The sequence below is a fragment of the Phodopus roborovskii genome, unplaced genomic scaffold (genome assembly GCF_943737965.1).
Source record: "Phodopus roborovskii unplaced genomic scaffold, PHOROB, whole genome shotgun sequence".
In the NCBI taxonomy this organism is placed as follows: Eukaryota; Metazoa; Chordata; class Mammalia; order Rodentia; family Cricetidae; genus Phodopus; species Phodopus roborovskii.
The window spans coordinates 29,291,284-29,363,372 of record NW_026126470.1 but is presented as its reverse complement, the minus strand read 5'-3'; positions in this window follow the sequence as shown (position 1 = coordinate 29,363,372).

Below are 72,089 nucleotides of genomic sequence, written 5' to 3'. Positions count from 1 at the left end.
CATCAGACATGTCGCACACTCATGTGCACATCACATGTCATCCACACACACATGCATACACACACGCGCACACACGAACATCACACACATCAGACATGTAGCACACATGTGTACATTACATAAATGTCATGCTCACATGCACACACACATATCACAATCAGACATGTAGCACACACATGTGTACATCACATATATGTCATGCACACAAACATGCACATGCACACATCACACACACACACACACACAAGCAGGCATGCACATCTTGGTTGGTCAGTGTATATCTACTCTCTTTTAGGCTAGATGAGGTAAGGAGTTAGGAGTTAAGAATTCTGAACGCGTGTGTTCATGTGTAGTATGTACCCCACACGCTGTGGGCTGTTCCATTGGCCTTGTCCCAGTTGTTTTATGGCCTCCATTATTGAGGTATACATGTCATTTAAAAGTAAGATATGATAAGTATAAGCAAAAGTCAATAATTAGTTTAATCTATCATTACTTGATATTAAGACGATATTTCTAATTTTAAAACTAGCAGCTATTGATTCTTCTCAGTATTATAGCAGCTGATGTTAAGATGTAAAGAATGTGATCGATAAGACATCTACCTTCCACGGGTTATGGCAGGGTGGCTGGTCCTAAGAGCGGAGTCCCCACCTTCCCGATCCCACCCGATCCTGATTCATCTGTTGTCAAACCTTACTGTGGGCTTTAACCAGGTTAGAAGTAATCAATACTAGAGCCTCTTCCTTCCTCCCATCGAGTCCTCTAATAGGGAAATGCTTCTGTATAGTTACTCACTCATTCTACATCTGATGAAGTAACCATCACACAATTACATCCAAATTACAGATAGCACGGTCCATGCAGTATTTTATTCTATGTTTGCTCTGGAGCCCCAACCCCAGAAGTACACAGACAAGTAATTTTTTTTTTTTTTTTTTTTTTTTTTTTTTTTTGGCTTTTCAAGACAGGGTTTCTCTGAATTGCTTTGGAGCCTGTCCTGGAACTAGCTCTGTAGATCAGGCTGGCCTCGAACTCACAGAGATCTACTGGACTCTGCCTCCTGGGTACTGGGATTAAAGGTGTGAGCCACCAACGCCCAGGTAAAGAGAGGACCTAGATATTCCTGGGGGGCTCCTAGGGGAGAATGGGAGGGGTTGGGGTGAATATGATCAAGATACATTGATTGCATGTTTGGAATTGTCAATGTATAAGAGATAGCATATATATATATATATATATATATATATATATATATATAAAGAAGCGTGTTTTGCTTGGCTTAGAGAGACAACTAAGAAGGCAAGGTGCTTGTTTTGTACAAATAATTTGATTCCAGAAATCATATAAGAAAGTGGAAGAAATGTCAGAAGGCAGAGACAGGAGGATTCCCACAACGCACTGGGCATTGAGCCTAGTCTCCTTGGCAAGCTTTAGGCCAATTAGAGATCTTGTCTCAAAAAAACCAGATAGACAGTACCGGAGAACAACATTGAAACTTGATCTTTAGCCTACACACACACACACACCACACACACACATACACACACACTCACACACACATACATACATACACACACATACACACACATACACACATACACACACATAGACACACACACCACACACATAGACACACACACTCACACACATACACACACATAGACACACACACCACACACACACACATACACACATGCACGCACGCACACACACATACACACACAGAGACACACACACATACACACACACTCACACACACACATACACACACACTCACAACCACACAGACACACACACTCACACACATATACACACTCACTCACATACACACACATACACTCACACACATTCACACACACATACAGACACACACACACACACACACACGGCGCATAAACTTTTATCTCAAGTACAAATTGTAATGTAAATGTAAAATGTAACCTCACTTTGCTTGTACTGGTGTTGGGTTGACTTGGCCCCCAAAGTCTTCCAGATGACTCCGAGAGATGAACGAGCGATTGAATTGTTGTAGTCATTTATAGTCAATCGCCAAATGCCTTCTCACTTCCAAACATCTGTCTTTATTTTTAAATGATGTGTCTCTGTGTATCCATGTGTGGGTATGACCACATTAGTGCATTGCTCCCGGGGGGTAAGGAGGTGTCAGGTCTCCCTGGAGCTGGACTTACAGGGATTTGTGAGCCACTCAGTATGGGTGCTGGGACCCCAAGTAAGCAGGGCATACTGTTGCCCACGGAGCCACCTCTCCAGCCCTGTCATGGGCTGTTATTGCCATCACTGTTGCTCTTACACAGACGCACAACTGTAAAGACTAATACTTGGCCAATGCTCATGACTTACGTTTTTGAGTCTTACAGGTCCCGTTAGAACAGCAACTGCTGCCACTCAGAGCTTAGAAATCCATTCACTTACGTAGATAGAGGCTCCAGGAGCACCTTGCGAAGAAGTCCCAGCTCCGGGCAAGGAGAGTTGATGGGCCGGCCGGGAGTTATTATCATGAGTAGGGAGCATGGGTAACAAGAACCCCAGGAAGATGTCATAAAACATCGAGAACTTCAAACTCCAAAAGAAAATGATAGATAAGGAGTATTTCCAGTGGCAGCTGCAAGTTTGACACTCTGGAGAGGGGGTCACCAGCGCTGTCCCGTCTCCATTCTCCGCTGGGTACGAAGAGCTTTGCTTTTCAGGATGTGTTGCCCAGGCTACATCCCAACTACCTAGGCGTCCCTTCCATACCTAGCCCACCTGAGTTGGGCGTTGAATGAGAAGCGTCGATGATCCACAGGCTCTGTGCATGTGGGGTGTGGGACCACAGGAAACCCCTGTGCTGATCAGTCAGTGTCTGAAAATCTTCCCTCATCACAGTGAGCTTTGGTTCCCGAAAGCCCACGTTAGTCACATGATTCATCAGTACAGTTATTGCTGGTCCCAGTAATTGGGAGTCAGGGATGCTCCTTGGCTGTTTATTGTACATAACTTGAAATAACAAGCTGACCACAGAGGCCACCACCGCTTTACCACTATGGGAAGCCACTATTGGAATGTCCTAGTTAAGGCAAACCCTTGGTACCGATAACTGCTGTTGGGGTCTGGTGACGGCCTTTTGTGTCAAAGGCTCTGCTCTCTTGTGTTAACCCTCAAAGGAAGGAGGACGTGCCAATTACCAGTCACCCCTTAGGGGCAGGCAAAGTTTTGGTTTAGTCTGCTATGCTAAATAAATCCATTCCAACGAAGGACCTGGCTCATCTACCCCAAAGCAACTTCACATTTTCCCTTTCACAAGAAGTGATGGGGATGTGTCAGAGTCTGTGTTAGGCAGCTGAGGTACACCCTGGTGCTAGCTCAGTGGCATGGCCACAAAGTGTTTGGAGATCTGCCACAGTCCACAAACTGCTAATGGGGGTAAAGCCATCCGCTGCCAACCCTCTGTCTGGGGCTGAACTTTTACAACCGCACTGGTGATCCGGTGCAAACGTGGCCACCGTCCCCTCCTCTGTTGGGACATTGCCCTTGAGCATAGCACAGGTAACACGAGATGATGGAGTTGCTGAGCTCACGTGCGCTCTGTGAGACGAGCTACCATCCCCCACACTGGTCAGCGGATGGATGGCTCCATGGTGTTCTTAGAAGAGGTCCATGCTTGCTCTCCCCGGTGGCTTTTTGCTTTCTTGTTGACATTTTGAGCAGACCGCTGGGTGTTCCCGACATGCTCAGTGCAATTGTATGAAAGCATCTTAAGCCTTGTTTGTGGGAAAGGCGAGGGCCTTGGCTTCAGAGCCCAAACCTCTTCGGATGATTGGGTGGAGCAAAGAACAGAAATGCTGGCCTCGTCCAGGGATTGTGGGCAAGTCCTCGGAGGTCTGGCCAGCCTGGCCCATTCCTGTTAGGGCCTGGACAGCTCCTGGGGTTTCCAGGACTCATTCCCCTGCTGAGCAGGCCTGTGCCATGTGGACAGAGTTTCCCAGAAAGTCGTGGAAGGAGAAGCCGGGGATGGGGACGTTTATTTCACGGCACAGTTTCAGCAGAGTTGGCATCACACTCCTATCTCACCTCCACCACACAAACCCTAAATGGTTTGTTCTGGCCCCTCCCCCAGTCTCAGTCTGTGGCCACAGAGAGAAGTCCTGCGGGGATATCGAACATGAAAGCCCTTGTGATACTTCAGAGATGGACAACCCAGGAACTCTTAAGTCTAGGTGTCAGGAGGTTGGGTGCAATTCCTGTCTATCTTACCGCAACTCGTGCCCATCGTGTTTGGCTCTGTCTCAGCAGCGTCTTCCGGGAATGAGATGGACACTCTGAGACACGGGGGGGATGCAGTGACACTTGTGACAGGAGCTGTGTAGAGTCACACTGTCACCTTGTAAGTTGGTTCTACCCCAGCACACTGTCCCATGGTCTCTGTGTCTCTTCACAGCAGTGGAATCCCTATCTAAGACAGAGCGAGCGGTTGGTGCAGAAGTGGGAAAATTAATATTCCTGGTGATAACACTGCTGAAAAATGGGGATTCTGTGAGGAAATATGACAAGGAGAAGATGCAGGTTTGAGGGACTCCATGCACACTGGTTTAGAAGCTGGAGGACTTAAGTTTCCTCTGCCAGAGTGTGAGTTGGGGGTTGTAAGCTAGGTGCATTATCTGTACTTTCAGTAGTGGCGTGTTTATGGAGATCTTATTAAGCTTACGTGGATCCAGGTTTGTATTATAATAAGGTTTCTCTTAATAGACATCTGTGGTTTTTGCCAAAAGGTTGATTTTATTCTTCATTGTTTCAAGGATCATCTTGGTGTAACACCACTCCAGAAGAATGATGTCCTTCTCAACATCTTTTAAATCTGGGGATTTAGCTTCTTAAACTGAATGCCAGAATTCAATCACTCTTGTGCTACATGTAAAGAACCTGTGCTAAGTGATGTAAGAGACACGGGAATTATGCCCGTGTGTGGAACTTAGTGATAGGTACCACTAGAGGACACTGCTTAGGGAAAGCAATGGATTTCCGCTCCGGACATGCTGAGCCCATGGCATGCTTTACACTGAAACCTAGGTTCTGAAGGTGCCACATTGGAAGATGCCTAATCCACACACGAGAGCCGCTTCTGCAGTGGTATCTATCACCAAGGATGGAACTGCCCTGTGCTGCCGCATTCTCTGTTGAAGTGCACGTTGCCGACACCCGTCTGGGACCAAATCCAGCCTCATTCTATTGCTGTACCAGCTGCTCACGCTGGACACTTGCAGATGTCACATGGCCACAGAGGAAGTATCCTGCAGGCTTTGTGATCTAGGACACCTTTCTTATATCAGGAGCTCTGTATTGGGGAAGTTGGGGGGGGACCCATGCTTTCAGATGTGATCAGAGAAACAGTTCAGGGATAATGGTGTCTAATGGCAGTGGCTGGCATGAAACTGAGACCCTGATTTCAAGTAACTTTGGGGGAGCTTTGGATGAGTTAATGCTCCCGGCTGGCACTGCACTGGGGACCTCTGCTGGGGTCAAATGTGGGTTCCCATCTCTGTCTGCCCTTCTTGCTACTTGCAGAAGTTCTGGGAAGATCTTAGCATTTTGGATCCTCTTGTTGTGTGGCTTTATTTATTTATTTATTTATTTATTTATTTATTTAGTAAGAGAACTCAATTTAGTTGCAGGCATTTTTTTTTTAACCCTGAAATTTCTCTTTTAACTTAAAAAAGACTTAATTGCAGCTAAATATTGAAGCAAGCAAAGCCAGGAACTTGTCACGTGAGTGTGAGGTGGCCGATTTCAAGTGCGACTCCCACTTGTAGATTGGAATGCTCTTGATTCAAGGAGTTCCTTTTTCGAGTCACGAGGCTATGATGACAGGGCGTGCCTTACCTAGGGTTACTGTTTCTGTGACAAAAGCCATGACCAGAAGCAAGCTGTGGGGGAAAGGGTTTATTTCAGCTTACACTTCTGCATCACGGTCCTTCACTGGAGGACGTCAGCTTTGCGTTCTGAAATGAAGGGGAAAACAAGCCCAGATACTGTGTCATAGTGACAAAAATCCAACAACCAAAATGAGCAGCTTGGCAGGTGCTGGGCCTTCATCAGTAGGTTTAGTGGCCCTGCAAAGAGGGGTACCTAAGGATAGAGAAAAGAAGACAAGGATCCTCATGACGTATGTACTCTTACCCTCCACCATGGTGTACCAAAATGCTTGATGCGTAGCATCATCTCATTTCCTTGGTAAAAGAGTTTGGCAAACATCTGGGTAATGCTCTTACTGTTTAGGGATCTGCTAATTCCTGTTCCCTGAGAACAACGGTCATGGCAGATTGAGTCTCGGGTCCTGCAAACTTAGCTTGTCACCCAGAATCATTGATCTGTGTGACCACAAGCTCCCTATAAGAGGTTTCATGGCTGAGATAGCCTTTCACAGTTCTTCAGGAGCCTCTAAGTGACCCTCTGAGTCAACTGAATTTAGTAATCTGATAGGTCTGTATTTTATGTGGGTGAAATGTTGGTGGCAGAGCTGATCTCTCAGGACTGTGGGCTATGATGAGTTGGTGCTAGCACATTCTCATGGGATAAATTCCAAGTTGGGACACTCCATTGTCACCACAAATAATGCCTTGGACTGCTATTGTCTTCATGTGGTTTTTAGAGTCTCCTTCTCTATGATCTCATAAAAGCAGAGATAAGGAAGACGGATTGGATGTTCTAAGCTTTTGCTGGAAGTTAGGAATGGCCACAGGACTTTGTCCCTTGATGCAACTGTACTTTAGAGAATGCATTTGTAAAATTTCAGTTGGGTTATCTACTTGTCAATCAGCAACCGTGCCTATTACTCTCTAGCCTCAAATAATGACAACAGTGCATTGATGGTGGTGATGGGGGTGATGGTGCTGATGGGGGTGATGATGTTGATGGTGCTGATGGTGCTGATGATGTTGATGATGGTGATGATGATGTTGATGATGGTGCTGATGATGATGGTGTAGATGTTAATGATATTGATGATGATGTTGATGGTACAGATGGTGCAGATGGTGCAGATGGTGGGAAGTTGATGATGGTAATGATGGTGACTAACCTGAAATTTTTGGTCATCCTGCCTCCTTAATGCTGAGATTGCAGGTGTGTGCGAGTATACCCGCCAATCAGAGCCTTTTAAAACACAGCATTAGGAACTAGAAAGAAAATAGTACCAAATTTAACATTGCCTACCAAGTCTGGTTGTTTCAAGGTCTCCGGTGAGGATGCAGTTGATGCCTACAGTAGGTTGTACATCCCTTAGGAACCTTAAGAATCAGGGCATTAATGTTCCTGGTTGGGCTTCAGCTAGTTGTTGGGTTGGTTAGCTGATGGCAGACTCAGTTGGTTTCTCTTGGAAAACTCCAGTGTGCCTGTAAAGCTTACTTAGGGCTCAGTAGAAACCTGGACTGTTTAAAAAAATAAACTTCTAGAGGTCTTTTGATCACCATCAAAGCTACTAGGAATGATTGAGACTTGCATCTTTGGGAGGTTTTTCAGAATAAAAGACGCCCCCTCCAATACCAGAACTACTGAGCGTAGAGAGGAGTGTAACTTCCAAGGGTTCTTACACAGCGTCTTAGTCACTTGCTCATAGAAACTCCACAGCATGTTGCCCAAGTCAGGTGAAACAAGCATGTTGGTGGTTACAGCAATGATCACAAGTCTTCCTTAACACATTCACAGGTTCTCTTGTTCTCCACACTCAGTAGTTTGGTTAGTGATCATGGCAAAGAGATGATGCGTGGTGCTCTAGGAGGACGTAAATAGGTCATCAAGTATTGTTTGAATGTGCAATGTCCCCTACAGGCTCAAGACTTGGACCCTTTAGAAGGTGATTCGTGGCTTGTGTTATAGTCTGGCCCCTCTTCCCACTCCCTCTGCTTCCAGAAACTGAGGATACAGTGTGGCCCTGCCAGCCTCTTTAGCCAGTATGCTCTCTGTCTCCTGCCATGCCTTCCCCACCAGGATAGAATCATCTATTTGGGTTGTGGCCGCAACAAACTCTTACATAGCTTCTTGTCAAGAGTCTGGTTGTAGCAAAACAAAACTAATCTCTACACCTCAATGACTGTGATATTTGATTTTCAAATTTACTGTTAATATTGGTTGTCAACTTGACATGGTGGAATCACCTAGGAGTCAGGCCTGCAGTCACACCTGTGAGAGAGTGAGGGGGTCACACCTGTGAGGGAGGGAGTCACACCTGTGAGGGAGGGAGTCACACCTGTGAGGGAGTCACACCTGTGACAGAGTCATTCACACCTGTGAGAGAGGGAGTCACACCTGTGAGGGAGGGAGTCACACCTGTGAGGGAGTCACACCTGTGAGGGAGTCACACCTGTGACAGAGTCATTCACACCTGTGAGAGAGGGAGTCACACCTGTGAGGGAGGGAGTCACACCTGTGAGGGAGGGAGTCACACCTGTGAGGGAGGGAGTCACACCTGTGAGGGTGTCAGTCACACCTGTGAGGGAGTCACACCTGTGAGGGAGTCAGTCACACCTGTGACAGAGTCATTCACACCTGTGAGGGAGGGAGTCACACCTGTGAGGGTGTCAGTCACACCTGTGAGGGAGTCACACCTGTGAGGGAGTCACACCTGTGAGGGAGTCATTCACACCTGTGAGGGAGGGAGTCACACCTGTGAGGGAGGGAGTCACACCTGTAAGGGAAGATCTTTGTTAGGTTAAGTGAGGTAGGAAGACTTACTCTAAAGAAAGATGGGTTTACCACCAGCTGTGGCCCTGGACAGTATAAAAAGGGGCTCTCGTCACCCTCATGTCCTGACTGTGGGCATCATGTGACCTCAAGCTTCCGTAGCCCTGACTTCCCTGCTAAGATGGAGTAACTGCACCCTTGAACTGTGAGCTGAAAGAAACTTTTCCAGGTGGCTTCTACCAGGGATTTTATAACAGAGGCAGAACGAGTGATGAGTCCATCCATGAACACAGGCAAACTTTGTGAACAGAGACAGCAAAGCCAAGTTTGGGTGTGCTCCATGGTTCATTGCATTGCTGCTGGTGATTAGCAGAAATTAGGCAAGGTCGATATATTGAACAATAGGATGTTAGTGGTGGGTCCAATAATCCAGCCTTCATTTCCTTGGAAAGGAAGGATTGATTTCAGAGGCATTTCCTCCTTCTATCCCTGGTGCTCCGTAACATTAGATGTCTGCTGGTGAAGTGTGTAAAGTGCCCTGGGCAGCATGAGTCAACCTTGGACTCAAGGTTGTGTAGCCGTAACCAAGTGGTGTACCTTGATCATGTGCGTGAAGGTGGCGAGCGTGGAACAGATGTAAAGTTTGATGGGTTTGTTCAGAGGGGAAAAAACAATTTAAAAAGGTTGAGAGAGAGAGAGAGAGAGAGAGAGCCTCCTGTGAAGCTCTCTCTCTGTGTGTGTGTGTATGTGTGTGTGTGAGAGAGAGAGAGAGAGAGAGAGAGAGAGAGAGAGAGAGAGAGACTTCCTAGGCAGAAACAGCATTATCCATGCTCCTTAGAGCCCTCCCTGGGGCCTGATGGTGAGTGGAGTCTAGATGGTATCCAACCAGATACTGCCCTAGCCTTTTGACATTTCCTTCCTGTTTACCCTTTCATAGTATTCACAAAGCCAAGTATTTGTGAAACTATACTCTGTTAAGAGGCGGTGTTTGCTGACACTTGCTTAATGTCATAGGGATTTAGAAGGAAAGTGAATTATTCTGCATGAATTCCAAAGGCTGTTGCATGACAAAGATGTAAAAATGCACGAGAACTGACATTAGTTAGGATTAACCCTCTATCATGTGTTTATTGGACTTTACGTTAGTGAGGATTAACTGTCTATCATTTGTTTGACTGTATGTTAGTGAGGATTAACTGTCTATCATGCATGCATGTGTTTGTGAAGAGCAGGAAGCCATTCTTCAGTGAAGGGGCAGATGAGAGATGTGTCTTTCTTTCCCTACACTTTGGTACCACAAACTGTATCTGCAACAGGAAGGAGGTAAGGCAAGCTTGCTCTTCTCAGAGAGCTCTTTGCTAGGCCAGTGCTTCACAATCTGGTTTTTGTTTTCGTTGTAGAATTTTTGTTTGTTTGTTTGTTTTACTTCTTGGGAGCTTTCCCAGACATCTTCTAAATACCAGTATTCCCCTCCATGAAATGATGTTATCACAGATACATGTGTATGGGTTTAGAGACTGTGTGTGTGTATCTATGTCATCATGCATCAGTTTAAAGACTATGTATGTATCTATGTTATTGTGAATGGATTTAGCTGTTATACGTGCATCTATGTTACGTATAGATTTAGAGACTGTAGGCAACTATAGATTTGACATAAAAGAGTTATGTTAGTCATGGCTCTCTAGAGTCAGAGAAGTATGGAATGAATCTCTCTCTATATATAAAGGGAATTTATTGGAACAACTTACAGGCCGCAGTCCAACAATGGCTAGCTGTGAATGGAAAACCCTAGAATCCGGTGGTTGCTCAGTCCCATGACACTGGGTGTCCCAGGTGGTCTTGAAGTCCTGAAGGAGCGGGTACCAACGCCAGTGAAGAAATGGGTGCGCTGGGAAGGCGAGGCGAGCAGGCGAAGGAAGAATGAACCCTTCTTCCTCCACGTCCTCTATAGGCTTCCTGCAGAAGGCGTGGCCAGAGTAAAAGTACTTTGAAGGCGGGGTTTAAATGAGTCCAGCAGACCCAATGTCTATTAGGGAAGCACTCACACAGGTAAGAGGAAGTAACCACCACAGTCATTCTGCTCCAGAAGACGGGGGTCTCTGCCCTTCAGATACTCTAACTGCAACCCAAGAGAGAGCGAGCCCGCCCACCTCTTCATTATAAGGGGTCATGCCTGCACCCGAAACCACGCCCAAAGGGTGTGGCCACCACCACAAATTCACTGGCAAGGCAAGATGCCCCTACAGAGTGTCTTCCACCTGAAGATCTGGGTTAAAGGGCTGTGTCTTCCCTCTTCAAGACCCTGACCGGGAGGTGTGCCTTCCTACCTCAGAGGTCCAGATGGAAGCGGATTCACCCACTTCAAGCCAAGCAGAGTATCTCTCACAGGCATACCTTTCATTTCTGGCTTGTAGTTCCTTCCAGACATCAAGAATGGCCATGGTGGTAGCGGTGGCGGTCGCCTTTAATCCCAGCACTGGGGAGGCAGAAGCGGGCGGATCTCTGATGCTTTCTGCTCCTCCCCTTCAGTGTTTAGACATGAGGGTTGACACACACGTGACTCACATTAAGCACCCACACACAAACAGAAACAGAGTTGACCTTGATCCACGAAGGAGGAAGGGTGAGTATGCTGGGTCAAGTTGGAGATTCACAGTAGGAATCCAGAGCTGTCAGAGACGTGCCGATGGGCCCAACACACACTCTTGTTAGCCAGGTAAAAGCAAAAAGCTGTTTCAGCACCCCCTTATAATTCTACATGAAAGTACTGTCATAGAAACATAACCAGCAGATGTGTTCAGCCAGACCCAGTCCTGCAAATGCATGAGTATCTGTGTACCGTGGACATGGACTCTATGCTCTGACATTGCAGAAAAGGTTCTACACCCAGTGTCCCGGTGCTGGCCTGCTTGCTGTGGTAAATCTCCACCCTCCCGGCACTTCGTATCAGGAGGACTTTGACTCTGCTTTTCAATGGCTAGTCTGTCCTCCACTTGGGGACTGACGAAGGGCCACGGGAACACTGAGCAAGATTTGTGAATCTTGTCTTGCAACTGTTGACAGAACTTAAGGAATTTATTAGTTGGAACCCATCAGGAAGAAGGCCTAATTGGGGGCCTTAGAAAGGAGCAGCCACAGACCTGAGTAATGAATGCACTGGGTGTGGTGTGTTCTTTGGGCAGTAATAGGAGTCGTGATATTCCCTCAACTTTACCTGGAGAGAAAGTGAATTATAACACAGAACATGATCATTAATTCCTAAAAAAAAAAAAAAAAAAAAAAAAAAAAACTTGTTTGTAGAATTTCCTGTTAGGGTTTGATTTCTAGAATTAATGTCCTCTTAGAACTAGATTTGCCTATCTGGTTTAACTCATGGGATATGGAGGACAGGAAATTAGTCATGCCCAAACCATTTGGGAATATCTAAAATAAAGAAGCCCGAATGAACAAAATATTGTGTTCTTGGAGACCAGCCAAGATGAAATATGGAAGCCCCTCTATAAAATATATTTGATACTTTCTATTTTAAAAAGTAAATTAAAAACCCTTTTGGTGGTTAAGTCGGGTGCCCAGATTTAGGCTATCATGGGGCTTCATATATGCAATCAATAGCATGATTCTGGAACATTCTCTATACTCTGGTCAAGTAGAGATCACACTAATATATTCTTACATATAACAAAGGCAGCTTCAGGCAGGCATTTAAAATCACTTACACTAGAATTTAATGGGTTTTAAACGTTGTCTCATCCTGGTTTATATCATTGTAAGCCAGCATGTCATCAATGGTGAGTTCAATGGACATGGGCCAGGGTATGCATGAGTTGGTGGCTGGCACTAGTTTTAGAAAAATCTACCATGATAAGTAGATGGTGTCTTGATGACTATCTGGTCCCATGAGGCTATGCTGTGCCTCAAGTCCTAAAAAGACCCCGAGGCCAGAAGACATGACAGTGAGCTGTCTTCGTTAGGGTTTCCGTTGCTGTGAAGAGACAACATGACTAATTGGGGTGACTCACAGTTTCAGAGGTTCAGTCCCTTACCCTGGTGGTGGGGAGCATGGCGGCACGCAGACAGACACCGTGCTGGAGCGGAGAGCGCTGCATCTCGCAGGTGACAGGAAGTTGACTGGCAGTCACTGCAGGGAGGCTTGAGCGAAAGACACCCCAGAGTCCTTCCTCACAGTGACATACTTCCTCCAAGAAGACCACACCTCCTATCAGAGCCTCTCCCAGCCATTCTGGATGATATATCCCTGAAACTTTATACCAGATGGGAGCGTGGGCCACATCTGCTTTCTCCAAGGATCTGCTTACAGGTTAAATGCAGTGTCTTGTCACGATTAGACCACAAAAGTGAGCATTACATTGTGTCTTACGCTGTAAATTTAGCGATTTGCTGTTTGTTTCCTGGTAGAAGACCTTACCCTTATTTAAGTGCCCTGAACTTAAAATTCCAATTCTTCTACCTGTTCTTCAGCTTGTGTTTCCTAAACATATTATTAAGCTATCTTTGTGTCTCCATCCGTATTTACAGCTCCTATTATTTAAACAGCAACTCTGGTACGTACCTATGCAAATCTTGATAAACACAACAGATTCCTTGTTGATAAATTTTGTAAAGCATCAAAAAAAAAAAAAATGAAATAAAAACTACTAGAGTGTAATTGTTCATACATTTTCCCCTTCCAAACAATACAAAGGTAAATATAGGATTAACCCTGTGATGGCTGCTTCCAAGGAGAGGTGTCTGATCAATTGTCACATAGACCAAGTCACACTGGTTTGAAGGGAAGTGATGACTTCATCGGGCATGCGATTAGAGACAGAGGAAAGTAGTAGAGTATGGGGGCGAGAATAAGGCACTCTATGAGAATGTGGCTCTCTCAACAAACAATAGGATGTGTATGTACGGAAAGCAGGTTGGCTTGCTGCAGGACAAAGATCATGCCAAGGGAGATGGAGGGTCTTTGGGAAGCAGACTGGCTTAGGACAAGGGAGAGTCAGAGGTCTGTGAACTCTCTTTTGAGGTGGGGTAGGATCAGAAAGATGTATAATTAGAAACATGTTCTTTTCATTTGCACTGTGACTTTGGTTAACACAGTCAAGAACTCATGAGTCCAGGTCTCAAAAGTTAGTGAACAGAATGTTCTAGAAGGAGCCAACCAACCCTTACAGATTTCCCTGGCTCAATTCAGCTGTCTTTTCAATGTTAGACATTGGGTGACTTGTCTTATCTCTTTTTTCAAGTTAATTATGAAACATATTTCCCTTTCAGACATGTTTTATGCCATACCATACCATACCATACCATACCATACTAGGTCAAGTATTAGGGTATAATGTAGTTTTTTAACCACTTAGATTTTGACCTTAAAATTATCAGCTTTGCCTGTAGAAGACTTAAAAACAGTCTTACCCTAAGAGGCATGTGACTGACTCTGCCTGTATGTAACCAGATAGAGTTTCATTGGGTGGAAGCTGAAACAAATTAAACACTTAAGCAGACCAAATATGTAGACTAAAATATGAGTCCCGTTTGCAAAAATTATGCACATTAGAATGTCTACATTGCAAACATAATTCATACAATGGAATATTGTACAGACACAAAATGGATGAGGCACTGCTGATGGTGATTTGTTGTTTATGAATTCACAAAACCATGGGACAGAAAACAACATCGAAGGGTGTGTCAGAGATGATTCCATGTGCACGGCTGTGTGTAGAGCTTCTGCAGGATAGTGCTAACAGTCAGGGACAACTACAGTTCCAGGAGGGCCTGTGGGGGCTTCTGGGAATTAGCTGTCTGCTGGCCAAGCAGTGGAGACAGGTGGGCAGAAGCCGATGGGAAGTTTGCTTGTTCTGTGAGTGGGGAGTATTTCCTCGCCCATGCCAGAGGTACGCGAGGTTTACTTCATTTTATTTGCATGAAGTGGGAGAAGTATGTGTGTAGGGCAAACACTAAGGCTTCCGTAGTAGGGTACCCTTCCAGGGAGGTGGGAGGGGTCTCAGAATGTGGAAACAAGGCTAGGCTAAAACCAGGAAGGGCCCATGCAACCCGAACAGGCCCTCTGTGGCACAGCTGCGTTTCAGACTAGAGTTATTTAAAGTAGGAAACTAGACCTTCCATTCTTACCTGTCAGTCATCAGTCACAGCCCCTCCCCTTTGGTCATCATCACAAGAGTCTTTATTCGTCTCAGTTCTTTCAAAACAGAGGCTGTGTTTGTGCACATGCGTGTGGTGTGTGTGGGGGGGGTGTGTGTATGTGTGTGTGTGGGGTGTGGTGTGGTGTGTGTGTGTGGGGGGGTATGGTGTGGTGTGTGTATGGTGTGTGTGTGGTGTGGTGTGTGGTGTGGTGTGTGCTGTGGTGTGTGTGTATGGTGTGTGTGTATGGTGTGTGTGTGTGTGTGGTGTGTGTGTGGTGTGGTGTGGGTGTGTGTATGTGGTGTGTGGTGTGGTGTGTGGTGTGGTGTGCGGTGTGTGGGGGGTGTGTGTGGTATGTGTATGGTGTGTGTGTGCTGTTGTGGTGTGGTGTGTGTGTGTGTATGGTGTGTGTGGTGTGTGTGTGGTGTGTGCTGTGTGTGTGTGGTGTGTGTGTGGTGTGGTATCGTGTGTGTGGTGTGTGTGTGGTGTGTGTGGTGTGTGAAGTGTGTGTATGGTGTGTGTGTGCTGTTGTGGTGTGGTGTGTTGTGTGTGGTGTGTGTGGTGTGTTGTGTGTGGTGTGTGTGGTGTGGTGTGGTGTGTGTGTGGTGTGTGTATGGTGTGTGTGTCTGTGTGTGTGGTGTGGTGTGGTGTGGTGTGTGTGTGTGTCTGTGTGTGTGGTGTGGTGTGGTGTGTGTGTGGTGTGGTGTGTGTGGTGTGGTGTGTGTGGTGTGGTGTGTGTGGTGTGTGTGTGTGTGGTGTGTGTGGTGTGTGTATGGTGTGTGTATGATGTGTGTGTGGTGTGTGTGTGGTGTGGTGTGGTGTGTGTGTGTGTGTGGTGTGTGTCTGTGTGTGTGGTGTGTGTGTGTGGTGTGGTGTGGTGTGTGTGTGGTGTGTGTATGGTGTGTGTATGGTGTGTGTGTGGTGTGTGTGTGATGTGTGTGTGGTGTGGTGTGTGTGGTGTGTGTGTGTGTGGTGTGTGTGGTGTGTGTATGGTGTGTGTATGGTGTGTGTGTGGTGTGTGTGTGGTGTGTGTGTGTGTGTGGTGTGGTGTGTGATGTGTGTGTGGTGTGGTGTGTGTGTGTGTGTATGTGTATTGTGTGTGTGTGTGTACGTGTTCTTGTGTATCTGTCCCTGTGTGTGGAAACCAGATGTCGTTTCTTAGCTGACCCTCTCCATCCACCGTGCCTCCTTTTGAGAGAAGGCTCTGTTTTTCCTGGAGCCCAGTGAAGCTGCCATGCTGGCTGGCCAGCGAGTCCCAGGGGGCCTTCTGTCCTCCCCAGATGAAGGGTTGCAAACTCTGGGTGTGACTTACATCTCCCTGCAAGCTCTTCCCTCACTGAGCTGTTTCTCCTGCCCACAGACATCATTTCAACAACTTCAATTTCCCTAGAATATTGTTTTCAACTAAACATGGACTGTAACATGAAATGGTACTGCTGTGGTAGAAGACAGAATTTACACCATTTCTTTGAGAAAATGCCTGAGAATCGGAGAAACAAACAAATCAGCACAGCAACGGAGCTCGGCACGAGCCAAAACCCAGGTTCTCCCTCTGCCCAAGTCAAACTCGTGATTGACAGCGGTGGATTACCGTGGTGGCCGCTATGTTTGCTAGCAGGAGAGTGACACACAGTACATATTTTATCTACGAATGATTAAAATGTTTTACAGCCATGTGTCATTGTGTACTTCAGTGCTTAAGTGTGTCAATTCCAAGGGTAAGTGGGAGGAGGCTGGGGCAGAGGTCTGCTTCTGCCTGGCCTCTGGTGTGATAGGGTCTCTGTTTCCCCTGTGTGTGTGTGTGTGTGTGTGTGTGTGTGTGTGTGTGTGTGTGATGTCAGTCCCAGCCTCCAAAGGCCCAGTTTGTCTGTGACCCTGGGGCACGCTGGGCTATGACAAATCCCGAGAGACTTTAATGAAGAGGTATAGAATGTCTCAGATGTATCCGAGGGAGCGTTAGTGTTGCGGTCTGTATATGGTTATGGTAAATAACCAGCCCGCTGATTGTTGTGGTCTGGCCTTTGCTGGGAGCCCTGGACCACTGGAGACCCATTTGGCCTGCATCACCCCCACCTGCGAGCTAGGCGGAGGGCATGGAGCCCCATCTTATCTCACAGGAGAGCCAGGAGCTGGCTCACTCTAGAAGGCTGGGAGGTTTGACAGGCTGGGGGTGGGGTGGGAGGACGGGCGAGCTGTGTTAGGGGTTGTCACTCAGTGCAGCCCCTTTCCCCATGACCGACTCTTGGAGATACTCACTGTAAATGAGGCCAGCTGGGAGAGCCGCAAGCCTGCTGGAGTTTGAGCAGCCATGGCTGCCCCCTCGTATCCCCGGGGGGGACCCACAGCCATCAGATCCTGACAGGAAGTGCTCAGCCAGAACTAGAGCGGGGCCTCCAGCCTCCAGGCTCAGCGTCCCTCCTTCATCTCTCTCCTTTTTGACTGGTTGATATCTTTTCTTCATTAGTGTATCAGCATCCGCAGAAACGTGGCACACATTCTGAGTGGAGCCAATGCTGAAGGTCGCGGCCTCAGGGCATCTTCAGCAATGTGTGTGTGTGTGTGTGTGTGTGTGTGATGTATTGGTGTGTATGTTGTGTATGTATGTGTGTATGTGTGTGTGTGATGTATCGGTGTGTATTATGTTGTGTATGTATGTGTGTGTGTATGTGTGTGTGTATGTATGTATGTGTGTGTGTATGTATGTATGTGTGTGTGTGTTATGTATCGTGTGTATTATGTTGTATGTGTGTGTGTGTGTGTATGTGTGTGTGTTATGTATCAGTGTGTATGTTGTATGTGTGGGTGTATGTGTTTGTATGTGTTATATATGGGTTTGTGTGTGATATGTAAGGCTGTATGTGTATGTCTGTGTATGTATGTGGCATTTATGGGTATGCATGTGGTATGTATGGGAATGTGTATACTTTTGTGTTATATATGGGTATGTTATATATATGTATATATATATATAGTGGTATGCATGGGTATGTTTGTGTATGTGTTATGTATGGGTGTGTGGATTATATATGAGTGGTGTGTGTGTGTGTGTGATGTATCGGTGTGTATTATGTTGTGTATGTATGTTGTGTGTGTGTGTGTGTGTGTGATGTATCGGTGTGTATTATGTTGTGTATGTATGTTGTGTGTGTGTGTGTGTGTGTGTGATGTATCGGTGTGTATTATGTTGTGTATGTATGTTGTGTGTGTGTGTGTGTGATGTATCGGTGTGTATTATGTTGTGTATGTATGTTGTGTGTGTGTGTGTGTGATGTATCGGTGTGTATTATGTTGTGTATGTATGTTGTGTGTGTGTGTGTGTGTGTGTGATGTAGGTGTACAGGAGGAGGGCAGGGGTTTCTCACTTACTAGTACATTCTCCTTTTTCTGAGATATACTCTTTCACTAGAACCTGACTTGCCTAAGAGAACCCGCCTGTCTCTACCTCTCCAGTGTTGAGTTCACAAGCACACACCACAGCATCCAGCTTTTTTACATGGATGTTGGGGACCCAACACGGGTCCTCACTTCTGAAGTGTTGAGGGCTTCACTGACGGAGCCGTCTCCCCAGAACTGTTTTAATGCTTTCTGTTCTCATCTCATGGAGTCACTTAGGATAAGGGTTCGTTGTCTAACGGCGGCCACCTCCTCTCCTGCTCGGCTAAGGGCGGCCACCTCCTCACCTGCTATTTATTTCTCTGCTGTGTCTGTTCATGGACAAGAAAAGACAGTGTCTGAGCCAGGACCCTGCACCAAATGCTTTAACCCTTTATCACTTCCCCTCTGCTATCAATGACGTCAGGCAGCTGCAACAGAAGCTCTAGAACAAATGACTGCAAGCAATGAGGATCGATTCTCTGATTGATCGGTTCTGGGGAGCCAGGTTTGGGGAGCCAGTGTGTTTTGTGTCTGGTGTGGACACACTTCTTACTAGATGGTGTCAATATGACTGTGCGTGGCAGAAGTGAACAAGCTCACTAGAAACTTCTCGGAAAGGCATTAATCCCATTACCGACACTCCCAGTTACCTCCCAAAGTGTCATTGTGAGGACAAAGACTTCAAAGTATGAATTTTGGAGAGTTCAGTCAAGGTGCTGGCAAGATGATTCAGTTGTCAAAGCACCTACAGAACATACGTGAAAATGCCAGCCCTGGTGGTGTGTGCTTGTAATCCCAGTCCTGGGGAAGCAGACACTCTGACTAGCCAGTCTAGCCTAATTGGTGAGGTCGGGTTGGAATGTGAATCTGGAGGGGACACAATTCAGTTGATGGTCAGGGATGCCAACAGTCTGGTAAAACATTATGTGTAGGTGTGTCTGTGAAGATGTTTCTGGAGGGATGAGTGTCTGGACCAGAGGAGGGGGTAGAGATAACCCCCACCATCCTGAGCAGTTCAGCAAATCACCAGCAAATCTGAAGAGAAGAAAGGTTGGAGGTAGGGATCTTGCCCTTGGGCTCTGGACATCCATCCCTCCTGTCCTTGGACTATGGGATATCTATCCCTCCTGCTCTTAGACTTTGGGACATGCATCCCTTCCTGCCCCTGGATTCTGGAATTCATTCCTTCCTGCCCTTGGACTCTGGGACATCTAGCCCTTCTGCCCTTATATCTTAAATCCTTTGGGTGTTAATCTTGTGGATGAATCAAGTCATGCAGCAACTTTCCTGGCTTTCCACTTGCTTATGAAAAACTGTGGGACCGGTCAGCCTCTGCAGTTGCTTGCGCCAATCTTGTTAATTTGTCTTGTAAACGTGCACATCTCCTCCCAGTTCCCCTCTGGGGTAACCCTAATGCAACGGGAAAGAAAGGTGGGTCTCCCCTGGGACATTTCTCTATGTTCTTAGACAAGCATTTAGGAATGCATTGCTTTAAGCCAAATGAATTAGTTTAAGTTGAGTGTGTGTGCATACACAGAGACACACAGGTAAATACACACGTGTGGATGCACTCATACACACAGACACAAATGCTCACATACACACACGCACACACACACACACACACACACACACACACACGACATGTGGACAAACATGAACACACACATATACACAAAGTCCTGTGGTGATTGTAATTTATGAAGTGCCATTTTGCTTGGTATCAGACTGTTAAGTACTGCTGAGTTTTAATGAGAAAGACAGAAAGTATCCTAACGTTTGCCACGTGAACCCTTCCTGACAAACCCCATGGACGTTCTTTGCAGCATGTGCTGATGGAGACACATCAAGTCAACCTCAAACAGCCCAGAAAGCCGGCTCCTTAAATCTGATAGCCTATAATTTAGGGCACAATGCCACACACTCGTCAGGAAGGTGTCCTTGTATAAAGCACTGTTCCATGTGTAAGTAAACAGCGAGTTAAACAGGATATCTTAAATCGACCAATTTTATAAATCCGTACAGAGTGCATATGCAGCTGCTAAGTGGGCAGCCCACAAACAGATAATGCGAGTCTTCCTTCTAGTGTTTCTACAAAGCTGCTTACAGAGATTTAAAATATCAGTGAGCCAAAGTTTTGCTTTAAGTGTTTTTTTTTTTCAGTAGAGCTACGTCATAGACAAATTACACACAGAGATTTAATGCACCCACACCTTCTCAAAAGGGATGACCAGGCGCTCTTGTGTTCATCTGGGACTCTAGCAGCGGGGAAGGGGTCCACGTGGAGGGAAGGGGACAGAGATGAGGCTTGTCATGGTCCAACAATGTCAGCAATACAAAATAGTGTAGCTGACACCTCTTCTCGGTAGATTAAAGCCAAACAAACAAACAAACAAACAAAAGAAGACCAATACTCTTTGAATAAGAAGTCCCAGCCAGACTACATAGACTACATGCAGAACCATCTGCTTTGTGGTTCCTGTCCGGTCCTCACACCAAGCTGTGAGCCATCAGCTCTCCCCCCTCCCCCCCCAGCACCTCCATCCCACTCCTGCACCCTTTGCAAGGAGCCCCTCTTGCAGACCGAAGCTAAGCCAGGGTTCTTCCTGGTGGTGTCACTGAGCGCCAAGCACCGAGCTGTCCTGGCACCCATGCGGCCGAGCTGTCTGTTTCCAGAGTGCTAGCAGAGAGGTAAATGCAGGGTCTTGTTTTGAAAACACCCAGCCTGATTGAGTGTGTAGCTGTTTGGATGGAAAGCCGAGACAGCTAAACAACTTGTTTACAAAGAAAGATGCAGCTAGGTTTCCACGTGCCCCATAAATCCTCTCTCTCAGACCACAGAGACAGTTCTTCCTGGCAATCAATTAGCTCCTTGGGCGTGTACTATCCCAGATGCAGTGGTCCAGGAGACAGCCCAACAGCAAGGAGTCCTGAGGATGCCCTTAGAGGGTTAGGCTGGGGTCCCTGGGAATGGCTGTGATGAGCAAGCACGCCCCCTATTGGATGAATGAGGACATACACCATGGATTCTCAAAACTCTTATTTTCCTGGCCTCCCTCCTTCCTTCCCCTTTTAACGACTCAGGGTCTTGTGTTGTCCACTCTGGCCTCAAACTGTGTAGCCAAGGATGACTTTAAGCTTCAGACCCTCTTGCCTGGACCCCTCAAGTGCTGGGGTTACAAATGGTGTGCCTTCAAACACGGTTTATTTTCATCAAAGCGAGGGCCTTCTGCTCAAGACAAATCTGTAGCAACTCGGCTATATCTCCAGATCTCTGGCCCAGACCAGGCACCCTGGACCTCCTAGGCTGGTCCAGCATGCTTACTGGGCTTTCTCTGTGTGTTGCAGGTATTCTGTAGGATCTACCCCACCTAGATGCCAGTGGCACCCAACCTTCCTCCAGGTGTGAGGACAGACAGTCTCCAATCACCCTTTCCTGTTGGGACCCATCTCTTGAGCGATGACAGGGGCCTTCATTTTGAGATGCAGTGTTTCAAGGGTTAATCTTTTCTTTTTTTTTTTTAATTCTAAATGCAGATTGACACTGGCTACCCCCCCCCCCCCCCCCCGGTTCCCTGCTCTCAGCTGAGTGCCTGATATAAGATTACATATCGCTAATACTCCCATCTTCAACCTGAGGCTTTGCAAGGAAACAGCTTTTATCTTCTCAGTTACATGGAGGGGTGGGAGGGGGGGGTTTGAACCTCCATTGCTTTGCCTGCAAATTTTAATCCTTTAATCTCTTTCCCACTGATGCTGGGGAGCTGGGCTGACAATCCACCTGCTTCCCCAGGCTTGACCTCAGGTCCTGTGCCTGCTGGAATCCTGGGAAAACCAGCTTCCTTCCTGCCAGCCACAATGACCAGGTTTGGGCAGAGATAACTTCAGGCCCCCTAGATTGCAGCCAGAAGGAAGCAGGAGATTTGCCATCTGCTCCTCTGTCCCTCTGCAGGTGGGAGCTGGCTTTCTTTTAGAATTTTCACTCTGTCCTCATGAAGGCTGGCCAACTTCTTCTGGGGGGGACATCTTCAGTTTCCTTTATGCTTTAGCCTCACTGAAATAAAAGGACATAAAGTAAAACTCAACAAGAACAGTATTTCTGAAAATCCAACGCCGAAGCGAAGTCGGGTAATTGAGTATCTTACATGCATTCACTTAATAGGGATCTGCCTTTGTTTTTCTTCAGAGACAAAGAGAAGGAGTTCCTGATCCCTGTGTTGTGACATCTAAGATTTGTGTGGGGCCACTTTCCAAGGCGGCTCTTATCTGGGGGACATGGCTGTGGGAATCCACCCGGCTCACGGTTAACAGGAGGCGAGGCTGTAAATTATCTGCCTCCAGTTTTCCCTGACTGTTTCTCTGGGAAACAGTGCCCTGTGTCTTGCTCTTCAGAGGGTGCATAGTAAAAACACGTGTGGGGGCCGGGTGTGTTGACAGGAGAGGGCATTTCACACGCAGCTCCCAGCAAGCATTCTGAGCTGCTTGAGGACATGTCTCTGCGTGAAACCCACCTCACAAAACTCCATTCTCCACGGGGATCGGGCAAAGAGATTCTTGTGAGCCAGTGTGAGTGACACAGCCTGAGAACATGGGTTCAGGGACCCTCAAGAGATCTTTCCTTGTAGGAGTGGTCACATGAGGTTTTACTAGTTATAGAACAAAGAAAGCCGTAGTTGAATGCATTTCCCACATTCTCGGGTTGGATCTTGAGCAGCAGGGAGAGAAATCTCTCCTCTAGGTCTCCTCTAGGTGCTGGCATGAGTTTCTGAGCTTGGGGTTAGTAGAAGGTGCAGTCTAAATGGATTGTTTTTGTTTTGCTTTTGTTTTTTGTTTCTTGAGACAGGGTTTCTCTGCGTAACACTTCTGGCTGTCCTGGAACTCACTCTGGAGATCAGGCTGGCCTTGAACTCATAGAGATCTGCCTCTCTCTGCTACCCCAGTGCTGAGATTAAAGGCATATGCTGCCACCACCTGGCTTTATTTACTTTTAAAGTTAATGCATTCTGAAGACTTTTACGATTCAGTCAAAATGTTATGTCAGATACGGAGATGGGAATAAGTGAAATATTACGGATCTTAAAGACAACTCAAGGAAATTTTGGCTTTCTGTTGCTCTGTTGACATCCCCACTCTGTGGAATCATGCCATGCAAAGCCACCCCGTGGGGGTGGAGTTTTCAGAGAAATTCTGCTAGCATACCTCCAAGCAAAAGTTTTCTGCATGGTGGGCTGAGAAACTACAGTCGCTAACAAAAGCAGTCCTGCACAGAGGGAACCCCAGCTAATGAGATCCCTCCGTTGCCTCAGGTGAGAGCCTTGCCCACCTCCATCAGGCAGAGAAGGCGCGCTGAAGGAACAGGGAATAGCCCCCACCTAAAGCAGTTGATTAGTGGCAGGCCAGCACAGGGCTCATCAAGTCCCTTTAGTTCCCGCCATTGCATTCCACTGCTGTGTCCCCTGATGACATGGCAGGCTGCTCCCTGGCTCTTAGTGGTCTCCCTCAGACATTGCCTGTATTCAGATCTCTGTCCAAGTGTGCCTTGTTCATAATGTCGTCCCCTTCTGCTTCCCGAACTTACAGCCACAGCTCTCACTTCTACCTGGAATAAAAGTGACCTGCCACATGGGCATCCAAACCATCCACCCACACTAGACCATGATTCGATGTCAGAAGAGAACGCCTATCCATGTTTGCTAAGCTGTGTCAACCAATCGGGTCTGTGATCCTAGCACTTGGGAAGCAGAGGCAAAGTAGATCACAAGTTCAAAGCCAGCCTCTTCTACATAGCGAGTTTAAGGCCAGGTTGAGCTACGCAAGTCACTGTCTCAAAACACATAAAAAAGTGCCTTCTCTCTGGTGTAGTGTGCAGAATAATAGATACAGAACGTAAGTGTAGAGCTGGTAAGTAGATAGACAATACAGTAAAAGATAGGTAGACAGACAGACTGATAGATAGACTAGTGTATATAGGGAAGGCAGGCAGGTAGATTAATAAAACTCAAAAGAAGGAGGGAGTACACAATATGGAGATAGATGCTGGGAATAATATTTTCTATACCCTGGGCTTGCAAGATGGACCAGCGGGTTAAAGGCACTTACTGCCCAGCCTGATATCCTGAGGATTTGTGTTTGATTCCCAGGACCCAGAAGCTGGAAAGAGAGAACTAAGATCTATAAGCTGTCACACTGTGATAGTACACTCTACTACACACACACACACACACACACACACACACACACACACACACACACACGGACACACGGACACACGGACACACGGACACACAGGATCATATCATCCGCAGAAGCATCTCTCATCCTCACACCTGCACCTGGACAGCACCCTCTGAGGCCAGGGAAGGGATTCATTGACCTGGTATTTTGGGGGGGGGGTGTTGCCTACCTAGGACCTTGCACCAAGGCATATACCTTCCAGGAACTCCCCTGGTAAGGTCCATCTTGGGAAGTCACAAGAAACCAACATTTTAGTACAGGAGCTCATTACTGAGACCTTTATATTTAGGAGGCTATCCAGTGACAAAGAATATGATGGCAGAACTCTGGTATAACCGGGGTGGGCTATTCTACATTCATTATAATGGAATTTGTAAGAAATACCTGTCTCACCTTTGAAAACGCCTGTCACAAAGCCAAATAGAAAGGCAGGAGATAGGATTTTGTATACATTTTAAGGGTGAAGGTTCAAATTTCACTAAAAATTGGGCAGAAAAATACAACGGGAAATAGGTTTTTCCAGTGATGGTCTTTAAATAATTTTAATTATGTATGACGATCACTTTCCAAGTTTACTTCTTCTTCCCACTGGCTGTTTCTACAATTTCTTCTTCTTTTTTTTTTTTTTTCCTCTGAGTTTTTGTTTTGCTTTGGTTTTTCAAGACAGGATTTCTCCGTGGCTCTGGAGCCTGTCCTGGAACTAACTCTTGTAGACCAGGCTGGTCTTGAACTCCCAATCCTCCTGGCCTGCCTCTGCCTCCCAAGTGCTGATATGAAAGGTGTGCGCCACCAACGCCCAGCTTGTGTCTACACTTTCTAATTATTCAGAAGAACTTCGGCTAGGGACATATCTCAGTGGTGGAGTGCTTACCCAGCATACCTGACAGCCTGGGTTCCCTTCCCAGAACACAGGCTCAAGGTGGCCCTCATCCATGCAGTGAGTTCAGGGCCAGCCTGGGCTGTGTGAGGCTTTGTGTCATGACACCTGAAGGGCGTTGTATCTACACTGTCACCCGGCTCCTCCAGCTGGCGACTGTGTCAGTGGCAAAGATGCGCTTCACAGGTCCAACTTTGTGACTGCCTCTGTCCTGGGAGCTGGCCCCTCCCTCTGTTCACGGATGACTTAGGCGATCATGGACACCATTTTCCTTGTCATCAAACAAGGAAGAGATTATTGGCCAAGACGGCCGCGGTGTGCGTCACTTCAGGGTCACAGGGACTACAAGCAACCTGCTAACAGCTGTAAAAACAACAGCCTAAATCTTCCAGTGATGGAAGAAACTGTCACTAAAAGAGCAACACGGAGTGGGGGGGGGGAACCATCAAAAGCTGTGTAAATGATACGAGCTTATTTATTGTAAAAAGGGTTTTCTGAAAATCTGGAATGTCCCAGAAGACAGTTTTACTGCGGCTTCTTCCAGACAATGGGAGTGTATAGACTTTCAGCTTCTTCAAACTTGCCTGTATTCCTTAAGTTTTCTGTCCTGGGCCGAAAAGAGGAACGGAGTGTTTGCAAAATGCCTGCATTGGGTAAGAGCAAAAAGCAGCAAGAAGTATAAATGCTCCCTGGATAACGTAACCTCCTAAATTGGTGGTTCTCAACCGGAGGGTCGAGACCCCTTTTAGGACTGAACTACCCTTTCACAGGGGTCACCTAAGACCATGGGAAAATACAGATATTTACATTATGATTCATAACAGCGCCAAATTACAGTTATTGAGCAGCGATGAAATTAATTCCACGATTGGGGTTGCCACGGTATGAGTTTTTTTCTGAATTTTTGTTTTGGTTTGGTTTTTGGTTTTTCAAGACAGGGTTTCTCTGTGGCTCCCGAGCCTGTCCTGGAACTAACTCTTGTTAGTCCATCTTGCAAGCCCAGAGTTTAGAAAATATTATTCCCAGGATTGAAGGGTTGCGGCATTAGGAAGGATGAGGATCACTGCCCTGAGTGAAGACTAGTCTGTGTGCTGTGCTCTGGGGCTAGGCCAACCTACATCCTTTGCCCGTGACCATTGGATCCCCACAGCGTCGTTGCTATTCTTCATGTGTCCCAGGGAAGGAGGAGAGAGGCATGTTGCGCCACACTTCTTGTGGGTCACAGAGCCTACATCTAGACTGCCTTGGGAAAGGAATTGGGCTCTCTCCCACTGTGACCCCAAAACAAGCTCCAATGGCGGCTTCATTGTCTGCAGTGCTCAAGGCAGTGGGGGCCCTTGGACATTGTCCCCACTCTGACTGGAAGTGTCTTCGGATCTGTAAGCCCATCGCAGAATGCCCGGTGGACCAGGTCGCATGACCTCCTTGACATTCAGAGCATGTACCACCATTCTCTAGAGTCTTGCTGCCTGGGTTCCCTAAGCTGGGCTTTCTTTGAGGACTCACGGTTGACCTGGCAGCCCCATGGTGGCCTTGTAGCAGGACCGCTGGATGCCATGGTGTGTAGGGCCCAGAATCTTTGGTTCTCCTGGAGGATCTGAACTCATTGGTAGCTGTGACTTCCTTTGGCTTGTTGAGCTCTGTTTTACCTGGCGAACTAGTTCCTTTCTGCTGATGCATTTCTCTTCAATTTGCATGTTCTTGTGCACCGAGGTGACGTTGGCAGCATCGAGCTTGCCTGCACGTGACAGGCAAGGCCAGTGTGTGCCATGTGCTCAGTGCTAGCAGTGTGTCTGACCTGAGATGATCAGGAAGTGAGGACAGACAGGTTTTGAGATTTCCTTTGAGACTGTGTGTGTATTTTCCAGGAAATGGTTTTGCTTCCCAACAAGAAAATCTGGAAAAAACGCACAGCCCTCTGCAAGCACATGTGTTCTTCAAGCAGCAGTTTCTCTACTTATAACATGACCCAGCCGACCTGAGGGCCACCTGTCCCTTTGCACAGACTGTGCGCTTCAACTCTGTCCAGAGTGTCCCGTGGCTGCAGGTGTGCGATGCTGTGACCCCGGCTTAGCACAGTGAACTTCCCATTTCCTCCTGACTCCCATATTTACTGTCTGTGTCCAGATGGAGAGGTGATAATGAATTGCTAAGGGCCTCTGCCTGCCCCAGGTTACCTGTGTCATTAGAGCAGGTTAGCCCCTCCTCTGACTCTCACTATGCACATCATGGAGCCTGGTTTCATTCTCTGGTTGCATTTAAACATTTTTACATTTGTGTGTGTGTGTGTGTGTGTGTGTGTGTGTGTGTATTTGAATATATGCTACATGTCTACAGCTCCCCTTGGAGGCTGGGGGAAGACACCAGAGCCCCTGTCGCTGGAGTTACGTTACAGGGGGTTGTGAGCCACCACGTGGGTGCTGAGAACCAAGCCCAGGTCCCCTGTAAGAGCAGCCAGAGTTCTTCACCTCTGAGCCATCTCTCCAGCTCCCAAAGCTACATCAGCCCCAGTCTTAGTTGAGTACAGCAGACACAAGGATGAACATTCACTCCCCTTTACGTTTTTCCCTGGGGAATCCGAAGAGGCTGCTCCATGGTTGAAGGCGCTGGCTGCTCTTGCCGAGGACCTCGGTTCCATTCCAAGCTCCCATGGTGGCTCAGACCAGTGTGTAACTCCAGTTCCAGGGGATCCGATTCTCTCTTATGACCTCTGAGGGCATCAGACACACATGTAATACACGTCCATGTATGTGTAGGCAAAACACCCATGCGTATAAAAAAATGTTTCTCTTTGGAACTCTACTATGTTTCTAAACGTCGGTTTGCTTCCTTAAATCTCCATATATCTTATAGACCCCCTAATAATAAAAACGCCACCTTATTTGTGAAAGTCTCTGAAGCAGAGAAGGAAGAGCATTGACTACCCTTGCTTGTCACTGGCTTTAGTTCTGTAGTAGCATTGCTATTGTTTCCAAAGCTAGTACAAAGTCCGTGTGATCTGGTTAAGCAAGGGCTAATGTTTAGAAAACAAAGTGAAATGCATAATTCAAAAGCAATTGCTCAGTTCACTTCATTTCCCACACTTCTTATAAGAACCCGGTGCTAAGAGTAATATATATTTTACAGCCTTTTTTTCCCTTTTGAAACAGGGTTCCATATAGCCCAGGCTAGCCTCCAACTTGTTCTGTAGCTGAGGCTGGCCTTGAGCTTATATACCTCATTACAAACATGGCTCACCACACCCATTTTATGTGATGCTAGGGATCAAACCCAGGCCTTCATGCATGTTAGATGAGCATTCTACCTACCAAGCCACACCCTTAGCGACCACTGTAAGTTTTTATCTTGTGCAAGGAATCTTGTGAGAAACTGGACTGGCATGCAGATGGTTAATGCCTCTTTAAATGATGGACACATGTCTGGTCTGTTGCAATAACTGTTCAGGCTTTCTGCAAAAACATTTTGTAATTACCTTTCAATTCAATATTTATATCCTTCCTGGAAATCCAAATTATTGAAGATTTATAAGCTGGAAGCTATGGATTCTTAGGGATTGTTGCTGCTGGCATGATGATTTGGTCATGTGGTTGTGGAGTGAAAGCAGCTTTCTCTGCTCAGCCTGGTGGGGGTTAACACAAGCCCTGGCGACAGGGTTGTGGGCAGAGCCCAGGACCAATGAACTCTGAGTTTCCCATCAATAGGGACTTCTTGCTAACCCTGCTGGGACCTACTTCACCCTTATCGTTAAATTTTTGCAAATACCTCCCTAAAAACATTATGTGGGGAGAACTGTCCCTGGAAAGGATTTTGTATCTCCTAAAACTGACACTTTTTGACTAAAGATGGGCTAGGAAAGCCCTAGGATCTGGAGGAAAACCCAAAAGCTATATATCCTGTTTAGAAGGGAGTTTTATATCTGATTAACCGAGGAGGTCAGAGGGCAAGTCTACATTCTCAGTCTCTGGATGCTAGGGGATGACCTAGAACTGTGTGTGTGTGTGTGTGCGTGTGGGTGTTTGTGCATGTGCATGTGCATGTGGTATGTGTATGTACATGTGGTGTGTGTACATGTGGTGTGTGTGTGCAGTGTGTGTGCATGTGTTGTGTGTGCATGTGTTGTGTGTGTGTGTGCATGTGGTGTGTATATGTGCATGTTGTGTGTGTGTATGTGTGTGTGTTACATTTAAAGCACATTGTCCCTCTCTTGTTTCCAAACACTAAAACATATTTTACCTTGTTGACAAGACAAACAGGAATGAAAGGCTCAGCGGTTTCCATGAACAGCAGCAGGGTTGAAACATAAAGAATTCACGGTGCCCCCCCCTTAAATCCCCTCCCTGGGGACATCTTGGGTTGATAAATTAATCAATAGCAAATGCGGACCACAGTGGAAACCATCTACAAGTGGGACCTCCTTGGACCTGTGCACACACACTGACATCACAATGAACAGAACTCAGGCTGAAACCGAATTTTGGTCCATGGATCTTCAGCGTTGATCTCTCATGGGATCCAGACCGCTACTTGGCGACACTTACTTTGCCAAGGCTTTCAGTTAAAACAAGTCACCAAAGGTGGAGCCTTCGCTTTGGTCTGTAAAGAAATCCCCATGCTTCAGCTGGTGGTCCATATGTATGTAGGACACTGGCTCTAACAGAGAAGAAACAACCGTGAGTGTGTACCGCGTACACGAAACACGATAGGAGGAAACGTTAAGGGCCAGAGCGGCAGCCCAGATGCTCGCTTGCCTTCCAGTTGATTCTGAAAGACCTCGTGCCAAACTTCTCTTCCCGACTCTGCTCATAGTGGTCCAATTAGTGATGGCTTAGGACTCAGTGAGAAAATACCAAGCAATAGCGATTTAAGGAAGGGGTTGATGCTTGGGCTCATAGTTCAAGGGCACAGCCCTGCTGAGGAAGTCCTGGCAGCAGGGCCCGCAGCCCGCAGGTCACATGGCAGGGTTCTGGCAGGTAGGCCTTGTTGCTGCCTCAGGGGCTCCCTTTAAGGCAGTTCAGGGTCCAAGCCCAGGGAATGATGCCCCCCACTGCTGGTGAGGAGGGAGGGAGGGGCCAGCCCCCTCCATGAACCTAACTAAGACCAATCAACATATTCCCTCATAGGCATGCCCGGAAACTGTCTCCAGGGTGAGTCTAGAACCTTCTAAGTTGACAGTGCATACAGTGGCTGTTTTTTCTTCATGTGCCTAATTGAAATATGACATTATACATTGTAAGTGCATGTACATATGTGTACATATATATATATATATATATTCTTTTTCACATAACCACGTTAGTGTCTGATAGCCCAACATATATGTGCTTTTAATATAGAAATCATATAGGAGTCAGGGGTAGCTCAGTGGCCACATGGTCTTTTGTTCATCATTGTGTATGTGAGATCCAGCAACAGTGTTTAAGAGGAAAAAAGTAGACTGCTCTTCCAGGAGACCTATGTTGATTTCCAGCCATTGCATGGTGGCTCTCAACAGTCTGCAGCTCCATTTCCAAGGGACCCGACGCCCTTGCTGGTCTCTATGATCACTGCAGGCATGTGGTACACAGGACATACATGCAGGCAAAACAGCCATGCATGCAAAATGAAGTATTAAAATCTTAAAATAATGTCTAGTATACCCCCAGTTAGGAAAAAGGAGCCTTATGTCAAAAGCCAGCCACCTCCATGAGCTGCGTGCCACAGGCAGTAATTTGCTAATATGTCCATTGCACAGCGCTTTCGGGGAAGGGGTCTCAAGCCCCCTTGGGATACTCAAATGGCTTGGGCAAGATGCTACTGTTCTTGTGTGTAACCTGTGCAAGGATCCCTTATTCCTTATTTCAACTTCAAAGATGTGTCTGTGTGTGTGGAGTACATGTCACAGTGTGTGTAATACATGAATATGAGCTCATGCTACTATGTATGTGTGTGTGAATGAAGTGCATGTATGCATGAAGTACAGGTATCTGTTTATGCCATAGTTTGTGTGTGTGTGGAGTACATATATGTGTGCTCATGCTACTGTGTGTATGTGTGTGTGTATAGTACATGTATGTGTACTCAGGCCACAGTGTGTGTGTATGGAATACATGTATGTGTGTGTGTGGAGTACATGTATGTGTGCTCATGCCACAATGTGTGTGTACAGATCCAAGGACAGATTGTGGAGCCCGGGGATTGAACTCTGATCACTGGGCTTGCGTGAAGCACCTTGACCTGCTGAGCCATCTCCTACTTATACTTTAATCATGTCTAGCTTACTAGTAACCCATGATACAATGTGAGTGCTGCACCAGTAGCTGTTCTGTGGTGCGTTTATGGAAGAATGATGGAAAAACAGGCCGCACATGGTCAGCTCAGAGGCAATATCTCCCCACACTTGTCTTCGTTGGTGGCTGGGTGAAGCCAAGGACTTCGAACCTGGCCGCACATGAGCTCAAAGGGGCTTTGCCCATAGGACGTTGAATGTCACTGCATTAGGTAGATACGTGACTGTAGTCTTTTTTAAATATTTGAGATGTGGTCTTGCATAGCCCAGGCTGGCCTTGCCGTATAGCGAAGGATGGCCTTGGACTTCTGATTCTCCTGCCTCCACATTCCAGGGCTGGGGTGACAAGCACACATCACCACACTTGGCTGTTTGTTGTGCTCTTTTAGCTTTGAGAGTAGACTGTTTATTCGATAAGGTTTTATGCAATCAGAGGAGAGCTCTGGCCACGTGCTCAGATTCATCTCTGTCATACACAAAATACTTTGGCCACGTTCATGCCTCCCATATCCTCTCTTGCCCCCTCCTACTATCACCCAATTCCTTTTCTCCCCCACATGTCACTTTTTATTTAGTATGAGGCTTGGGTGTGGGGTAGGGACATCACTTACTTGTCAAAGGCAGTCTGCTACTGGCAATACCACACACTAATGGTGGAGACCCCAGCCACCATTAACTGTCTGTACCTAGGGAGGATGAGGTCCCATGAGCCCCTATCCAACCATGAAGGCTTGGTGACAGGCCCTGCACTGGGACGAATTCATCTGTAAGAGACACACGAGCTATGACCAGTCTCAAAAGTCTGCATTTCCAGGCGGTGTGCCTTTGGGGACCCTGCTCCAGAGCACACACGTGTTCTCTGTGCACATGTGCCATTTCTAAGTTTGTCTGTGGTAATGCCTACAGTGCTCCTTGTGGTCTGACTCCATTGGAATGAGGCTGGACAGGACACCGTAGTTAACTTTTTGTTTAGCCGTGTTTCACACAGACATGTGCCTGGTGGGATTTCTTGGAGTCTTGCTGCCGAGGTTTCACAATGTCTCTAAGGAGGCATTTGTGGATTCCTGGGAGCAGAATAAAGAGCCTAGAGGATGCGTGGGCGGTTTGTATTGGACGGAGTTGGCCTGGCCTGGTAGCGATGAGACAGTGAGCTGGGATTTGCTTTGCTTGTATGGTTTCCATTGTAATTCCAGTTTAGGAGGTAGGAGACAGCGGTGTCCCTCAGATTCCGAGAGGACAGTCCCTAAAGCTGGGGTGTTGTCTTGGCCTTCCTCTCCCATGGGTAGTGTATGCTGTGGCTTTGGCTCTAGACCACTCAGATCGTTTAGCAAACTGTAGCTTTGTTTGCAGTCTAGGGTTCTGGCTTTGACCCTGAAGCCAAGCTCCGTGATCATAAACCTGGTTCAGAGCCGCTGGGTAAATTTATGTCACTCAGGGTGTGAAGAGGATCGCCCCTGCCTCGCGTGCACTGTGTCTGAGCAGCCGGGCCCTTCTTGCATCCTGTGAATGCTCTTGGAGGAGTCTGGTCTGGCACTCTCTGAAGAAGCCCTGCAGCATCCACTCTGAGGTGGTGATTCCAAGCACCCTCACCCTCCACTGGCTGCTTGGAAATCCCAAGCGGCACCCACCGTCACCTACTTTCCAGCCTTCCCTTCCATCCCCTCCTCCTGTCCTGCAGCGTTATCTCTGTGGGTGAATCCAGACCAGCGTGGATTGCATGAAAAGCTCTGTGCATCACAAGTCTAAAGATGGAGACCCGAGTGACAATGGGTGTCACAAAACCATGGTGCATATCAGGGCTGCTTAACGTACCATGGGATCCAGTAAGTGATGCCCGCTGCTGCACCAGTTACCCACATGTGCTAAAACCTCCATCCACAGCAGTATATCCACGCAGCCCGGTAGCATTCAACCCAGGAGGAGGCTCAGATGCTATCACCTGGGTGGAGAAGCCAGCGTGAAAGGGTGCAGAGAGCCTGGCTCTCACTCTGCAGCATTCTAGAAGAGGCAAAACTGAAGTGACTGTGGAGACGGGAGGTTGCCGAGGGCTTCTGTGGGTGGAGAGAAGAGTGTAGAGTGATGGCTCACGTGGGTTTCCAGGCATCGACACCATTCCGTAACAGCGTAGATGGATAAAGTGTCGTCTAAACTCAAGAGGCATTTATCAGCAATGAAAAGCCTGACAGACTGGTTGTTACTTGGTCACAGGGTGACTTTTGGGTTAGGGCAGACACATGTATGGCAACGATAAGAGGCGTTAACATGGAGGAGACGAGATAGGGGGCTGGTGGAAAGGATTATGCTTTCCCCACAACTCGTCGGAAGCCGAAATATTCTGCATACTAGTCTATTACTATGGAAGATTAGTTTGAAGCAGGGTAGCCAGGGCAGCTGGTGCTTTGCTGGGTGGTACTGGGGTGGTTCTGGGTTGTAGCGTGTGAGGAGTTGACCCAGAACATTCTCTGTACTACACTGGATGGGATTTGAAGTTGACCGAAGCATCAGAAATTTCACTCTCAGAATAAGAACCAAGCAATCAGTTCAGGTCCCTTCTTCTCCCAGTTACGGAGACATCGGAAAGATGGTGAGTGTGAAGTGAGCCTGTGATCTTTCTCTCCTAGGGCTGTTTCTAGCAATTTCTAGTCTCCCCTTTCATGAGCTCCTCTTGGCTCACACATGTCATCCACTGTCTTGACAGTTCATCTTTGCTCATGGCTGTTGGCATGCACCCCTGAACATGAATTAGGTTTTGCCACATGACTTAACTCAGTGGCAAAGAGAAAAGATGTTTCTCACTCACTGTTCTGGAGGTTCCTAGTGCCCAGCAGGAATCCCAGCATGGTTGGGACCTGCTGGAGTCTCTCCTTGACTTACAGATGATTGCCCTGTTCTCTGTAGCCCTTTTCAGATTCTCTTTCTCTTTATAAATCAGTGGTCGTTTCATGAGGCCTCATCTCCATGACCCAATATAACCTTAATTACTTCGCAAATCTCCCATCTCTAATTCCATCCTGCTAGGAGGTAAGGGTTCAACCTACAAGGGGTTTGAGGCCCTAGCAGCGTCCACGAGTGAGGATTGGAAAGATGAAAGCCCTTATCTGCCTCAGTTTGTGCTTTACTTTCCACACAGGGGCTGAGATTCCTCAGGGAAATGCTGGCTTAGTTGGCGTCTCGCTGTTTGATATGGACATGTGCCTTGCCTTTGTGAGCTCCGACTGTCCATCTACAAAGGGAGTGTTAGAATGTCTGTGTCATAACAGTGTTCCAAGGACTAACTGAAGTCAGATGACACAAAGTTCAATTCCTTGGTCCTCTCGTAGACCCACGTCCATTCCGAGTGGTCCAGACCCATTCTTCGGGTGTTGCCATGACCCACACAGCGATGCCCTGTGTGCTTAGAATGAGCAGTATCATGTGCGTTCATGGTGGCATGGCTGTAGCATGGGAACGTCTCAACTTAGAGTTTACTGGGAGAGAGCAATCCATTAAAGAAGGGGGAAAAAAAATCAATAGCCCAATTAGGGACCATTTCATCCTGTAATGACGCCAGCTGCCCTAAAGGACACCACCTCTAAGCGCTCGCTGCCTCTAATGGTGTGTGCCACCAGAGCCAGCCCAGGATACAGTACCCTCTCAGGACCCTTTAAATCCAGAAAGTGCAGCAGGTGCAGGCATATGTATCCTGTCCCAATCAACAGCACAACACGGTAACTCAGCAGGAGACAGCCTCGCCCCTCTGCTGAGCTGTGTCAGTAACGGAGTGAGATTTTGCACATATTTTCCATCCGACCTTGTGCTTGTTGTTGTCTCTTTTCTCTGAGAAAGACTAAATCAGCACCAGGGTGAAGCCACTTTTGCCATGTAGCAAGGAAGCTGTAAGACCCCATGAACATTCCATGTGAAATGTGCACTAAGCATGACTTAGGTCTAAACGGCCATCGTGGTGTGTGTGCTTGCGTGCCTGTAGAAAAAGCCTCGGTTCCCCACATTGTCTTTGACCATGGTTGTAGACACCTCATGAGTGTTTTCTCTTAGAGTATTTTAATATTTACTCAGCACTAGACCTTATGTGGAGAGCTGTGCTTATTTTTATTTATTTATTTTATGCAGGCTTTTTAGGGCCAATGAGATGGCTCGCCTTGTAAAGATGCTCACCTCCAAGCTCAGTCCCTGGAGCTGACATTGTAAAAGGAGAAACCTGACCACAACGAATTGCCCTCTGACCTCCTTGACCTCTGTCATACACACCCCTACTTTCCTGCACACACCCCCATAAATAAACGAATACATAAATGTAATAAGACGCTAACACCTGTTCCTCCCACCGGGCTTTTGACCTTCCAAGGTCATTTCCCCTTTTGAAAAACCGGTCTCAAGAGGATCTCTGAGCACACTTGTTTTAAGGCCTCTTGAAATGTAAAAAAAGTTATCTTAGTTCTGTTTGGAACAAAAGTGAACAGTGATTTAATCTCCACTCGTTGGAAACGGTCTCTATTAATTCCAGTGTAATTAAAATGTGTATTTTATGGCTGAAGGGTGTTGGGTAATGGGATGACGAGGAAACAGATACTCCGCCTGAGGGCGTCGGCTTGGCTTCTTCTGTGCAGCCCCCCACAAGCTCCCACCCTCGGGAGACAGCCTCGCCATTGGGGCACAGGGAGTTTTCCCTTTAGCCTTCCTTCTCGTTTTCCAACATCGCTCGGATACCCAGGGACAAGCAGGCATTTATTAAATGGCTCTTGGAGGCTACCCCGCCTCCTCCCGCTACACACTCCCTGGCTCTTTCCCTCCTCCCCTCTTCCTCAAGGGGAAAAAGCACTTACAAGTCCATCTTTTAGGGGTTCAGCCCACGTGCCCCTGCCTCGTTTTCTAATGCCCTGGAGGAAGAAGGAAACGCTTGCATGGAATCTGATGGCCGAGTTCCCTGTCGCTGTCTCTTCCATAGTCTTGAGTTTTTGTTCTTTGCCCCTGGGGCTCTTGGGCAAGTGGAGGATTCACTTCTTAAGCTCTTTGAGAAAAAGTGTGAGGAGCACAGTGTCCACCTGCCCACCGTGAGGTGAACTCTGGCCACTTCTTCACAGAAGACACCAATGTTTGGGATGGATTTTGAAAAGGAGGGCCGCTCTTCAGTTTATCACCATGGCAACCATAGGCCATCAGCCGTGGGTGATGGTGTCTAATCAGAAGTGTTTGGGCTGAGGCGTTAGTTTAGCTAGTAAGTCCTTAAAAATTCCTTAGAATATGAGGATTGGAGTTTGTGCTCCAGAACCCATGTTTTAAAAAGCTGGATGGGACAGTGTGTCCTCACAGTACCAGTGTGAGGGAGATGGGACAGAAGGTCTCTATGGATCCAGCCAGACCCGAGAACCCGAGTTCCTTGCCCATGAGAGACCCTGTCTCAAAACTAGAAGAGGATGTCCTCTGGCATGTATATCCCTGCACACACATGTGTGCACACCTGCATACACATGGGCACGCACCTTTGGAGTCCACTATTTTCCAGTTAGGATTTGACTTGCATATTGAATGGTTGGTTAGGCATCTTGCTTTTGCTATGTGTAGAGAAAGGGACCATCATGCCCACGAAGGCTGGATAATCATCAGAGTAATTAAACAGTAAGAGTAATTAAATCCGATGTTTGACGGATGGCGAGTGCTCACCGGGGCTTAGGGAAGCCTCAGTCAGAAGTGCATTGAGGCCAGTGGGAGCATCTGAATGTCCCCTCACTCCACCCCCCATGTCACTTACCCATTAACTGTCTCCGGGTGCAGGATGCACGGAGCCTGGTTTGTGGGAAAGTTCCTGAACTGCCTTTGGTCTGTGCATTATGCTTGTGTTTTCATAGCTGCTTTATTAAATGCATTGCATTGGGTTAAGCTTCCTTTCCTGCAGAGTTTGAAAACAAGAGCTATGCCTATCTGTTGTTCCTTGGCATGGCGGTAGCACACACAGTCACTTCCCAGGTCAGTAACAACACAGTTTCACTTCTGTGCATTGGTGAAGATTGCTTGCTGTTTGTAATTGAGCACACCTGAAATGTCAAGCGCAGGTGTTACTTGTACTTACACGATTTCAGTGACTCTTGTATTCTTACTTTTGACTGGGGTTTTAATAATCAACTTGGCTTGATAACCAAAATCAATGCATGCTTTGTATTTTTGGTTGTGAGCCTAGCCTTTAACGGCTGAGCCATCTCTCCAGCCCTCAACATATGCTTTGTAAATGGGGTGATTTCCTGTCCCACTGTATTTAAGTGTTCTTGTGAGCTCAATAAAAACTCTAAGGGTTTCCCATTCCTGGACATGCTTGTGCCCTTAATCCAGGGTTCTCTTCCATTGTTATGATGTGATAGAACCATCCAGAACAATAGTTTTCAACATGCTTGGGAACCTGCAGTATTCACTGCAGATACAGTATTCCTCACATGCTGGCCTGGGTTCAATATTCATTTCACATCTTTTTGCAGTGAGACTTTAGTCTCAGACTGCTTCCTGCCATGAATTTTGTTGTGATTTCCTCTACTTGGTTTTGAAGGGAAGAATGCTTGACAGTTGGAGAGACAGAGGGGGGCAGTTATATTTGAGATCCCTTGGAGGTGAGTTAAGAGTATGCTACATTTCTTTTTAGGCAAGACTCGAACAGAATTAAAATGAATAAAGACATGAGTAATTGGTAATATTTATTGCTAAACAAAAATAAATGTACGTTCCAAGTGTGAGGTGCTCAGTTGGGAGAGGGCTTGCCTGGAGTGGATGTCCCCGTACCACATGCTGGCTGTGATAGCACATGCTTAGAATCCCATACGTGGTGTCTTGAGGGCCGGAAGTGTCCCTTCTTGCAGGTGTGGTAGGACTCACTACATCGGTGTCATTCCGTTGGTGATTTAAGCAGTTTTTCTCCCCTAGCGTTGCAGCAGCCTGCGCATTTCTGCTTCGTGATAATGGTGGTGCTGAACTTCACTTACTTCCTCAATGTAAGTTCCCAGAACTGAATTGCAAGCTCAGATGCCATGCATATTCATTAGGATGTTAATATCTATGGTCCAGAGGGTTAAGTATTTACAAAAAATAATACAAGGAGCCAGGCATAGTGCCTCGTGCCTGTAACCCAGCATTTATGATACAGAGTCAGAAGGATCAAGAGTTCAAGGCCATCCTCAGCTACATACATCCAGGCTTGCCTAGGCTACATGATACCCTGTCCCACAAAGCCCCAACATAAAAAATAAAACAAAAAGAAGTAGCAATTTATGAGATTAATGAGGCATTTTTGAAAATGCTACATTCCTGATCATGTTTTTGTGTTGTTTTGGTTTTTTTGTTTGTTTGTTTGGTTTTGTTTTGAGGTCACCACTAAAATCTACCTTCCGCATCACGTGAACTCCCTCTTCCGATTGATAATGCTACTGAAAATGGCGTGTTCTGTTTGGTCAAATCTCTGCTCATTCCAGTATTTCCATGGAGTTCCAATCTTGTTTGTTTTGTTTTTCAAGACAGGGTTTCTCTGTAGCTTTGGAACCTGTCCTGGAACTCACTCTGTAGACCAGGCTGGCCTCGAACTCACAGAGATCCATCTGTCTCTGCCTCCCGAGTGCTGGGATTAAAGGCATGTGCTACTACTTCATCTTGATGCCTTTCATCCGTTATCAGTTATCATTACTTAAATCTAAATCTTGTAATAAGAACTGGAAAAGTAAAAAGGAGAAAAGCAAGGCCATGGATACAGCTCAGCCTGCAGAATATTTGCTGAACTTGCATGAAGTTTCCGTGTCTCTGCCCAGCACTACGTAAATCAGGCATGGTAGTAGTGTACATCTATATTTCCAGGGCTCTGGAAGTAGAAGCAGGGTCAGAAGTTAAGGGTTGTCCTTGGCGATCTGTGAGACTCGGGCTCAAAACAAACTTTCATGATACACACTCATAACAATAGCACGTACTAGGTGCTAACCAGTAGGGCTCAATTCCATTTTTACTTCACCAGGCTTCACCGTCATGTTATGAGCTAGCAGCCCTTTATTTACGTCTTATGTATAATAGTGAGCCCAGAGAGCTTGATGTAATGGGACCAGAATCCCATGAGTCTAGTATCAGCTCAAGGCCGTACCTGGCTCTCAGCGACCACTGTGACCAATGACTCTTGTATCCATCAACGTTTATTGAGCATCAGCTGAGTCCAAGGCCCTGCAGGAAGTGGATGCAGGAGAGGGAAGCATGTTTGCTCCCAGAACTTTCTAATCTGGGGAGGAAGGGAAAAAAATAGATGCTTCTGCCAGTAAATTACAAAATGCAGAATAAAGTTATAAAAGTGACAGCTGGGCGCACAGGATGGGGAGGTAATGGCTGTCTGGGAGGATTAGGATTTGCTTTGCAAGGGAAGAAAATGCCTGACTTGGCTTTTAAGGCCACGGGGACCTATCCAGGTGGAGTGCGCAGTGAGTGTCGACAGCAGAAGGGCCGTCTTAAAGTCCAGGAAATAGAGGAACTTGACAAGGAAGGGTGCGGTGACAATGCTAGGGATTGTGGGAAATTGGGTTATAAAGTACAATTGGAAGCCAGGTCAGGCAGGTATTTAGTAAAATAAGAAGACTGCTATTTCTCCTTTATAACTGCATAACTGGTAGAGTTGATTGATGTGTCAGTCAGCTTAGAATCCCTTAATGCGTGGTTGAGAGCAGTAGAGACCAGTGAGAGGGACACAAAACGTTGTGACACCCTGTTAGTGTCTGTTGTCAATGTGGCACAGCCTAGCATCACCTGGGAAGAAGGGACTGCAGCTGAGGAACTGACTCGATGGCCTTGGCCTGTGTGCACCCTGGGAGAGATTGTCTTGCTTGGTGATTGGTACAGAAGGGCCGTGCCCGCTGTGGGCTTTTACCGTATAAGGAGGCCAGCCGGCCACGTGCCGGCAAGCAATGTCCTGCTTGAGTTCCTGCTCGGGTTTCTGCCCTGACATCCCTTGATGTGGGGCTGTGACCTGGAAGTGTAACCTGAAATAGATAATTTCCTTCCTAAATCGCTTTAGGTCACGGTGACTATCGCAGTCACACAAAGCAAACTAGAATGCGTGGTAAGGAGAAGATGCAGACGCATGGGAAACACACGTTGGGTGTTTAGATGAACGTGGGGACCGTTGTGGAGAATGTTTACAAATTTGTCCTGGTTGATGGGCTTCTGAGTGTCAGCAAAATAATGGGGGGGGGGGTGCAGAGCCGAGGCAGAGTCAGGAATTAAGCTGAACTGTTAAGATTGAGGGTTGGCGGGGGAGGGGTTTGTGATGTTCAATACTTTGAAAAGAAATTATCCTTGTCAGCAAGAACAGAAAAGGAGCAGCTAGGGTCAAGAATGTGTTTGCCACTTATTAAGCAGGGGTAACAATGGGGAGAGGAGGCCAGGCAAGGAAGGCCCTTGATCAGTTTGAAAATGGCTATGGGAGGCGTGAGGTAACAGCAACTGGGGAGCAGAGGGGAGTGGCCCAGATTGTCCCGGGTTTGGGAAACCCAAGAGAAGGTCTGTGAGGGCATGACGAGAAGCGGGAAGACTAGGTTTAGAGGGCAGGAAAGGATACCCCAAGAGTCCAAGGTAAATTGTGATGGAAACGGTTGTAATTGCTTGGTAGGTAGGTAGCTCTTTGGAGAACAACCTCAAGAGGATGTTAGGGAAGGCGGTCTGGACTTTGTTGGGGAATGTGAAAACAAGGAGGCAGGAGATGAGCAGAGGGTGTGGATGTACACAAACACAATCACACAGTACACTTAAGATACAAAGATCGTGTGGACAAGGCAAGAAGGCAGGAAGCGCCTGTGGGTTGGGATGGAGGGCAGGAGGGAGCCCTCCACCAATAGGGGCAGGTTCCAAGGAGACGGTGAGGGCAGAATTAAAAGCCTGGATGAAGATGCTACCTGCTCAAAGGGTGGGTGCTGTAGAGATGGGGGATGGTTAAGAGTCATATAAGTGGACTGCAGGTTATGCTTGCTTAGGGCGAATGAGGACCAATGTTCAGTGCATAGGACCCACACGGGGTCCCAGGCTTCAATCCTAGTACTGAGAAACAAAAGACATCGTGGTCCCTGGCACTTGCTGGTCAGCCAGCCTGGCCTCTTAGGAGAGTTCCAAGCCAGTGAGAGAGCCCATGTCAAAAAATAATAAAAATTTATACGGGATGGAAACCATCCGAGGAACCACATCCAACGCTGCTCTGGGATCACGGATTTGCACCCTAGCTCTCCCCTGGCAAACACACCACAGAGAAGAGGACCAGTGTAGAAGAGTGAGGAAAGAAAGGAAAATAAAGGACTTGTTCCTTGTGTCCTCGGGATTCGGGGTAGGACAGAGATGGAGTTATCTGAGGAGTATCAGGGCCAGGGAAAGGGTCAGCAGAGGTCTGAGGGGAAGATGTAAGGCAGGTCTATCAAGGGATGCAGCTCAACCTGCCCTTTGCTTGGTCTTGGCCAAATAAGCATCAAGGAACCTCCATCCCCTAAGAGTCCCCATCTGACTTTCCCCATGAACCCAGACCACAGGAAGTGTTAAAGTGCCACCCACTTGCTAAAACACATGAAGGCACGCCAGAGCTCATGTGTGTCTCACGTTCTCGACTTATCACCGGGGACTAGGTTTGCATGTCAACTGAAACTAGAAAGTGTGCTGTGTAATCACACAAGTGGATATTGTTTAGGCAGGACATTTCCCACGGTTGCATGCCTGGTACCATGATTCTGGTACTATAGTGTTTAAACAGAGGGGATGCTGCATTTTAGTTGTACAGTTTGCTGTCTGTTTTGGTACATCCGAAGTCCAGTTTCGAGGTGTGCCTTTGGAGATTGTGCCTCTGAGGGTCACACAGTGGCTCTTTTCTCTCGGTGTTGAGCTGATTCTTTGGAAGCTTTTGACTCAACCACTCAGGACCTATTCCAGGAAGCACATTAGGAAGGAGCCAGCAGATAACAGATCTCCAGCATAGGAAGAATTACTTCTGGAAACTGCAGGGCACGAGATAAGGTTTGCTGTACGGGGGGTGACTTTGTCCGACCGCACGCTTGGGTGATGTAGTGGGCTCTGTGCACAGACTGATAAACTCTGCACTAAATGAATTAAGAATTCTATTGCCTTAATAGCTTGGCCTGTGAGGTCAATGACTAATATGGTTAGTTATTATGTACACCACCAAAAAAATGTGGCTATGCAAATTTTATAATGGGGGTTCTAGCCAGGTTGAATCATCTCCAAATGTTTTGACATTTATGCTACTACCCATGCTATACTGTGTGGAACTGATAGATTGGAAGGCTCCAAGGATCCTATTGTAAGCAAAATGATAGTTTTGAACATTTGTGTGTCATTTGTTTGGAGTGACATTTTGCTATTTCCTTAGATTCCTTGTTGTTTAAGGAAACTCAAAATCGTTAGAGGTATAGTGGGGATTTGAACTGAAGACTCATATTGAGATCCAGAGAGGCAGGGTAGCTACTGCCAGTCACTGATGAATCTAGAACTAACCATGGCTAGCACTCACCCACTGTGTCTATTGAATAGAAGACCAGAAATGAAGTTGGGGCTTCTGCTTACAATGTATGGTGGCTCATATTTACGATTCCTCTGTACTCCCGAGATGGGGTAAAATCACACACACAGCCAGAGAGCCTAGATCAGGGTGAATGCTTGCAAATCCCAGGGGAGGCTACTGTCCCAGCATCAGTTGGCCTGGACCCATCAGTCAGCTCTGCCTCTCCCTGAAGGAGTGAGGGTGAGCTCCAGGCTCTGTTCCATGGCATGCCCTCTTCCTCCATCTTCTTCTCCATTGGTCTTGTCTTCCGTTTCTCCTCTTCTGTCCCTGCCTCTTTCCGTCTACACAACCCTGGTGGGACACTGGATACTGCAGGAATTATCCTCTTCTCTTTCTAGTCTTCTATAGTAAGGCTCTGCTCCAGGAAGGGGACAATATCTTCAAAGTTAGAGACACTCCTGCCTAGAAATTGGTAATGTCCATCATTCCACTTAAAAAACACCCTGAGAATTCTAGGTCCATCCTCTTTAAAAAAATTTACAAAGTGCTGCTTTGAAAGTATTGTCTCATCTTTTTAGGGGTATAGGTCCTGGCTTTTCCCCATGTCTTGGGAACAATAGTAAAGTCCTTCATGGAGACATATTGTTGTTGGGATCTTGAGATCTTAAGGGGGTTGAAAAATTGTTCCTCAAGTCTTAGACCAGGATGCCATCCTGTCCCCAGAGCTACCCATCGCCTCTAGTTTCCTATATTTCATTATTATTATTATTATTATTATCATCATCATCATCATCATCATCCACAGTGAATCACTGCTTCCTTCCCTGGCAGACTGTATTTCGAGTGCTATATATTATAAATGTATTTATTGACATGGTGGTGTCCAGACGTGGTCACACAATTTGTAAGTGCAGTCTGGATGTGGTGACCGGCCATCCAGGCCCCTCATTACAGATCACCACTCAGTATTAGGTAGCCAAAGTATTGAAAGTGTTGTTTGTCAGGGAGACGGGTGTGGAATGGTCCTGTGTTATCCATTTAGCTTGTTCATACGCATGTCCAGATCGGGAAAGTGAGGGTGAGCAATCTGTTGTAGATTTCTCACCCACGTGTATTGCGTTTTTGTGAATTGCTTGTCCGTTGACTTTGAAGGTTTTCCCCTTTAGGTTACTTTTTTGTCTTTTCTTCTTCTTGGGCTTAGAGAGTTTGCCATTTTTGTATTACTACGCAAAGTATTGTCTTGAAGTTAGTAGCTGTGACTGTTGCATGAGCAGCCTTATCACTGGCCCTCATAGTTGTATGTGTTGCGTGTTGCCCGAGCGGAGCAGGGTACACTCAGGTTCCTCTGTGCAGCTGGAGTCAGATGGTGGTGTGGGTGAGATCAGTGGGATGCCTGCTGCCACTCATACACCCAGATCTGGAGCCATTGCTGGTGATTGATTGGGACCCAATAGAGGCAGTCTATTGGGGTCATCGCACGTGACCTCTCTAATGGCTGAGGTTACCTTTTGATATGACGGGGGAGCTTTATATCGGTTACCACTTTCATTGCTATGACAAAACACCAGCAAAGGTTTCTTCGGTTGAAGAAAGAATGGTTCATGTGGCTCAGAAAAGCATGGTGGCCGGAGCAGGAGACAGCTTGTCATAGTGCAAGGACAGCCAGGGAGGAGGAGAAGAAAACGTTAGTGCTCAGCATGCTTTTCCTTATTTTATTCAGTCCGGGACCTCCAGCCTACAGAAGGGTACTGTCTACATGCCTGGGATTTCTGTTGTAGACGCACCGAAAGGTGTGTGTCCATGGGGATTCCAAATCCAACCCAGACGACACTGACGAGTGACTGTCACAGGCTCCAAGAGCAAGCCGCAGGAGAAGTCAAAGCAGAAGTGACATTGTAAAAGACTCGTTTTCTGAGTTGACATAACCTGACTTCTAGAATGCTCTACTGGTCAAGAAAGGTGAAATACTTCTCCCACTTTCAAGGTGAGGAGTCAGCCTCTGCCGTTCTTTAGGAAGAGTGTCCGCCTCACACAGGGTGGCGTTTGTCATGGCAGCCGTGTTTAGAAAAGTCTCTCACACGTAGTTGCGACATGAATTCCTCTCAGTCCTTACTTGTTTGGGGCCATCACTGGTGCGTCCATGCACACACGTGTCTCCATGCACACGTGTGTCTCCATGCACATGTGTGTCTCCATGTGCACGTGTGTCTCCATGCACACACGTGTCTCCATGCACGCGCGTGTCTCCATGCACAAGTGTGTCTCCATGCACACACGTGTCTCCATGCACACACGTGTCTCCATGCACACACATGTCTCCATGCACACGTGTGTCTCCATGCACACACGTGTCTCCATGCACGCGCGTGTCTCCATGCACACTCTGAGGATGTTTTTCTTCTTTCGTCAGGTGTCGCCTATCTGTGGCCTGAGTTTATTCACAACCGAATGTTTGTGTGGTTTGAAGGTCAGTGAGCGGATGTGTTTAGTGAGAAGGTCTTTCCCTATGGCAGCGATTAAGCAAGTTCTCTGTGGTCTAGTCCTTGACGTGTGTACGCTGAGGGTCCCAGCGCTGCTTCCAGCAGGGTTGGTTAAACTCCTGTTGTGTTTTCGTTCTGAGAATGCGCTTGCCTGACGTTTAGTGAGCGCCTGCCCTCAGCCTATGCAGTACGTTGGCTTTGACTTAAATTTTTCCCCGAGAACCCTTCTCTGGTCGTGCAGCTAGATACTCCTCCCTGCAACCCTGACTTTTTGGCAGTGTGGGATCCGTGTGAGGACATTTGATAATTCTGAGTCTCTGTAAATGTCTAAGCAAAAACATTCTCACTCCGGTGAGCCAAGAAGCTAGCCTCCATGTCCTGGGAGGCCAACTGTCCCGCAAGCCTTCTCTTCTACACCGGGATAGCGGTTCATTTCCAGCCACTGCCTCTGCCTCTCTCTCCAGGCTGCAAATCTTGGTCTTACTTTTGTTTTTACGTCAACAACTGTGACTTCACCTATTATTGAGATTCTATCTATTGCTTTATTGACGGGGTTTTTCCATAATGGCCTGGGCTGTCATGTTGTCAGCTCCAGAAGAGCCTTGGGTCTGAAGGCTGCCCGCCTCGTGGGAGCCAGCGCTGGTACCTGGGAGGTTATTCTCTGGTTCACGTCACAAAGTCACTCGTGCATAAGAGTGTCTCTTTCAAAAGTTTTAACCTTTGGGTTGTCAAGATAGCTCACTGGTTAAAGTCATTTGTCACTAAGCATGATGTCCCAAGTCTCTTACGTGAAACTCATATGGAGGAGAGGACAGCCCCTTGCAAGCTATCCTCTGACCGGATCATCCTTTGTGAGTGCCATGATACACACACGTGCACACACACACACACACACACACACACTATACATACAAATGAAGGAATAAATACATAGGTAAATATAAAATAGTAAAACAATGTGTCAACTTTGGTTATATTCTAGAGATTCCCGATTCACTCAATACTGTGTTGTAGGAATGTTGTTTCTCCACATCGTCTTTGTGGAATATTAACATTTAAAAATATTCTTGTTTATATAAGCGTGGAAAGTGGAAGACAAAACCAATTTAAGCAAGTTTCCTTAGGGGTGTGCTCTTCAGAAAATAGGGGAAGGCAGCTGCCTTCACCATCATTCGTGAACATCAGGAGATGCACAGGGGAGGGGGACATGGGCTGAAATCCGGAAGATCCAGAAGGCCACAGCAGGGAGGAGTGGCCGGGGTTATTTCTTAGCAGTGCCCCGGAGGTTTAGTTCTAAGAAAGTGCATGTCTTAGAAGGGACTCTTTCATTCAGATATAATTTAGGAAGATGTGCATGATAATGACTTACTAACACAAGCTTTCTTTAAGATTGTAGATCATCTCAGGCCAGATAACCTAGGAAGGTGCTTCTTATTTAGGCTGAATAATTTCCTTTAAGAGAGTGCACAGCATGCTCATGTGTGTGCATACCTGCGTGCACGTGTGTGTGTGTGGTGTGTGTGTGTCTGTGTGTGGTGTGTCTGTGTGTATGGTGTGTGGTGTGTGTGTGTGTGTGTCTGTGTGTGTGTGTGTGTGTAGTGTCTTTTTCACCCCTGGTTTCTAAAGACAGGACCTCTCACTGGACCTGGCGTGTAACAGTGTCACAGTGCAGAAATCTGGGACCCTCCTGCAATGGCTTCTCGAGATTCCACGTTATAGGCATGAGTCACCACATCTGACTGTAACGTGTGGGGATGGGAACCTGTGTCCTCACACTTCACGGAAAACACTTCATTCACCCCCTCACCCCTCACCCCGCACCCTTCACCCCCTCACCCCTCACCCCTCACCCCTCACCCCTCACCCCCTCTATATGCTCCCACTGTGCCTAACTTAAATTTGTGATCAATACAAGCCGAATCTCTAGCTTCTCAACCTAGTTGAGGTGTCTGCCTTAAGTCAAGAGCAGGCTGGAAGCTGTAGCTGCTGTACCATCACAGTTGGCCAGGAAGATGCTCACTCTTCTGAGGCTCATTGGTTAAGGATCCAGACTTCAGACTATCGGATGATGGGAGCCAAGCAAGGTTATCCCTCGGGTCTGTGGTCCTCATGTCTTACGCAGGGAACTGCAACAGGTGGCATATCTTCTTCCCAGGTGTGTCATGGCCTTTTATTGAGACCCATCTACCTACCTATCTACCTACCTACCTATCTATCTATCTATCTATCTATCTATCTATCTATCTATCTACCTATCTACTACATATCTATCTACCTACCTATCTATCTATCTACCTACCTATTTATCTACCTATCTACTACCTACCTATCTATCTATTTATCCATCTACCTACCTATCTACCTATCTACCTACCTACCTATCTTCTTTATCACTTATCAATCTATCATCTCTCTATCCCTCTGTAAGTCCATCTGTCCATCAGCCCACCCGTCCATCCGTCCATCCATCCATCCATCCATCCACCCGTCCATCCGTCCATCCATCCATCCATCCATCCATCCATCCATCCATCCAGACACATGTATATCCAGACTGTACTTATCTATCACCCATCCATCTTGGCATATATAGACACACGTACACCAAACTGTAAAGGGCCATGCAGAATGTAAAGTGAATCGGGTCACTGTTGCTGTCGCTAGAGCATGATTCTGATTTCCTTTTAAATTTCTGCTGAGACTGAAGAGAAAGCCAGGATATAACGTGCAGTCTGGTGTATGGGCTGCAGGGGTGGCCATGCCTGCTCAGTGACCCAAGCGTTGCTCACAGAGATGAATGCTGCCTGCTTAGTGACAGGGCCAGGGGCTTGCTTCTGGATTGGTGGTCACACTTTTGAAGTAAATACTGATTTTCTTTATTCCTAACTGTTCCGATGAGAACAGCCAGTCGGCAGAAGGGTCGTTGCAAGCAGATTTACTACTTTGGGAGTTTCTCACCAGCCAGGCAATCTCTTTCCAGTTTATCCACATGGTTTTTTTTTTTTTTTTTAAGCGCATTGTGCTCCCTCTGTGAATGGGAACCCAAACAAGCCTGCTCATCCTAAGGCCGCCTGGCAACTCAGGCAATAAATACTTCTGTCTTTGTTTTGGAAGCCATTGGAGTCATCAGACAGGTTTGATTTAGGCCCCGCTCCCTCAGAACAAACGATGGCCACACTTCCCCTTCCTCTTACCGCTATCATGTTTTTCCAAGAACACAGCCCCCCTCACCCCACACCCACCCCCCTCACCCCACCCCACCCCACCCCGTTCCCAGTGTTAACTTGTCCATCTCTCTGGGAAGTCTTGTGTTCCACGTGAACAGAGCAGATGGGTGTATGAGAAAAGGCACATTCTGCTCTGGGTAATATTTGCCAACTCATACATTCCCTGGGTCGGGGGTAGGGGGTTGCGTCCAGACATCTGGTAAACCCACACTCAGTGCTGGCCCTGAGCTGGGCAGCCAGAGGTTGCCTCTAAGGACTTGGCATTCTCTTCCCTGAGGAGGAGGGTGCTAAACTGATAATCCCTAGCATCGTGCTTTCCTAATTTGGAACCCATCGTGTCCTTGGGATGGATGTGACTCTTTGCTGGAGCCCTTATCATGGGAGTGTATTGCAAGGGGATGAATCGTGTACAGTTTGGATCATGACTCACTGGTAGCGGTCAGAGGATCCGGGACTGTTTCAAAGGACGAGTGTAGCAACATTGCTTGAGCTTTGAGGCACTAACTGGAATTGGGTAGAATGTGTGCTTTCCTGTTGCAGCTCAGATGGGGAATGGACTTTTCGAGTTCATGCGGGATTGATTGATAGCGTATCTAGACGATCCAGGGGAACACTTGGCATCATGTTGCTCACACAGATCCTGGGGCTTGTGAATGTTGCCTCTGGCTTTCTCAGACCACTGCAGTCCATGCCCCTGTCCCTGGCTGGAACACGGTGGAGCGTTCCCCAGTTCAGGCATAATGCGGCCTGAAATGGGACTGTGCACCTTACTTTCTTAGAAATTTTAATTTTTTTTTCACGTTTTTCCTTTTCATCTCTTATATCTGCCTCTTCCTGTCACAGCCGGAAGCAGGGTAGCAGGATAAGGCAACTCTCCAGCCCCTTTCCTTGGGTGATGTCTAAAACTAAATCCGCTCAGCCCATCTGCTGCCTCTGTGGCCTGCCTTCGCTTTTCTCTGGGCACGCTAAAGTGAGTCCTCCATTCTAAGAGTTAACGTCTTCATTGATCGCCTCGCTGTATGGACTTTTCTTGGTCTTTCTGAGGATACACAGGGCGCACACTGCTGCCGTACTGGCTCAGCCTTAATTTTTGGCTGCCTAGTTTGTCATCCCTTTCTTCATGTCTTTCTACGTGCTGTAGTGAAGATAGCTCCGGCCTTGTGCCTTGGGCGCTGCCTACCCTGTGGTGTTAATTTCCCCCTCGCAGTAGGGAATGAATGACTAGTGGGCCGCAGTTTCATTTCACGGAGTGTGGAGTCAGCACTGAGCTGTGCCGAAGGAAGACGGCACTGGGCTCCACTTCCAGGGCTAACCCTGCAGGGACACTCAGGGCAGTGCCCTGTGGTCACATCCCTGGCGCTACTGTGACTGAGAGAGAGGTGTGGAGGCCAGGGTCCCATCACGTGTCACTGAGGTCACCCAGCAGCCCAAGTTCCTCAAACAGCTTGGGACACGCTCCTCTTGTTAGACATACAAACAACAGAGAATGTCCTGTCTGGCATAGAAAGTCAGCCTGCTGCGTTCACCCCCCTTGTCCTGCTAGCCAAGGGGACAGACTCCCTACCACACCTGGGGGTCTCTGAGTACAAATGTCCCTGAGCAAAGGTCTCCTTGTGCTCTGCCATCTTCAGTACGAGTAAGAAGATCTTTTTTGCCACACGTCACACTTCCAGACCACAGGGTAACAATTTCTTTCTTCTAAACTTATAGTTTGATTCCTTTCCGTTGGAATTTTAATCTTGAATCACATTTTTAAAAATTAGTTTTCCATGCTGTTTCTATCACTGTACCCTGTGTGTGTGCGCGCGCGCACACGGATGAACATGCCATCGTAAGCGCATGAGGGTTGGAGGAGAGTCTCACGTGTGGCCCTCACACCCCACCTTGTCTGAGACAGGAGCTCCCAGGGGTTTCTCTCTCCTCCTCTCTTCAATGGGATGCTAGGATTGCTGCAGAGGCTGCTGCCCTGTCCGACTCTTGAGTGAGTTCTTCCTGGGGTTCTGAACTCAGTCCCTCGTGTTTGTGTATGAAATTGTGCCCACTGAGTCATCTCCCCAGACCCTCAAGTACCCTTCTTTCTGGGCATTGTAAACACTTGCAGAAAACAATCCTAAGTTAAGCTGATAACCACTAGAATTCAGAGATGTGAGTGTGAACTCTAGCTAAGCCCCTACATTTCTATGACAATTTTTTATGAAACTCTGGGTTGAGAAAAATATCTTCTATCTTAGAATCCTTAATCGAAGTGCCCTAAATAGTAGCTTATTGGAAAGTATATGTGGTATTATGATTTTTTTCTGCATGATCTCAAAACTGTAGACATTTTTCTTTATAATCACAAGCTGTCACATTTTGAAAACTAACACCCAAGGGAGATTTAGATAACTCAAGCTCACCATGAATTCCAAGACACTCTCATTTCCAGAGATCATTTTGTGTGAGAAGTGAGTGCCAGGGACCCCAGGAGCAAGCATTATGTGACCCAGAGAAATGGACTCAGGGAGCCATGAATCCAGGTGCCAGGAAGACTCTGTCTCAGAGACACGTCCGTTCACGCACCTGCACACCCCCAGATGTTGTGAAATGTCAGGACCTCTGACAACCGACTTCCCCCGGGTTTCTAGGAAATGTTTGTGTTCTCTGAGGAGAACAGATACTTTATGCTCTCAGCCCCTCTCTCTTCCCCTTTCTCTCCCCCCCCCCCCCCGCTGCCTTATCCCTCTGAAAAAGCCCCGGGCTCAGCAACCATGTGGCTGTCCTTCGGACACCTTCTGACCCCTGCGTCACTCTGTGAGCCTGTGACGTTCCATGTACAAGTGGCCTGGTTTCAGCTGCAGCCCCAAAGATGGGCATGGGACATCTCGGTGTTCCTTCTCCCACGGTGACGGACAAAGAGCTTCAGGATGTGTGAGAATGGGCAGCAAGAGCGAGTTCCTGGGTGCTGGCCCCAGCGTAGCTAGTCACCCGAAGCCTCTCTGTGGGCAGGCCCATCTGCTCATCTGGGATGCTGTGGGGGGGGGGGGAAGTAAGAGGATTCCGAAAGTGGGTGGTTGCAGGAAAGTATCCGAGTATTTCATCTTCCAGGAAGGACAGTATAGTTGCTCACCTGTGTCCGCGTGGGTAGTTTGGAAGATTATATGAAATGAAGCTGTCAGTGATAGGGGATTTTATTATCCAGCTAGTGGGTTTCTTCTTGATAGTATGTTTCCATGTTGGAAAGTGTGTGTGTGTGTGTGTGTGTGTGTGTGTGTGTGTGAGAGAGAGAGAGAGAGAGAGAGAGAGAGACAGAGGGAGAGAGAGGCAGAGAGAGCAGAGACAGACAGGGACAGAGAGAGTCAGATAGAGATAGAGAGACAGAGATGGAGAGAGGCAGAGAGCAGAGACAGACAGAGACACAGAGAGAGTCAGATAGAGATAGAGAAAGATAGAGAGAGAGAGAGCTCACAGGGGTAGACAATCCTTTTTTTCAATTATGGGAAATAAATTGCTTTCAAATCCCTTCTTTCCTTCCTTCAAATGCAGGGTCTCATGTAACCTAGGCTGGCCTCAAACTCTTTGTGTAGCTTCAGATGACCTTGAAGTGACTTTCTGCCTGCGCCTCCCAGGTGCTAGGATTGTAGGCGTGCATTCCTGTGCCTGGATCGTGTGCTGCGGGGCTGGAGGTCAAGGCTCCATGTCTGCTAGGCCAGGCATCCAGCATGTGACACTTCCCTGGGTTCCATCTTGTTCCTCTGTAGTCCTAAATGTAGCCTACTGAGATCTGTGATCTACAAGTCACCTCTGGAGTTTTGCCAGGGCTTTTATAGACCTTCGAGTAGTTTCTGGAGGGGACACAGCTATCCTTCCCTGTGTCTGAGAGGCTCAAGATGCGGGGCCCGAGGCATCTCATCTTACAGGGTTCCTTACACAGTCTGTAAATAATTTACTATGTTTTAATGTGTGTATCTGTTAGGGTGTATGTGCTTGTGTGGTTTAGTAAGTATGTTTTAGCATATGTGTGTATGTGTTTTAGAGTGTTTGTGTATGTAGTTTAGTGTATGTGTGTGTTTTAGAGTATGTGTATGTGGTTTAGTGTATGTATGTGTGTGTGTGTTTTAGAGTATGTGTATGTGGTTTAGTGTGTGTGTATGTGGTTTACTGTGTGTGTGTGTGTGTGGTTTACTGTGTGTGTGTGTGTGTGTGTGTGTGGTTTACTCTGAGTGTGTGTGTGTGTGTGGTTTACTGTGTGTGTTTGTGTGGTTTACTCTGAGTGTGTGTGTGGTTTACTGTGTGTGTGTGTGTGTGTGTGTGGTTTACTCTGAGTGTGTGTTTGTGTGGTTTACTGTGTGTGTGTGTGTGTGTGGTTTACTCTGAGTGTGTGTGTGTGTGGTTTACTGTGTGTGTCTGGCTAGAAAGCTTCTGGGATTGGCCTGCCTCCGCCTGAGACAGGTCTTGTGTAAAAGCCAAGAGGTTCTGGGCATCCAAACCCAGGTCCTCACGCCTGTACATCCAGCCCTTTACCAAGTGAGTCCTCTCACTGGCTCCGTTTGCTGACTTACAGGGATGTAATTCTTTGAGAGTGGTATCTTTTGAACGTGTGGCTAGCCATGTTCTACTGAGACAGGTCAGTATCAAGGCCACATGTCTCAGTGACTAAACCCCTTCCTGAGTAGGCGCCAAGAGTATTAATGGCATCCACGAGGACAGAACAGATATGCAACGAGAAACAAAACAATGGAGCTCTCGCATTGGCTGTCTCCAGCAATGTCTGCACCTGGAAGCTGGGACGGGCCTGTTGCTCCATTTAGATAAGCTGCCCTAAGACTTCCACACTGCATTTGACTCATGGCCATTTATTTGGGGCCTTTCAGGAGAATCTTTTGTACAGATCTAGAATTTCCAAACTTTGAAAGTTCGGTGCTTGCGAAATCTTAAATATTTGTGATTCCTTGAAGGCCAGAATGGTTGCTTTTGGTCCTACAAAGCAAGACAGGACAGGCCTTGTGGGAAATTTCATCCAGAACTAATAAGTATCCTGCAAGAGGGTACAGTGATTAAAGACAGAAAGGGAAATGCTTATTTTATACACTCATGAGCAAGAAATACAGTATCTGTGAATATCTGATTTTTTTTTTAATAAGAAGGATTTATATTTTGGAAGTTAGAAGAAAATGAATGATTCACATTGGAGAGACATTTCATGTGTTCAAAGTGAGAGGCCTCCGTCCACATGATGAAGAGTATTATGAGAGAGGGGCAGCAACCTTCCTTTGCTTTCCTGGTGTAAAGTAGCCATCACTGTGACATCTCTGCTTGCTGACCCAAAAGAGAGAATCTTCTGTAGTCACCAGCATTTCTTAGAGCTTGGTCACCAAGCCTTGAGTGGGACACATTTAATCTGAAAGCGTACCCCTTGTTTGTCAATATTTACCGCTATTGTTGACCAGATCCAGGAGCCTTCTCCTTGAAAAGAAGGACCTGTCACATTTTAAGAGAACCCTATTCTCGGTAGTTCTTACTCTGTTCATGTGGAGGGGGGAGCTTGCCTGGGAGAGCTCAGGGTCACCACCACGTACTATGAGACATTGCCATCCTCTCAGCCATCCCCAAGGGCATTCGTGGTGTTCTGGAAGTAGCTGGGTCTGAGACAAGCTGGGAATGTCATACTTGACCTTGACCCCCTGTCTCCAAGGTCAAATGGATCAGAGCAGTTTAAGAGGCTCTGCTCACAGAGGCTCAGGGACCTCATACCGGGGCTCAGTACTTACACACTATGCGTGTGAGTTTGAGCACCCCCTCATATTTTAGTCAATGATGTATCTATGTACGGCCTTTTGATCAGGCATGGGGAGGACATGCTTCCCGTAGTTTGTCTCATTTGGTCTTGAAAGAAGAGAATGATTTGGTTTTGAAAAGCCAGAATTACAGTCAGGGATGATGGTATATGCTAAAATCCCAACACTTAAAAGGCTAAGGCAGGAGGGTCCATAGTTTGGGGTCAACCTGGGCTATGTGGCAAGATCTTATCTCTAAAAGTGATGACAGTATTGTGTGTGTGTGTGTGTGTGTGTGTGTGTGTGTGTGTGTGTATGCAGGGGGGGCCTAAAAAGCTGAAAGTACTTAAGTTTGCCAATAAGTCATAAACTGAAATGACACCTTTTTCAATGTCCGAGCTCTAGCCTTACCCTACCCATCCTCATTTCTCAGTCTTTAATTCCTGTCACCATGCTGTAGCCTGCGCAGGTCACCGAGGTTCATATTGGTTCCGAATGAGACAGAGAGACAGAGCAAACCCAGAGATCAGCCACTGTGATGCATTGCACTATCAAGATAACGTTGTTGAGTCTCCATGACACTCGGAGTTCGTCACGCTCATGACTGGAAACATTGAGATGATTCATTCAGGGTTGTAATATGTAGAACATGTAGTGCCTGGTTGCTCCTAACACCTGGGATGCTCTCCCACTGTGTGTCCAGCTAAGTACAGAGCACTAGGGGGGGTCGCTGGCTGGGGGAGAAGGGACGTAGAAGGATGAGTGGAGAATGGAAGGACCCACTTCCAGTTAGACTCAGTAGGTCGCAAAAGACCAGACGAATGGGGAAGGGTGGAGGGAGGGCTGGTGGTTGGAGGGAGATAGGAGGCCAATTAGAATGTACCATGTTCATACATGAAACTGCCAGAGAACAAGTTTAATTAAAGAATGATGAGCATGAGAGCCTTGAAGGAAGAGGTTAGCTGCTCCAGGGGCTTGGGGTAAGGTGTCAGGACCATGCCTGTGTTTTCAGTGCTAACCATTTAGAGGCAGGGGAGAGGACCCTGACCATGGCATCTCAGGTGGCGATCCGTGCTGTGGAAAAAATAATGAAGCTGGATAGGGTATGCCTAGGGCGGAAGAGCCCAGGGGTCAGTTAAAGGCAGGGCAGTGGCGGGAAGGGGTTTCAGGAAGGAGGTGATGTTAGAGGAGATGTGAATAATTCAGCAAAAGTCCTGAAAGCTGGTGAGGACCACATTGAGGTGGGCTCCGGAGAGGCCATCTCAGCATAGCGGGGGAGGGGGGGGTAGGAAGTCAAGACATGGAGACACGGCTGGATTGAGAAGATGTTTCCATTGGGCTCTTTGTCTCCAGCTCCCCGCACTAATGACTACTCTGATGCATACATAGATAACAGCTTGTATATGGAGTGTGTGTGTGTTTGTGTGTGTGTGTGCTACACAGACCTTTAAGTTAGCACATGTGTGCTCTAGAGCTCTGCTTAGTATGTGAAGAGGCCTTATGATGAATTTGGAGGCAATAAATAGTTGGCAAGCACATCATTCACCACTACCTGCTCCAATGCCAAGACGGCCGGTCCATTCTGATTCCCCACTCCTGTGTACATCCTTGGCGCCTCGCTGGGGACAAACTCTCCAGGGGGTGGCTGTGGGGGAGCTGGAGCTTTGGCTTCTGGGATCCCATTCTCAGAATCTCCTGTGTCGAGTCACGTGTAGAAGAGAGGCCAGGTAGATCCTGTAAGTGAGGCCAGGGCAGGCATGAAACAATCCCGAGGGAGGTACCCTAGTCAGAAGATGCCAACACTGAAGGGGCTTCACAAAATAAGCATGTGGGTCACGTGTGTCTCAGGGATGGATGTGTAAGATCAGTCTTTGTCTCCCTCCAGAAGACACAGAAGGCATGCTCAGACCCAGGAGGGAGGGTAGAGGTGTGTGCATGCAGAGCCCTTGTGTGTCTCAACGCTGGGAATCACAGAGCGTCTGAGCCTAGCAAGGAAATATCCCAGAGGAAAATACAGTTGTGAGGGTCTAGGGAGAGAAAGAGGGTGTAGCGTTGCGTGATGGTGAGAGCTCAGTGAGGGCTGGTTACTCCGGGCTTCAGGGAAGGAGTGTGAAACTCCGCGGAAAGCTGGGAGTCTGGATGAGTTAGAAATCACAATAAGTTTATATTCTTTTACAGACAAATGAGGGAATGTTCTTGCTTCCCATAGCAGCCCCTGCCTTCCTGGGGTTTCATCTATATGGAATGTCCAGACAATGACATGTGACATTCGATGGTGGTGGGTGGCTGTCACCCCATGGCTTCTCCCCACATGCTGCTTGAGTGCTTCGTGGCTTACTTCAAGATGCTTTCTGTATCCTTCCTCGACTGGGGACAACTCTGGCTACACAGGATGCCCAGAGGCTATTAGCAAGAAAGAACTTAGTCATCTGGGGAGATGGCTCAGCCGGTAAAATGCTTGTCTCGTAAGTGCAAGGGCTGCAGTCTGATCCCCAGAGCCCAAATCAAAAGCAATGGGGAGGAGGAGACCTCTGGCTCAATGGCCAGCCTCCTTAGTGAGCTCCAGATCAACCAGGGGCCCTGCCTCAAAAGGTAAAGCAGATGGCATCCCTGGCTTCCACATGCATGTTCTCTCTGTCTCTCTCTGTCTCCCTGTCTCTCTCTCCCTCTCTCTCTCACACGCACGCACACACACACACACACACACACACACACACACACACACACACCACAGAGCTCACAAGATGCATTGTACTTCATGTTTGCAAAACTCTTCAAAAACGCCTCCATTTGTCATTTTACTTAATGGCTTCAAAGCCCAGGCACAGCGATGTGGCGACTTTGTCACTGTGGGTTGTAACTGTTCACGTCTATTGTTGGTGGCGGCTCTTACTGTGTTTAAGTTGTAGGTCAGCCTTTCTTATTAGCACATGCATGTAGGAGAAAAGCAACATGGGTAAGTTTTCGGTACACACACTCGGATGCGGCACACACGCTGGGATGCGGGTACACACTGGGATGCGGGTACACACACTCAGATGCGGTACACACTGGGATGCGGGTACACACACTGGGTACACACTCGGATGCGGTACACACACTGGTTACACACTGGGATGCACATCCGTGGGTAAGGATGGCCTCTGTTCTGGTTATGTGTTCTCCCTGGCAGGATATAAGTTAACCGACAGGAAACGAATAGCAAAACCAGCTTGCCCAGATGCCACCATCGGTGACTCACTTGCCACATTCGTGTGGTCTGCTGCTCTGTTTAAAACTGAATCCCCTCGAGTACAATAAAAATACCAGACCCCGATATGAAAGTTGGAAGACGCCAAAGTTAACTTGTGTTAATTTAGATTATCCACGGGAATCCAAGCACTGCTGTGCACAAATCTGCCAAAGATTGCACTGGCCAAGTTATCATTTCCTTAACCCGTGTGACCTGTGAGTTGGGTTTGCCCCAGCTTCCATTTTTAATCTTGCATCTGTGCAAAGCCCAGTTTTTAGTGAGGCTCCCTAGCTGAGTTGTGTCTGAGGATCCAAGATGAAGCTGCAGAGGATACTGGGAAACTGGCGGGTGGGTCGTGTCTTCTTTGGTTCAGGCCTGAGAAGGAAGGTGATATTTTAGCAAGGTGGCTTCCATCCCTTCCCCCTCGGCCCTCATCTCTGCTCCCATTTCCCAAGATGAGCTATGTGGACAGCCTGGCATGCTTGACGCGATGCTTTTATTCCTTTCCATTTTCGGACTTAATCATGACATCATATGATCATTACACACACCAGAGTGCCTCAGGCTCTGCACTGTTGACACACTGGACATGACATTCTTTGGCTTGGGGCATGCTCCTGTACATTGCAGGGTGTTCAGCAATGTCCTTAATCTTCACCCACTAGATGCTAATGGCATTCTCCTTCAAAGGTTTTTTGTTTTGTTTCGTGTGTATTTGTGTATGTGCAGGGACGGGCATGTGGGCGTGAGTTTATGTGCATGTGTGTGCTGTGTGTATGTGTGTGAGTGTGTGTGTGTGTACTTGTGAGAGTTGTGCATATGGTGTGTGCATATGTGCATGTGTGTATGCATGTGAGCATGTGTGTGCCTGGGGTTCCACATGCCTGTGTGGGAACAGCAGATATTAAGGGTTAATTTTACACTTAATTTTACTTTTTGGAAGACAAGAATTATTTTGTATACCCTTCTAGATCTTGTAAATGCAAAATCGTGATAGATACGTGACACAATTTCCATCGGTATAGTGCTATTTAATGCCTTCTGATGGCCGGTTGACATTGTGTGAGGGTGTCGCTGCACCCCAAGCTTATCCTACAGTTCTTTCACCACAGGCCCTTGCACAGGGTTTAGTCCTCCGCCTCTAAAATGCTAGACTGCAGCCAGCATCCTGGTAGCTGAGCCCTTAGAGACTCCCAGAAACAGAGCCGAGGCATGGCTGTTGTTCATTTGAAAAGATAAATACGGGACCATCTGATGATGCATCTGAGGGAACTGTAAATAGTGCTTAAATTATGGAAGACTTGTCAGATTCTGAAACCTCGCTGGACAATGGATAGGATTATTTGAATGAAAAAACAAAACAAAACAAAAAAAAACAGGAAACAGAAAAAAATTTATTTGAAAGTCCAGTCCTAAAAATAGCAACTCCATACCCTGGAGGAAGTTTGGGTTTCAGATCAGTTGCTGGCGTCTTCAAGTCATGTTAGGTTTTTGAGCGAAGCCATCGATGGATGAGCAGTTCGAGTAACTGTGTCCGTGGGGTCATTTTCTTCCATAGTCAGCACAACCCATGTTAAGAAGAAAAAGCCTGGGGGGGGGGGGGCTAGATTAAAGTTATCCTAAGTGATTTAAAAGCATCTTGTAAGTTCCTTTAGCATTGACACACACCTGGGACTCTGGACCTGACTCTGGTACTCAACATGCACAGCATAAATGCCTTGTCATTATCAAGCGACTGAGGGCGCCTTTTCTGTTTAAGGCTTTGGCTCATTTAAGTGGGACTTGGGTCCTCAGCTTCTTTTAACCTGATATGCCCTTTCCCCTTTTGCAGAGTTCTCCAGCTGAAAAAGACAGCGTCCAACTCGGCATTGAAATCCCATGGTCACACATCTGAGCCGTAGGCAAACGACGACTTTCTTTGGCAAGTTTGAGTGATCCGGCCAGTGTGGCATTTCTGCTGGACAGTGAACTGTAAGTGGATTCTTTTCTGGATTCATAGTGTGTCACAGAGGACAGAACTAAGTTCAAATGGAGCTAAGGTTTTGTTTTCTTTTTACCAGGTTTGTTTAAGAATGGATAAGGAGTGAACGTGTGCTGTGTGTTTGGAATTTTGCGCAGGGTTCTGTGTGCCTGGCTGGAAGGGCTGTGTTAGCCCCCAGCCTCTGTGAAGCCTCTGGGCTTGGCTTGAAGCCTTTCAGTGGCACAAGAAGCCGCTTTCTCGGTTTCACTCCTGAGTAGTAGTTGGATTGTTCTAATTCCTCTGTTCTGTGATGTTATTGGTCTTCATAAGATTTGCTTGTTGTCCCTTCAATGTTTTGGTAGGTATCAGAACGAACAAGGACTGATTTTATATAGAGTTCTGTGAGCATTGAGTTCGGTAATTGGAAGACTATTTGAAAAATGCCCAGGGATTGGTTGAGTGTGGAACTTAGTAATAGCAGTTTGCCTGCTTCTTATGGGTTGGTTAGTTTGAGAAGCTTGATTGGCTGGCTTTCAGAGGCTTGGGCTACTGCTGACTGGCTGCTTTTCTGAAAGGCAGGGCTATTGCTGATTGGCTGGTTGTAAGGGTATTCCTAAAGCTGTTGGATGCAGGGCTTCAGACAGTGGCTTCACAGTGGTGACATGTTTCTGCCTCAAGACTCTGACCATGAGTTATCCTTTCCACGTCTTTACTTTTGAGCTTAGGAACTTCAGATTCTCAACTGCACGAGGAAGTCACAGGAACAGAATTGCTCAAAGAGTGAACGTGTTTGCCCTTGGTCGGCTTCCGTAGAATGTTACCAATCTGTGCACGGAAGTAAAGAACAATAGGGCTCATCAAGTGCTTGACTTTTGTTAATATACTTGGTGGATGAATACTAAGCTATCTATGACCCTCAAAAGTAAAGCTGAGAGCCTGTTTTTGTTCGTGAGTGCATGTGCCTGGGTGTCCTTGCTCGTGTGGATGTAAGAGGTTGACATTAGCTGTCTCCCCCATCATCTCTCCATTTTGCTTCCTTGGGCCAAGGTCTCCTACTGAACTCGGAGCTCACGCTGGGCTGGATTGGCTGGCCAGTGTACCCCCATGTACCTGTCTCTGCCCCCAAGTGTTTGCATTACAAAAAAGTGTGTGGCTTTCTAGTGATGCAAGCTCAGGTTTTTAAGTCTGTGTTGCAGGAGCTCACCCACGACTCGTTCTTAGCCCGGAACATGGTAAAATAAAATGTTTAAATGTCTGTATATTTCTGCTGCCATCTGACTTGTTCCGCTGAGGCTTTTACAATATTGGCTTTTACGGACTCGTTGTGTTAGCCCTTCACATTAAAAAGTTGTGCCCTACCATTCTCTGTGTTGTTTGCCTTTGGATTTTCTTCGTGTATTCAGGAAGAGAGAAGTGGGGAGCCGGGAAGATGTACTTTGACACAGTCAGATTGCTCAATTATTTTGTGTGGGTTTCTGGGTTTTATATTCTCTATGGAAAACTCTACCCGAGAAAATCTGGCTTTTCCTTTTCAAATTACATTTATTTATTCATTTCGTTGAGGGTGGGGCTTCTGCATGCCTCTGGGGGTCAGAGGACAACTTGTAAGAGCTGGTCTCCCCATTTCCAATGTGTGGATCTCAGAGAGGAAACTCGGCTTGGTGGCAGACACCGTCAGCTGACAAGCCATCTCACCAGCCTGGGGATGAGACTTCCTGTGCTTGCTCCCGACACTCTAAGGCAGGGGTTCTCAGCCCGTGGGGTTGACCTCTAGGGAGCGGATGACTCTTTCACAAGAGTCCCCCAAGACCATCAGAAAATGCAGATAATTACATTATGATTCATAACAGCAGCACAATTACAGTTATGAAGTCACGACAAGGAGGATTGTAACGGTCTCACGCAGCTTAGCTGTACCAGGGTTGTCTTTGAAACGCCATTGCTTCTATTTGTATGAATTACTGCGCTTGATTACGCGTATTGCTGACATTAAGTATGTTCACTCCCAACTCGGATCCATTGAGCATGGCGAGCCTGCTGGAGCTGTTTTTTGTCCCTAATACCTCGTGTGTTCTGTACATTGCGCTAATGGCTGTGTTGATTACAGCGGCTGGGTTCTCTGTGACTTCCTGGGCAGCTCTCCCTCTTGTCCATCTTTAACACGGCGGGGGGGAGGGGGTTGCTTGTAGAGCAACAGTGTGTTTTCTGCAGCCTCGTCTGCTTACTCCATAAGCCACACGTGTGAGGGCTGTCCTCTCCTGCCGTCTGTCTGTCTGTCTGCCTGCCATCTGCAGACGGACATCCCAGGGCATTACACCTCACCTTCCAGGTCACAGGTCAGCATTGTCACGTACAAACAAGACTTCCGCTTTGGTGGGGGTCGCAGACAAGGGTTCTTTAGAAGAGAGGTAGATTTGCAGAGAATTCTCATACTCAGTTCCAAGTGTTCTTTGGGAATAAATTTGTGTATATGTACCGAAGTCAGTGTTTTTGGCGGGGGACACCATTTTGAATGTGATTCGGAAACACTGACTAAGTCAATCTGGTGGTAATTTTATTTTGCACATGTATATACGTGTCAGTATGTGAATGAGTGGATTGGGGTGTCAGTATATTTTTGCCTAGCTGTGCTTTCCCGAGAAAATAGTATGAGTATGTGTGTTCTTCCCTGGCCTGTCCCAGTGCTCAGATTTTTTATCTACCGCATCAATTATTCTGTGACTTACACTGACAGTCACAGAGACAGACGACCGTTTCTATCTACTCCTGCCCACAGTTGCGGACATGAAGTTTCAACTCAGAAACATATTTCTTTTTCCTGGGTCCCGTTTATTTTACTGATTGAGGATAGGGACCTTTGGAGACAGGCAACATGGTCTCTAGCCGTGAGTGCCTTAGAGGAGCCCTTTCTCTGTAGGAATTATGTGCTTCGATGTCTGGAACACAGTGGCCTGCAATTTTCTGCAAGATTGTTACTTGACCAAATTTGAGGTTATCACCTAACCTGAGATTGCATATTTTTTAACTTCTCCCAAAGTCTGAGTCAGCAGCTCTACAGTGACGGTTGGTCATTGTTAAGTCTGAATGTGAAATGTCACTCACCTGGTCCCTGTTGGTGGTGCTTTCTCTGGAGGTTGTGGAACCTTTGGGGGGTGGGGATGAGTGAAGGAAACGGTCTTGGTCCCGATCCACTGAGATGTGAGCAAGCCAGCCAGCCAGCCCTTCACTCTCCTTCTGCTGTGCAGACACGCACCATGATGGACGGTATCACACTGGCACACAGTTGTTTCTCTCAGGTATTGATGATAGTAGCGAGGAAAGTAATGAACTGAGTAGCCTCCAGTTTAACAAATCTCCCAGCAGGGTCCAGGGAGGGCAGAGGTTCGTTTGTATGCTGCCCTGTGGATTTGAATCTGACTACAAGAGGATAATGTGATGATATGACCTAAGAGATGCCTTTTCAGGTCACGGTGTGAGTCTGACTAAGCATGTACATTAGCGGTGTGCACAATCCACTTCCACATGCATAGTAACGCGTGTAAGTATATGCATTGCATTAAGGCTTACTGATAGGTGGGTGTGTGTGTGGGGGGGTGGGGAATGGTATTGAGACACCATGGGGTTTACGTAAAGTCTCCAGTTTTTCTAGAAAATAGTGGAGGAGGACTCCTGAACAGTCCACCTTAAGACTGAAAAGGGAAAAGTACAGAATGGTTTCGTTGCACAAACGAAACAGGGAAATGCAGTGAAATCCCATCCATCCCCAAGGACCAGCCCCTTTGAGAGCTTAGAAGAACATCCTAAAGTGACCTCACACTTACGGGCTCCATAGCTGTCACTCAGGAGCAACTGTAAGATGGTTCTGACTAGTGATGAAGGATCTCACAAGGCTTGGAGCTGTAACTACTCTCCGTGGCAGCCATACACATGAAATAGATAATTAATCCAGATGGCCTGCCCCCTAGAGAACAGTAAGCAGAATGCTGTCTAAATGGGTGAGAACAACCCACAGTAAAAAGAAAATAAGAGTGTGAGGGTGGCTTTTGGGGTGAGAGGCAAACGGTCCCGCCATTCCGCTAGGCGCTTGTATTAACTACAAGATGGGCTGGACGTCTCTTCTGATACTAAATGTATTCTGTTGAGGAAACAAAGTAATAAATAATGACCCCTTCCGTGTTTGTAGTGTGGCAGAGATTACATTTCACAAGGGCACGTTTTATGAAACCCAGGCTACCAACAAGGGGCGGAGTCTCACTGAGCTCACATGGCCTCTAGATGAATACCATTGACACATAGTAGAGAGTAACTCAATATTTCATTCGTGTGCTTGAAAATGGAAGGCCTCCCTTAGGTAGCAAACATCAGGGGAGTCGTGAAAGGAAGCGACCTCCTGTTAGGAGTGTGCAGCATATAGAATCTGAGAAGAAATGCTGCCCCTTTGTAGCCCCGTGGCCTTCAGCAAGGCCCCGGTGGATGCAGTGGTCAAAGAATGGACTCCCAAATTTTTAATGATTAAGATTAAAAGGCAGCCATGAATAAAGGGGGTTTCCTGTGAAAGCAAACATGTCTGCACTGTGCCTATTCACTCTGAGATGTCCACACAGAACTGACATAATAGCCTGCACACCACTGTTGGGTGTGCACCAGTGATTGCTAATTACCCACGGACACGACTTACAAACAACAAGGGTGCATTTTAATTGCTTCTTAGTAAGCCCTGTGTCTTTCTCATTGCCCACCTAGGTCCCATCAGCACTTACCCCGGCACTGCCTGAACTATAATAGATTCATAATAGACATGGTCATGTATTAATAATAATAATGATAAATTATGTTCGCAAGTGCTTTCCCTGTACTTAATCTTCATAACAACTCTACAGGATATGTCGGGAAAGTACGGTTATCCCTGTTTACTGATGAAGCCGAGCTAGTGTAAGGTCAGGAGATTCTCCGAAGTCACGTGACTAAATCACACCACGGACTTTGCCTTTGTTTATTTGACAGTACCTCATAGAAGCGTCCAAGAGGGCAACCTGTGCTTTAGCACTCATGATAGGAAGCCAAGAAGATGTGGCCACTTGAGTGAATTCTGACCATCACAGGGTATCTGAGGCAGGTGACTCATCTTTAAAATGGTAAAAACAGTAATCCTTCAAATCTACAAAGTCTTGGTGAAAACGGAGTGGAGATGACCACGTTTGACATTTGCTCATAGCTCATTTTCCACCTCCGCTCCATGTCGTCCAAAGGAGGTAGACCTTTATGCAAATTGTAGTGCTAATTCGCATATAGTGCATTTGTTTTTCCTTTGGACCATTCTAAAAAATTTCGTAAGAATTTCAAAGATTCCTTTGACCGAAATAAAAAAGAGAATTATATAGCCATTCTGCTAGGCACTTGCGTTAGATGGACTGGATGTCTTTTCTGTTATTAAATGTATTCTGTGGAGAAAATTGGGAAATACAGAGAGGAAGGAGAGGAAAAGAGATGTGTCTAAAGCCATTCTGTTAAGAGTGATGCTTTGTTCCAACACAACTGTGAATGTGACCCTATCTCATAAAAAAACAAGACACAACAAAACAAAGCTCAGTACATACGAAAAATTTCTACCAGGCTCATAAAAGAATATCTTACCCTGAAAGACAAAAACTCCATGTAAAGGAAGACTAAAAACAAAGGAATCACTATCTATCAAAGCCCAAGGAAAGAACATTCAGGAAGGGAACTGTGTGTTTGTACTAGGAAAATTTACTAATGGGAGATATAATTTATTGTATGATTTGTGTTTGCCAACGTGCTATCCAGTCTACACGCTTCTTTCTGTAAGCCTATTAAATCTTACTGTCATTTGTAAGTTCTTTCTCTGAGCTCCCCCCTCCCCCCGCACACCTGGATACATACTTGCACAGTTCAACCACAGACCGTGAAAGTGAGTGTCCCTGCTTCCTCGATTTGTGCCTTCAACGACTTGTAGCTGCTGCATTTTGAGGAGTATTTCTGGAATATAAAGGCTTTCATGTTTTCTTTCTGCAGTTTACTTATTGCCAAAGTAATATGAATGTCTTCATGTGAGGAATGCACGTTAAATTCTCCATTGTCTGACAGGAATACAGCCGCACCAGCTTCCTTTGATTAAATTAGTTATATTTCTTCTTGATATAAGCTATGGTATACTTGCCTAGTTATTTAATAACACGCATGCATGCCAACTTTACGTGCTAGGATTTTGTGATAAGATTAGATTGAACTGACTTCTTTGTCTTTTAACTGCCAAATATTTGAATAGCTGAGGTTTTTTTTTTCCCTGTTTGGGGAGATAAAGTACTCTGACAAAAGCAACTTACGAGAGAAAGGGTTTCTTTGGGCTCACAGTTTAAGGGTACAGTCTATGGTGGAGGGAAATCCAGGTGATCGGGGGTGGAAACAGATGACTCTGTTCAGTGCCCAGTGAATTCTCTCTTTTTTTGCAGTCCAGGATTCCCTCACTGAAAACAGTGAGTGTTTTCACCTTAGGTAATGCAATTAAAACAATCCCCCAGAGGCGTGCCCAGGCCCATCTCCTAGGCATCATGTGATTCTACGAAACCAATGATTGACATTACCTGGACTGAGGGGCCACATGGCTGGGTGAAAGTGAGCAAAAGCAGAGAAGGACAATTGGTTCCGAGGCCACACGGGTGCAGGACACCAGGCAGAGAGGCTTGCAGCCAGGTGCCTGCCTGGCTTAGACTTCTGTGCATATGAGAAAACTGGGGCTTCCCAGGTGCTTTTATCTGATTATGTTGCATATATATTAAATTGCAGGAAATAAGTTCACAGAGACTTGATGTGTTCTGCTGTGGCCAAAACGGGACCCTAAAGACACGTCACACGTTCACTTTGCTGCAGTGATGACCAAAAGCTACCAGGGGATCAGGGTCACCTCCCATTTCAAGGAATATTAAGTTCCCTTGCTGCAAATAAATGGAATACTGGCATCTTTTCCCTTTGTTCAGGACAATAGGTCTTCACTACGAAGCCCAAGATGGGGGACAATTTTACTAGTACAAACACACAGTTCCCTTCCTGAATGTTCTTTCCTTGGGCTTTGATAGATAGTGATTCCTTTGTTTTTAATCTTCCTTTACATGGAGTTTTTGTCTTTCAGGGTAAGACATTCTTTTGTGAGCCTGGTAGAAATTTTTCGTATACACTGTGCTTTGTTTTGTTATGTCTTGTTTTTTATGAGATAGGGTCATATTGTAGTCCGGGCTAGACTGAAATTCACTACAGAGCTTATACTGTTTAGAACTCACGGCAATCCTCCTGCCTCAGCCTCCCAAGTGCTAGGATTACAGATATAAACCATCATGTCTGGCTCCTTATTCATTTACTTTTGGTGTTTGTTTATGCCTCCCTCCCTCCCTCCCTCCCTCCCTCTCTCTCTCTCTCTCTCTCTCTCTCTCTCTCTCTCTCTCTCTCTGTGTGTGTGTGTGTGTGTGTGTGTGTGTGTGTGTGTGTGTATGTGGGGGGGATTGAACATCCAGGCAGACACAGGAGAATGACAGCGATAGGAAGGCACAGAGTGAAGGCCATTTATCGGTTGAACGAGTGATTCCTGGGCTCCAAGAAGCTGGGAAGTGTAAGCAGAGGTTCTGTCCCACGGGGGCCTGCAGCTGTTTGGTCACAAATAAACACACAGAGGCTCATATTAATTAGAAACTGTTTGGCCGATGGCTTAGGCTTCTTATTGGCTACCTCTCTCTTAGTTATTAACTCATTTCTATTAATCTAAGTATTGCCACGTGCTCTTATTTTGCCGGAGACTCTTGCCCCCTCAGCAGCTTCATGGCCTTTCTCTGGCAGCTTCTCTCTGGGTCCTCTCCCCAGCCTTCTCCTCCTCGTCTTTCTGCCTGGCCAATCAGTGTTTTATTCGTCAACCAATAAGAGAAACATATATGCAGAAGGACATTCCCCCATCAAGAAAGAAAAACAGCAGCTCTCAGAAGTAAACCCACCGGGATTCATTTGGAATTTCTACAGCCAGGAGCTGTGTGTCCATTTCTGTTAAGCTACCTGGTGTGGAGTAATTCTTGCAAAAAACCCTAGGAAATGAATAGAGTTCTTCAAGTCTCAGTTTAGCCATCTGAGTTAAAACCAGCAACAGTCGTCATCAAAGGGGTCCAGACCTGGTAATTGACTCTGCTATCTAAATAGTCACCTGGAGTAAGTGCACCAGACAAGTCAGAACTTTAATCCCCAGTGTCAAAAGCTCTGGTCAGCTCTAGCAGAGAGACACGCTTCTGCACACATGATCAGAGGCTGTCACGGAGCAGACAAGCAGGGCTTGCTGTTGTTCTTTCCATCCTTCCTGACACTTGGTTTCAACATGGACCAGTTTTCCCAATGGCCATTGGGAAATTGAGCGATGCCTCCACTGCCCACAGTCTTCACCTAGTGTTTATATTTTTCCCATGACGTGTTGTATGAAACTCACTCAAGAATTTCACCTTGTCCCTGCTTAGCAGCAGAAGGGGTATACTGTGTTTAATTTTGCTCTGCCCAGACAGGTTCCTTTTTCACAATAATTTCATGGGAGCTGTGTTAGCTGTGGGTCTGATGACTTCCAACCACTCTGCTTCGTGATATATTCCCAACCCTTAATTTTGTAGCTGACTACTGCCCAGAGGAAGTTGCAAGGGATCAGCTGGTTTCCTGAGGCTGTCTTCCATGGAATCGGATGATAACAGAGAAGGAGAGGAGGGAGAACATGTTAGAAGGAGGGGTGTGTGGAAAAGGAGAAGACTAAAAGGGAAAAGATTAAAGAAAGTAAAGCAGCCGGGTTTGATGCTACATCTGTGTAAGGAAGTGGGGGGGGGGATCGCTGTAAGTTCAAGGCCAGCCTGACCTAGAGTAAGTTCAAGATTCAAACCAAACCTGAGCCGATTTGAGCCACAGTGTCTCAAAAAAGGAGTGGGGAGAAAAAATAGTGGCGGTGTAATTCTAGAGGGTTCCATGCAGGGTTTCTGTCATCTACACTGGCTGCGGTATTTATCAGAGACCCATTCTCTTTCCAGCGAGACTAAGATTATACCGCCCTGGGTATTTCAGTTTTAAAAGCACAATGAGACCCGATAGTGATACGGCATTAAACGCATCTCCGATCGATTCTTTCCAACCTTGCAAGACGAGCTGCCTGCGTTAAGTACCTTTCACTCCAGACCCGCTGATGGGACCACAGATGTTAACTTCAGGGCTGGCTTTCGTCCGAGGTCAGCAGACAGGGCAAGTGTGGAGATGACCATGGGAACATCTTCAGGCCAAGGGACTGTTTACCCTTGTCGCCCTCAATAGCGCTTGAGGGCGAATGTGAGAACCAAGGTGAGTCGTGGGGAAGTTAAATCAAGCCCTCCCAACTCTCTGCCTGCTTTGACACCACAGCACTAACGTGTGGGTCTCTTCAAGTGATGGGTGTGTCCTCACGATGTTACGGTTGCTGTGGCTGAGGTTCACCATTCCTAGTGTGTTTTCTGTAAGCGACGGAATGAACAAGTAGACATAACACTCTGGTTTCACCAGGTCACCTCAAATGGCAGCCATACCTCCTTTATCTGCCTGACTCTCTTCTCCCGTGTGGCTGATGATGGACACAGAGCAGTCGGGGACAGAGATGAAGCATGCCCGTGAATGGCGTTGCCACTGTCCCCAGGCTGGGAGCTATGGCTCCATGGGGAAGTAGGGCTCTGCATTCTGGTACTTTCTAGGAAGCAGCCCCTCCTGTCAGTCAGCAGGATGGAGCCTCCTAACTTACCATCTGCAAGACCTCAGGCTGGTGGTTAGGAGGTCCTGTGAGGTCATCTGGAAAGTAGCATGGCAGCATCTGAGGTAAGAATTAGGAGCTGCAGGGGGAGCATGCAGCAGAATGTGTCCTCACTGAAAGGCTTCGTTGTATGTGTGCTATTGTTGTTATTACCGGTGGTGCTAGAGGCATTAGCCTTATCATCTCTAGTTTGAATGGCTTCCTTAAGCATCAGGAATAATCAAATTATGGCAGGATCTGGCACCCTTCTTAGGGCCAAAGGAGCCTACTGCTAATTCTGTGCTATTTAAAGGGCCCTAGAGGGTGCCTAGGGTAGTTCCCATTGGTATTGATTGGGGGGGGGCAGGAACCCTCACACCATTAATATTGCCTATGAAAGTGACTCTGGTCTCTGTGTGGGTGTTGGGTTTTAAAATGTGAGGCAGTGGAGTGGGTGTGCTGGTCTGGTATCCAGTCTTACCAGTACCTGCCTTATTCTTGAATGAATGCATGGATGGGTAGATGGATGGATGGAGAGTGGATGGATGGATGGATGGATGGATGATAGACGGAGAGTAGATGGATGGATGAGTGGATGGATGAGTGGATGATGGATGGATGGATGGATGAGTGGATGGATGGGTGGGTGAGTGGATGGATAGGTGGTTAGTTCAGCTCCATTTTTCCTTTTCACTCACTCCAGGACTCCAGCCCATGGGGCAATGGAGGGTGTGATGGTTAGTGTTACGTCTCAACTTGACACAGTCTAGATTCACTTGAGACAGGAGCCTAGATCAGGCTGGCTGGTGGGAGATTGCCTGGATGACAGAAGTTGGTGTGGGAAGGCCTAATCTAAAAGAGGCCACATCATCCCCTGGGTTTGGGTCCTGGGCTCAAAAGCACAAGCACTCTGCATGCATTTCCTCTCTGGTCTCGATTATGAGTGGTACTGGCTGGTACAAGGTCCTACAGCTTTGATTTCCATGCTGTGGTAGACAGTGATCGGGAGCTGTGAGCTAAAAACTTTTCTTCTTCTTCTTCTTCTTCTTCTTCTTCTTCTTCTTCTTCTTCTTCTTCTTCTTCTTCTTCTTCTTCTTCTTCTTCTTCTTCTTCTTGTTGGGGCATTTTATCACAGCACCAGAAGGGAAACTAGGGAGATGTTTTTTGTTTGTTTGTTTGTTTGTTTGTTTTTTGTTTTAATCACAGTTAATCTGATCTAGGAACCCTGTCACAGATGTGCCTGGTGACCAACTTAATCTGGCCCACCCCTCACAGGCATGTCCGGTGGTTTGTTTCCCAGGTGATTGAGAGTCTGTCAGCTTGACAGTACTAACCAGCCCATGGAAACCATGGCTGGGTACTCTAACTTGTGTTAACTCTGGTGTGCATGTATGTTGGGCATGTGTGTTTTTGGGGGAGAGCTCTGAGTCCCATTTGCCAGAGACATGAGCTTACACTGTGGACAAGTCTCTCCAGTGTGATTTGTATACCAGTGACACCAGCAGCACACTGCAGAATTTGCTAGGAATGAAAAGTCTTGGCTCCCACTCCAGACCACTGAGTCAAAGCTGGCTGTGTCAGCTCTCTAGCGAGTTCTAATGGCTACTTGACTCTGAACACCACTGCCCTGTAATGGCCTGACGTAGGTTGGGGTTTCTTCTCTCCACAGAAGACAGCATGTTCTCCTCCCATCCATGACGGGGTTTGGTCCTTAATGAGAGGTGCAAGTGGCTATGCTGAAGGTCAGATGCTGTGTGAGTGGCATGGTTGAGTGTCGCACTGCCCGCTGCTTCAGAATACAGAGCGCTAACGTTTTATTGAGTTGAACAATAATGGAAAACTGGGGAGATTGCTCAGTGGTAAAGGCTTGTGCCACAAAGACTAATGACTTGATTTTGACCCCTGGGACTTGCACAGTAGAGGGTAAGAAGTGATTCCACAAGTTGTCCCCTGATCTCCATAAATGTGCCATGGCACACATGTGCTCTATCTCCAGCACAACAATACATAAATGCAATTCAGAAGACAGAACTTCTCCAGATGGCTTTGGGTTTAGCAGCTAGCTGCCTCCCATGATGGAATACTTTTTGAGAGTTGACGGGCTATTGGAATTCAGAGAATGTGCTTCTTGTTGCAGAAGTGTGAGCATGGCACACTAGGCACACTCACAACCAGACAGAATCCCCCAGGCAAGCTCAGCAGCCTCCCACCTGGGTTTGGCTGTGCCGCATGTCTGCTGGGCCAGTTTCCAACTTCTCTGGCCTTCACTGTCTTCCCTAGCGACGCGGACAACGAGAGATTCATCCTTGCCAAGTCACTGCAGGAACCTTTGGAAATGGTATGTGCGGAGTGTGAGACATCCTGCCACAGTTCTGCGTTCAGGGATATCCACTTACTGCAAGGAAGAGGGAGTGTTTGAAATGTATCCAGGAGGACCAATTTCATGACACAAAGTATCTGTAAGTGGAAACAAAAGCAAGAGCCTACAGATGGACTGGGGACACACGACATGTGTGGAGATGGTGCTGTCCACAAGTCTGGGGCGCTGGGAGGACCTCTGTTTCTTCAGGGGACCA